The sequence below is a fragment of the Cebidichthys violaceus genome, unplaced genomic scaffold, assembly GCF_023349555.1.
Source record: "Cebidichthys violaceus isolate CVI_PGR_0920_01 unplaced genomic scaffold, fCebVio1.0.p SCAF_61, whole genome shotgun sequence".
NCBI lineage: Eukaryota > Metazoa > Chordata > Actinopteri > Perciformes > Stichaeidae > Cebidichthys > Cebidichthys violaceus.
The window spans coordinates 2,522-74,010 of record NW_027176828.1 but is presented as its reverse complement, the minus strand read 5'-3'; the positions used below and the strand labels follow the sequence as shown (position 1 = coordinate 74,010).

Below are 71,489 nucleotides of genomic sequence, written 5' to 3'. Positions count from 1 at the left end.
GTGAAAGAGGTCAGTGAAGAGGAATCTTCATTTGCTTTTAAGGGAATCTTGTGTATCTTTCAGATCACTTTGAGAAGTGCTCATATGGTTTGCATAGTTTCACATTTTAGCGTTAGTGTGTCATGCAGCGTGGGAATCTCCCTGGTCTTTGTCCGGGTCTTGACTCGGTGTCAACCCTTCAAAGTCTTGGTCTCGTCCCTGGTCTTTGGTCATGACTTGGTCTCGGTTTAGGCGGTCTTGACTACAACACTGCTTACTTGTAGGACCTGTCATCTATTAATATATATCAATATGTGATCTATTTCTGCTCGGATGGTGTCTCGTGTAATCTAATCTAATTTAAGAGTCCCATGTTTGATTTTGTTCAGCTGGAAATGATCTACTGCGGAAAAGTGACTTGCCCCCACATAGGCCTGTATGCGTGTACGTGTGTGTGTGTGTGTGTGTGTGTGTGTGTGTGTGTGTGTGCTCTCTACCTTGTGAAGGCTCTCTGGTCTTTCCAGGCGTGTGGTTGTTTGGATAGCGGTGAAAAGCTGAGCGGAGGCATCAGACTGCTGACAATCTGGCTGAGCTGAGCACTCTGCAACGAAGACATCATCCATAATAATGCTGTTCACAAGTGATGAAGTGATCTTTTCTCTTCAGTAGCAGTGAGTGGGGTGAGCAATCCATCCAAGGAAAGGGACGGACGAATCACGACACAGTGTTTAGACTCTCTTGAACCCTTGATTTTGACTGTTTGGGTGAAGTTTGAACACAGGATTCCCAAAGAGAACGGTCATTTTATTCCGGTATTTATGTTACCACGGGGCAAATGTACTGACTTTCCAGATTTTTCAAACCCCCGGTACTACAGGTGTGTGTGTGTGTGTGTGTGTGTGTGTGTGTGTGTGTGTGTGTGTGTGTGTGTGTGTGTGTGTGTGTGTGTGTGTGTACTAGCTCCTCCTTCCTACCTGTCTCTCTATGTTGTGCAGAAGGCGTGTGGGGCTGCAAGGTTCAGTGTCAGCATCCGATAACCCGGCCATCTCTCTCAGCAAGGTTTGCTGAATCTGTCTGTCTGTCAGCGGCTGGGACTCGGCGAGCACCACGCCACCCTTATACACACACACACACACACACACACACACACACACACACACACACAAAGAACACGGGTTCACTTTAAAACCTTTCTACAACATACTTTAGCTAAAGTGCTGAGAGACAGCAGATGTTGGCTGACCCTGTACGTTCTCTTCACACAAAACTTGACTTGTATCGAGGTCTGACTGAAAGCCCTTAATAACCTTTCGGCTGCCGGTTGGCATATTATGTCAGCTGCCCTGTATTGACGCTGGCAGAGAGGACGTCGGTCTCACCTTGGTAGAGCGGATGTGCTTGTGGAGCTCCACCGGTTGCTGCATCCTCCCCTCCAGCTCGGCCAGACGGAGCTGCAACCAACTCCATCTGCTGCCCAGCTCCGCTCGCTCTTCCAGCCACCGGGCCTCACAGCTGCTGCTGCTGCTGCTGCTGCTGCTGCTGCTGGGTGATGGATGACAGAGAAGGACACTCAGACCCATGTTGTGGCATTACAGTATTCTGTTCATTGTTGTCAGATCATGTCGATTAGACTCTAATACGACCTCACGAGAAGATCTTTGGCATATGGCTGTGAATGCAGAAGAACGTCAAGGAGGGTGAAGGCAGCCATGAGCTCCGATTTAGACACAAAGGACCGAACCACTTGTCAAATCCACATATTTCTACCGCAGCACCCCTCAACTTATGACCTATTTTACACCAACCATGTTGCTGTGTTGCATGTGTAACTTGCTAAGCATCCCAACAGCACGGGGGGGGGGGGGGGGGGTTTCGCTGAGGCACAAAAGCTTATCTAGGCCACAGAATAAAACCCGGTTGCATTGTGTGGTGTGTGTGTGTGTGTGTGTACCTATAGTATGTTTCCATGGCACTAGCCTGTTCAGTTAGCATTCATCTTCTGTGTGTTTGGCAATAGTTGCTATGGCAGTGCTCTTGGACCTTGGCGAGGACACGGAGAGACTCCCCCTGCTTCAAACACTCAGCACGGGGAAAGGTTAGGCCGACGCGCAAAGCAGCTCTTCACAGGGGGATTGGACTATAAACTCTGGTACTGGGAGGCAGCCGGTTTAATGCTAGCCCACTACGTCAAATAACCACAACTGATCATAGCTACGCACAGTTTGTTGTAGGTATAAAAAGGCAAAACTTATGCATACGAAAACAAAGCCTACGATTGGTTAATGACTGCTTCTGAGCTGAGCTACACTCAACCCTGAGCTGGTGTGTGCGTGTTCGTTGAGGAGCGGGCGCCCTCCTTCACTGCACAGACAATGACCAGACCAGGCTGCCCTGCGGCTCTTTCCATCTGTATAATGAGAAAATTCCTGGAATGTTTTTGCCAAGCAGTAGTGCGAGCCAGCGGGAGAGGAAAGGCTGCCCGATACCTGCTAGTGTGCAAGGACACGCGCGGATTCTTTAGCATTGCTGAATAACATGTGGGGTCTAGTAACCCACTGGCTGCGCTCCACAGTGAGGAAGTATGAGGGTTGGTTTTTTTTTTTCAAAGCCTTGAATAAAAGGCCAGCCCCAACAAGCAGCTGTGGCTTTATGAATGATCCAATCTGGATTGTGTTTCTTGGCATTAAGGCTTCAGGGTGTGTCTCGCACTTAAACTTTCAAACTCGTAGCCTTTTCTCATACAGTGCTGTGTGTGAAAAGTAATAAAATTACAACAACAAAAAAAAAAAAAAGAGCACTGGAGGACATGGTTTCAAATTGAAGTTCAACTATGCGTGTCACCGCTTTACAAGTTCACACTCAGAATGTTAAGAGTTAGACCATGTCCACGTTTTGGAGAAGGGGGACAATGACCCGTCCCTCCTCCAGCAAGGAGACATCCTCTTCAAGGAGGAACCTGCAATAAAAAAAAAGTCCCCAGGGGAGCTCTACTGACGAGGCACAGAGCATTGTTCAACAGACCTGTACAAAAGGCAAGCTGACGCTTCCAAGATGACTGAAGCTGGCCAAATAAAAAGACACACACACACACACACACACACACACACACACACACACACACACACACACACACACACACACACACACACACACACACACACACACACACACACACACTAGAAAACACCCTTTTCTCTTTCCTGTTCTCAGTGCTAATAAACACGTCCCAGTGTCGTTAACTGCTCCTGTTTATTGCACGGATACGGGAAACAAACTGAAGTGTTGAAGAACTACATCTAACTGGAGAAATAAAACGGTTCTGCACTTAAACCGGACTTGACCGGTCCAGAAAGAAAGCCAAGACGTCATCCCTCCTGTCCCCAACAGAGTCCACACGGACGTCCCCCACACGTTGCGGGCGAGGAAGTGTGTTAACCTGGTAACATGAGGATGAAAAATAAGTAAAATGACCCCCTACACAACTAGAAGAATCACTCTGGCACATACATCCTCTTTCCAAACGAAGATGTGCTGAGTGTCTAGTTTCAGTTGTAACACAAAAGGTGTGTCGTCGATTCACTTTAAGAAAAGGTTTGGCAACCGATAGACCCGTTAGACTTTCATTATACTGTAGATCCTCTATTGTCTTTAGTCAATAAGTCATTGTTTGTGGAAAATCATTGGAATCGTGTGTACATAATCGTGACACTTGTTGTTTTTTGCAGCTCTATTTTAGCTCAACTTTCTCTGTTTCTCGTTAACGTAATGTATTCGTGGACATTTGCCACAATATCAGCAAAAAGGAAAAACACATGCAAAATTCTGATTTGTGTGTGCAATGTGCACAGTTGTTTTTGCAAGTTAAATACCGTCTTGTGGTTTGTTGCAGGTAAAAAAACAACAACAACAACAACAACAACACTCCTTACCAGATAGAACATACAATCATACAGGAGTTACATTATTTTCACCTCACCTGAGGTAATATGACTCCCTTTGAGCAAGGACACAAGTAACCCCCCAAAAAACACACACACACACACACACACACACACACACACACACACACACACACTAGCACAATGGCACAGAATGGCATGTTACAGGCTCGCTGGCGCGGCCGTGTTTATTTCCTAGCCTGTGGGTGTGGAGAACTGGCTCGTCTGCTGAATGTCTGACTGCAGCATGGAAAGACAAGCGTGTGTGTGTGTGTGTGTGTGTGTGTGTGTGTGTGTGTGTGTGTGTGTGTGTGTGTGTGTGTGTGTGCGCATAGCTGAAAAATGTCATCACACTCTCCACAGCTGGGAGGACAAAACTTGTGCTAATGACAACCACACTGTAAAGTCCACTGAGGGCCGAGTGAGGCAGAGACACAGCGGATCTCCTACACTGAGACGGCTGACTTAACCAAACGCGTACCGTCCTCCTCAAACCAGCCTCTCCATGGAGCACCACGTTTGTACTCTTTTAGTTTGAGATGCACAGTGAAGTTCGTGAAATGTTTTGCTTACAACGCTGGCTGGTAACTTCGCGGTGGACACTGTGTGAAATCATACGGTTCACCTCAACTTGATAAGCAAAATACGTGGTTCAGGGGATTTCTAAATCCTCTCCTTTGGAGCTTGTTTAGTTAGCTGGAATAACCAGCTGTGACACATGTGATACGCTCTGTGGCTCCTAAAAATACACAAGTTCAAAACAAGGACCAGGCCTCGAGGAAAACAAGCAAACTGGGTCTCACTCAGTTTGCTTGTAAAAAAAAAGAAAAAAAGAAACCAATCGTTGTTCTGTGGGTGGAAAACCTTCTACTCACACAGGTGAAGTCTCGGTTTTTCCCTGGATCTCATCCTCCTCGTCTGAGCTGCTGCTGGCCGTGGCCTCGGAGTCCAAAGCCTCCTGCAGGCCTCTCAGCACTGCCTGGCTGGAGCGGCTGAACTCCGCGAGCTCTGTGAAGGACTCCGGCCAAGAGCGGCAGGGTTTGCTTCCCACTCGCGGAGCAAGTACGCCGGAACGCACGGAGCCCGGGCTGTCGGGCCGACGGTGCCTTTTCAGCCCCTCCAGCTGCCGGCTGCAGTGCTGCACGGCGTGCTCTCCCAGCAGGGCCTGCAGCCTCCTCTGAAGCCTCTGAGCTCGGCCCTGCAGCTCCGCCTGCCTGGAGAGCTTCTCCTTCGCGGCCGCCTCCAGCTCAGTTCCGGATGCCGGCCGGTCAGGGTTCCCAACGTCGCTGCGAGGCTGCACTGAAGACGGAGGATGCCGGCCCATTGCAGCCACTTTCCCCTGTGTCAGTGGAGGAGGGGTAGCGAAGAAGGGGGTGTAGCCCTGGGAGTTTATCTCCCCGTGAGGAACGCTGAGGGTGAGAGGGGGGCGATGCACATCACCACCATCTGGCCCACGTTCAGGAGCACGGCTGCGCCTGTGCAGCAGGAAAGCCTCTTGGCTATTGTGCTCGGGGACAGGGACTATAAACATGTCCGGTACACCTGGGAAGAGGCCGGCCACCTGATGAGAATTTCGCAGGCCTTTGTTGAAGGAAAGGAGGCTGAGGAGGGAAGCGGGGGCGGGGAGGAGGAGCACCGTCTCACGCCGGCTGGCGGACGCCTGGACGGCAGGGAGACGGGAGTCCAGAGAGGGGAAGCGAGAGAGGTTCAGCCACAACTTCTGGAGGTCTCCGTCGTCCGTCGGCCTCATCCGAGACTCCGACTCAGTACTGCACACGTCTCGGCCATCCGGGTCCATTCTGACGGCGACGGGAGGTGAGGACAGGTGGATCCCGTGGCCATCTTTCAGGGTTTTGGTGAGGGCCGGGGCCATAACCCTGACGGGTCCCACTTCACAGCCTCCACCTTGAATCACCTGACAAGAGAAACATGTTAGTAGGGAGTCATTTGTTTGTTCTCCATTTCTTCTTCCCTTTATCCCGCTTCCTTCTTTCCTCCCTTGTTTCCTTTCTCCATTATTTCAATTCTTCCTTCTTTTCTTTTTTCCCCTCTTCCTTCATTATTTCCTTCCCATCTGTCTTTCAACCCTTTATTCTTTCTTTCCTTTCTCCCATCTTTTATTCCATCCTTCCTTCTTTCCTTTCTCCCCTCATTCTTCCATCTTTAAATCCATGTCTTTCCTCTCTTCATTACTTTCTCTCTCCCTTCTTTCCTTTCTCCCTTCCTTATTTCCTCCATTCTTGCATCCTTTCTCCCATCTTCCTTCATTATTCCCTCCCTTCTTTCTTTCCTGTCTCCCTTCCCATCCTTCATTCCGTCTTACCTTCCTCCCTTCCTTCCTTCATATATCCTTCCCTCTTTCATTTCTCTCATCTCCCCTTTTCCCTTATTTCCTTTCCTACTTTCAAACCTTCCTTCATTCCTTCTTTCCTTCCTTCCTACCTTCCTTCCTACGCCCCTGCTGAGACACACTGCGTTGATTTAATATTGATTTGGGGGAAATGAGACACAGACAGAGCGGCTGTAGCAAAATAAACGGTGCATTAACGGAAACTACCTTACGTTGACGCATTGCGTGGTTAACGGGTGAATTATCGTCAACTGTTTGCGCCCCCCTCTTTCACCCGTTATCGGGCACACACGGTGGAGGTAACAAGCACACACACACACACACACACACACACACACAATCCTCCTGTTGTTCCTGCTGTGTAACGTCAAAACAATAACACACGTTTAGAGCCAGGTAACGTCAGCAAGGTGTGTTATACACACTGCTGTGTCCTCGTCCATCACAGGTAACGCTACACCTTAGTTCTGTTAGGTTAAATTAACTCTTAAACTGTTAAATATAAGAACTAACGCCAACGTTCGCTACATCGAGTCCAATAACGGACGTTGAGATGAACGTTACTCACCTGAACAAGCGGTAACGACCAACCGTTGACTTAACGTCATTTATTCCAGTAAGAATTAACGTTACAGCTGAACACAACGTTCGATCTTTATCGATCTTTTTTTCCCTTTCGCGGATCCTTCCAGAACATTTAGTCCGACCGATTTTCTGGCAATCCAACTGGCTGTCCAACGGTGACATTTATGTTGTTGTCCTCTCCGCTCGTCCGCCGCTGCGCCTCCTTCTCGTTCTCCTTCCCTCATCCAACTGCCGAGAGGGCGAACAAACACAGCGGCGAGAGGAGGGGCTGGACCAGGCTCGTGATGCCTTCACGGCCTCTTCAGAAGCTCAGATTTACGAGGATGCAGAGTGAAGACAAATCCACGTCCCATTTTCTGTACTAGTGTTTTTTCTTAATAAACTCAAGTTACTTCGTTACATTACATTAAGAAATGCAACGTTGAGGTTTGATTGTGCCTGAAAGAACCAACGTGGGCTCAAAATGTACTTATCCTAATTGTAGGTGATAAGTAGGTGTGTGCACTGCATTCTTCAATACAAATAAAACAATTCATCTTTCAATTTTGTGTCTTGTAATTATTATTTATTTATTATAAATTAGTTCTTTAATTATCATCTAATAACCAACACAACTTTAAACTGTAAGTTGTGTCAAAATATCTAAAAATACAAGAAAAAGATTTCATAAGAAAAGACTTCTGGATCTCATACTTATGTAAGCTTCAGTTGTAGTAACAGTAAAGGTTAGATTTTCTCATAATGATGAGTCATCATAATTACAAGATACAGATGTCGTAATTGTTACATCTTTTTCTCTAGATCTTGTAAATATGCAAAGTCACAATAACTGGATCTGGTTTTCTTTGATGAACGCAAAGCACATCAACAACTAGAACTTCAACTCAGTTTCACAAACAGCTCAACAGCTGGTGCAGTTGCCTCATGTAACTGTCATTACTCACCCAGTGCCAGTGAAAGAGGGACAGAAGACTCCAATGTTTGACATTTAACAGGAGAGGGAGGACTCTCTTGTCTCTTTTGTAAATTTATGAATCCTCATTATGTGAGCCTTTGACATGGTGTCTGAAAACTCAAAAAGTAGCAGGAATCATGGAAGATTTAAGGGCCGACAACAAGCCGATGACCTAAATTTGAGTTCAAATGAAGCTCCGGCGTGACTTCAGACAGGAAGGCTATACTCTTGCATGCTTAAGCCCGTAGTTTATTTCACAACTCAATCACAAATCTCCTCGAGTTGAAGCGGCCAAAGAATTTCTGTGTAACTCATTAACGCATCATCTGTCATAATAGATGTTAACTACTAATCATTCACTTGTCTCTCCTGATTGAAGTGCCATGTCACAGTGCCAACTGTGGACAGATGTGACATGAAAACAAAACCACAAAACAATATGATGATTTTTAAATCCAATATGCAACAGCAACACAGACATCATTCAAACTACTAAAGATGAACACACGTGATTCATGTTAGATACATTTTAATGAGACACAGTAAGCTTGACCCTTACATAAGAACTACAACAGAAGCTTACTTATGTGCCCCTTATGAACAGAATGACACACAATAATATGAAACAGTGAAAAACACTAACTTTACAGCTTGTTTTTCAAAAGAATTGCCTGGATTGCAACATTTCCTACGGATCCTGAAGGTATCATTTTGGATCGTTTGAACCTTCTTATTTACAGTCTATGGTTTGACCTCTGCCAGCATCAAAGGGAGAAATCATTGACAGAAATATGTTGTTATAGTTCTTGATGTTTTGCGTCTAGATCTTTGCAAATCAACAATAGTGGAGGAAGTATTCAGGACCCCTCGGGACTCTTTTAGAAGGGGGTGGATCAACACATAAAGCGTGTTAGTGAACGTAATGAAGGTGACACATTTTTATTTATTTTTTTTTATTATATTTCAAATATATTACATAAATCTGACAGCTTTCCAAATACTGAATTCTGAATCAATGCATATGAAAAGCAAGAATCAAGCAATTACAGAGCTGTAAATATATAATATATATTAATGAAGATATACAATAAACAAAATCTTCATATATACATGACTATTTCCATATTTTAACAAAACATGTAGCTCTAGATCTCTGTAAATCTCCTGCGATAATATTCCAAGCTTCAGGGGCAGCTTGCATCCATGTAGATTCATAAGTGTCTCAGGTTCTCCTCAGCAGAGCCCTGGTCTTCTGGGTTGAGCTTCAGTATCATACTCCTTGTTCAGACTGTTGGACTTGAGGTGCTTTGCAGCACTGAGCTGCTCTCAGCCAGATGTGTGCTGCTCTCTGTCTGAATACAGCCTGACCAGCTCCCAGGTTGAACAACGTGCCTGACATGTACAAGTTGATGACAGTGGAATCGGTAAACGTATAACCGAACTGTACATAACCGTCCCCAGGAAAAGAACTGAAGATGGTCCAAGAAGCACAGAACACATACAGAACTCCCTGGAGGATGCCGGTGACAGTGACCCTCACCTGATTCCTTAGCTGTGGACAGGACAGAGGTTGTCCATTTGCTACCATACGACGCATGTGTCCACACAGGTAGAATACAGTAGAACCACTGGACATCACCATAACACACAGACAGAAAACAAAGTGCGCCTTCAGTATGTAAAACACAATGAAAAACATAATATGCAAGGGATCTTTTGCAGGCATGTCATGAACCACTGTGGAATAGTTGCTGCTTACAATTCCATCAAGAGGAATCGTGAGTAAAAACATGGAAGTAAAATCAAACAAACTGTAAAGTCTCTCAGTAATCCAAAAGCAGTAGATGATGGATTTGACATTCTTCTTAATCCAGATGAAGGGAGCTCTCTGTGCAGGTACAATCTGGATGCAGTAGAAGAAGTTCAGCCAGACAGAGGAGGTCATGCTATTGGACACACTGCAGACCATCGCCACATAAAAGATTTCGTACAAGTTGCTGTCAGAAAAGTCCACTGCAATAACTGACACCATGTAAGTTATTGTACAGCAAATCAAGGACCACAGGAGAAGCTTCAGAGGTTGCTTGATCCTTCCTCCATGAAGTGGACGGACCATGCAAAACATGTAAAATCCAATAGTCACGATGTTAAGAAAAACAAAAGGCCCATTGCTGATGACATATGTTCGAAAGTCTATCTTTACTCTGTTTGCTGTTCTGGTGTCTTCTTCCCTTGTAGAGAGCTCAACTAAAACCAGTAAGGTTCTCCAACTCTATGCAATGTACCGAATCAGAGGTATTTGCATCTAATGCAAATCAGAAAATGTAAATATATCATATTCTTGTGAAATCTGGAAAAATGAATACAGATATTATTGTTTACATTTCATGGGTTGATAATTACCTTGCAACATGATTTGTGATTGTCCTGACAAAGTTTGTTTTCCAAGCACATAGATTTAAGTTTAAAAAGTTGACATTTGTATATCATGAATCAGATGAGTCATTAGATCCAATGGATTTTCTTGGTAGGTAGGGATGAGACAGAGTCAAGGGTGATGCCAAGGATTTCCAAGGATGTGCTAATTTCTTTTAATTTTATACTTTGTTCTACTTTATTTATTTCATTGTTTATTTATTTTCTGAGGAAAGAGATACGACGAGTTCCTGTAATGCAGAAGTCAGAGTTTGAAGACCATGTATTGGGGTTGAGGAAGGTGGTGTGACAAGTGAGTAAGTTGTCTAAGAGACGGATGACATAGAGGAGTTTTATGGACACAATCGGAAATTTTTGGGCTGCTCTTGCGCCCGAAGGACTGACGCATGGCAGAGTAATATTCACCCTTCCAAAGGACACCGAAAAGGTACCGGTAGTGAGGGTGGGTGGGAAGGACTTTAAAAGCATTGGTGACGTCTAGCCGTAGGCGACCAGGCTCCTTAGCCTGCGAGGCAGATGAGGGATGTAGCCTGATCGATTGTCGTGTACTGCATGGAGTAGTCCGAGCTGGGAATTATGCTACTGATGCTTGGGACTGGGGAGCCCTGGGGTGATGAGATCTAAGATAAGTCTCTTTTACCCTGAATATTTCCTAACAGCTACGTTGAATGGACTGATCAAGAATAAGGGAAAGGTGGGCTAATGAGTGGACCGATCATGAAGTGGAGTGGACTTCCAGGGCCAGGAGTTCATTGACTGTGTCAGGCTCTGAGATGGCTGATGCTAACTTTTATGTGTAGGATGATTCTGGCATAACCTGCAAACCTGGGCAGAAGCCATATGTGTAACCTGTATGAGAAAGGTAACGGAGTGGCGGTCTGCGCTGTTCTTTTAAGGCGGAAGGTAGAGCGTTAACGTTAATTAGGGTGTTGAGATACTTGCACGGTCTGTGCTTGGTTGGATTGTGGGGACAAGTTGGTCTACCATGGGCCCCTTCGCAGAAGGAGCGGGTATGGAGGAATCGACAGTTAGAGGTGTTGCATCCTAGGTCGTCTGAGTTGTTGCAAACCATCCTACCTCCCTGGTGGGGGACTGGTCTAGCTCTCCTATCAACGCCTTTGGGGAGAGGGCCGAAGGTGGTTGTCTGGGTGGTGGCTAGTTTTGGGGTGATGGATGGTGGATGGTGGATAGTGGGGGGGGGGGGGCAAGAAACAGGCTGCAGTAAACGGTGGGGCTTTGTTTAATAGGAGCTGAGGTAAAAAGGCAGGGGGCCTCTGAGGTTGCATGTGGTGGCCAAATGGGATGGTGCGCCCCAAAGCTCGCAATTCAGGGAAGAGCGAGCTGCGACAACATGATGATATGAATTGGAGTCTAGTGATCCCCAGTATGTTCCCTAATTGGACTGCTGTAAGTGACCATCAGCTTCAGATGCAAACATAACATAATGATGAGTAAACTGAACTTCCTGTGTAAAATCGATGGAGTGCTCCTTGGTTAGACAAACGGCCTTTTTCACAAATCACCACATCTGCTTCCATTCTAAATGTGTATTTAATCAGATGCCCTGTAGAACGGTTGTGTTCACATACCATCATTGCAGGTCTTTCTGTTTTTGTTTTTTTCAGTCACTACATGTGCACTCTTCTGGCAGTGTTATGCCATAATACTGCCCTCTGGACTAAAAAAAGGGACATTTATATGAATTTATCTCTTCCATTATTTAAATGAAACCTTGCACTGTGTACAAATGAGCACCAAAGCAACGCCACCATATGGGGCAGTAGGAGCTCAGTCCGTGGTGACTTGGCTTGGGAACCGGAGGACCAAGTAGACTATGGTGTGTGGACTGGTAGCTGGAGAGGTTCCAGTTTACCTCCTGGTCACTGCCCACATCATTCACCCAATAATCACACTGACAGTTGGACATTCATCATTACAGTTATTGTTACTTCACCTCCAAGAATTAGACAATACACACTTTAAAAACCCAAATGTATAATTTTTTATGTTTGTGGAAGGACTAAACAAACTAAATATATTCTGTTAAGACATGCTGCCAACTGGATTGTTTTACTTTAGTGAGAGCTAGGCTAGCTGTTTCCCTGTTTCCAGTCTTTATGCTAAAGCTATGCTAATTGCCTCATGGCCAACTACCAAAATGGAAACAAATAAGCATATTTTCCAAAATGTTGATCGATTCATTTGAAATGCTAAAATGATGTTGTGTGATAGCAAACTTATTTTTATTTAAATAACCACATCTGACTAAAACTCCAGAAACAACAGATGACATAAACACAGAGACAAAAAGAGTCGTGTCACGGTTAGGCTTTGCCTCTGGTGTGTGTGTGTGTGTGTGTGTGTGTGTGTGTGTGTGTGTGTGTGTGTGAGTGTTTCTCCTGATCGTGCTCGTCCTCTTCACCTGTGTCCTATCACCTGCCCCTGGCTTTTCCCTCTGCCAACCCCTCAATGCACTCATTTCAACTCACCTGCCTGCAATCTACTAATCACCCCACACATGTATATACTCCCCTGCTTTCCCTCTTCTGGTTGTCAGATTGTCATTTCTTCTTGGTTTTTTCCCCGTGTGTGCTTGGTGCATGTCGTCTCTCGGCTTCCATGTTTTGGGACTTTACCTTTTTTCAGTTGGGTTTTTGTCGCTCCCTGTTGGAGTTGTTTTGAGTTCCTGTTTATGACTGCTTGGTGCTCAGTAAAGAACCTTGCGTTCTACCTCACTTCACCTCGTCTCGTGTAATGTAATGTAATGTAATGTAATGTGTGTCTGCGCCTGAGTCTTTGCTCTACCCCTGAACCCTCACAGAAAACCGTGAACCCTCACAAGTCACATGAAATTAATACTCCATGTCAGGAATAGCAAACTAATTATGATACAGATTTACATTCTTTGCAGTCATTGATAGTTATGATCCTTCTGTTAGTTAATTACTCCTCACACACACACACACACACACTAACACACACACACACACAGCAATATTTAAAACCCACACAATCGCTCTCTAAAACACACACACACACACACATATACACATGTATCACTCTTCAGTCTGTCAGTGTGTACAGTATATGAGATGTCCATTATGCTACATGTCAAGGATTCGGACATAGAGGGAATAAATCCATGTTGGCATCAGAATTCAAAGTTGTTCATCAGTTTCTATTAAACACAACTTTAGTGCATCCTTCAGTGGTTTGTTATTGTCTTGTTCATCAATACTTCATTCTTAGACTATTATCTAAGAAGAAACTGAATATGTTTAAATCACAGCAGTGTCACACACACATTCATATATCAGCACGTAAAGGACCAGATCAATGTTTTTGCATGTTCTAGTCTATTTGCTACACTTCACATTACTGCTGTTTTTTTGTGTGTTTTTATAATCTGTGTTGTGTTCTTCCACATTCCTGGCAGAGCAGATTTTTTAAGCAAATCTGCACTTCATGACCAGGCAGCAACAAGACAGATTATGATTGTTTACTGTCATGGATCATCTTCCTCAAGCATCATGTTAAAACATATGTTTTTCATCATACGGTGAAGTAAATGAGAGTCAGCAGCTGCCTGTGAGGCCGGAAAAACACATTAAACCGTCTTTACCAACACAGCAGCAATGTAAAGTAAATGAGCTAAAACATGCAAAAATACTGAAATGGTCACACAATGACACTCTCAGGAAACATTTTACATGCAAAACAATTTGCACTTACATAATATGCACACACACACACACACACACACACACACACACACACACACACACGCCTGTTTTTACATAATTATCGGAAAAATACAAGAACATTATCATAATTTCAAGATACAGATGTAATTGTGAGATATTTTATCTGAATCATATTAATATTATTAATATATGGTGTCTGAAAACTCAGAAAATAACAGGAATCATAGAAGATTTAAGGGCCGACAACAAGCTGATGACCTACATTTGAGTTCAACTGTGGACAGATGTGACATGATAACAACATCACTAAACAGTATGATGATTTTATTAATACAATTTGTTAAGTATGCAACAGCAACACAGACATCATTCAAACTACTAAAAATGAACACGTGATTAATGTTAGATGGATTTTTATGAGACACAGTAAGCTTGACCCTTACATAATAAGGGTCACAATAATACACAATAATATGAAACAGTAAAATACATTAACTTTACAGCTTGTTTTTCAAAAGAATTGCCACAAAACAAGTGGTATTTCTCAATGCAATTTTCATACATTTTGATGGCAGGAATGAATACATTTAACAAATACATTTTGTTGTTATATTTAAATATATTACCTGAATCTGACAGTTTTCCAGATCCTGAATTCTGAATCAATGCACATGAAAAGCAGGAATCAAGCATTCATAGAGCTGTGACTACAAAATATATGAATGAAAATATAATTTTACATTTACACATCTATCTGTATATGACATAAAACCAAAATCATATCAGTACATAAATAATTCCATATTTGAACAAAACGTGTAAGTAGCTCTGATCTCCTACGATAATATTCCAAGCTTCAGGGGCAGCTTGCATCCATGTAGATTCATAAGTGTCTCAGGTTCTCCTCAGCAGAGCCCTGGTCTTCTGGGTTGAGCTTCAGTATCATACTCCTTGTTCAGACTGTTGGACTTGAGGTGCTTTGCAGCACTGAGCTGCTCTCAGCCAGATGTGTGCTGCTCTCTGTCTGAATACAGCCTGACCAGCTCCCAGGTTGAACAACGTGCCTGACATGTACAAGTTGATGACAGTGGAATCGGTAAACGTATAACCGAACTGTACATAACCGCCCCCAGGAAAAGAACTGAAGATGGTCCAAGAAGCACAGAACACATACAGAACTCCCTGGAGGATGCCGGTGACAGTGACCCTCACCTGATTCCTTAGCTGTGGACAGGACAGAGGTTGTCCATTTGCTACCATACGACGCATGTGTCCACACAGGTAGAATACAGTAGAACCACTGGACATCACCATAACACACAGACAGAAAACAAAGTGCACCTTCAGTATGGATAACACAATGAAAAACATATTTTTTTGGAAATATTTCAAGAAATCTTTTGCAGGCATGTCATGAACCACTGTGGAATGGTTGCTGATTACAATTCCATCAAGAGGAATATTGACTAAAATCATGTTAGTTAAATCAAACAAACTGTAAATTCTCTCAGTAATCCAAAAGCAGTAGATGATGGATTTGACATTCTTCTTAATCCAGATGAAGGGAGCTCTCTGTGCAGGTACAATCTGGATGCAGTAGAAGAAGTTCAGCCAGACAGAGGAGGTCATGCTATTGGACATACTGCAGACCATCACCAGATAAAAGATTAGACCAATCTCGAAGTGTTCAGCAAGAGAAAAGCTCATCCCAACAATACCTGACACCATGTAAGTTATTGTAAAGCAAATCAAGGACCACAGGAGAAGCTTCAGAGGTTGCTTGATCCTTCCTCCATGAAGTGGACGGACCATGCAAAACATGTAAAATCCAATAGTCACGATGTTAAGAAAAGCAAAAGACCCATTAATGAGGGCAAATGTTTGAAAGTCCATCTTTACTCTGTTTGCTGTTCTGGTGTCTTCTTCCCTTGTAGAGAGCTCAACTAAAGCCAGTAAGGTTCTCCAACTCTATGCAATGTAACAAATCAGAGGTATTTGCATCTAATGCAAATCAGATTATGTAAATAAATCATATTCTTGTGAATTTGCCTACAAAAAACATATGAAACATTAATTCATGTTTTCATTTCATTGGTTGATAATTATTTTTCAATATGACTATTCATGATTTTCTTTACAAAGTTTGTTTTCCAAACAAAGATTTAAGTTTAAAAAGTTGACATTTTTATAACATGAATCAGATAGAAAGTTAGAGAATCTACACAGTGTCTGAAAAGTGAAACAGTGACAGAATCATGTGAAGTTAAAGGGCCAACATCAGAAACATTATCATGAGTTTGGTCACTGAGTGACTTTGGCAGAGAGATAGAGAGTAAAAACATGATTTAAAAATAATATGTATGTATATATCTATATATATACGGATGTATGTGTGTGTGTGTGTGTGTGTGTGTGTGTGTGTGTGTGTAGTAAGTGATAGCAACATTCCCTCTTGGCAAGAACTTCATGCAGCTCTTTTACAAATACAGAGTAGGCTGGGAATAGATGTCTTAACCTGTCATGGTGGGAGGAATAAATAAATTGCACAATGAGCTTTGTTAATATAGATTTTAAAATATTAGCTGAATCTGAGAGACTTCCAGTTACTGAATTCGGAATTTATTACACTGTATACAAATGAGCACCAAAGCAACGCCACCATATGGGGCAACAGGAGCTCAGTCCGTGGTGACTTGGCTTGGGAACCGGAGGACCAAGTAGACTATGGTGTGTGGACTGGTAGCTGGAGAGGTTCCAGTTTACCTCCTGGTCACTGCCCACATCATTCACCCAATAATCACACTGACAGTTGGACATTCATCATTACAGTTATTCACCTCCAAGAATTAGACAATACACACTTTGAAAACCCAAATGTATAATTTTTTATGTTTGTGGAAGGACTAAACAAACTAAATATATTCTGTTAAGACATGCTGCCAACTGGATTGTTTTACTTTAGTGAGCGCTAGGCTAGCTGTTTCCCTGTTTCCAGTCTTTATGCTAAAGCTACGCTAATTGCCTCATGGCCAACTACCAAAATGGAAAGAAATAAGCATATTTTCTGGGTGACTGTGGCCAAGTGGAGAGCAGAGCTGCCTTTCAATTAGAGGGTCGGCGGTTTGATCCCCGGCTCCTGCTCTACCAGCCTCATGTCAATGTGTCCTTGAGCAAGATACTTAAACCCAAAATTGCTCCCGTAGCTGAGTCTACGGTGTGTAGATAGATACTGAATTGTAAGTCGCTTTGGATAAAATCAAAATGTTCAGCTTTTTAAGGACACCCCTGCTATGTCTCTTCATATTGCTCATCTTTAAACTTTTTGAATTATTAAGCTTTTTGCAATTTGTTTTTGAATGGGATGTCTATTTTCAAATCCTCTTAAACTTTTTCAACTTTGAAATCCTTCTACTTCCTCATACTTTCAGCTACAGACACCATTTAAACTTTCAAATGTTGAACAATTTCTGATCAATTATTGTATGTTATAATCATTTTGATATATTTTAAACTTTTTGAATTGTAGCAATTTTGTTTTTTTGAGTTTTTCGGTCCTTTTCTGCTTTTTTAATGGGTGTGTATTGCGCAGCCTAGAGTGCGTGATGTCACCGCTAGAGTGAAGAGGCGCTTGAGATTCTTATGAAAAAAATATTTGTCTTTTGTCACTGACTCCACAATTTTCACTCTTCATGCATAATTTTAGGATGGAAACTTAGCTAATCTTGTCCTTGTCGTAGACAAATAACTGTGGAATCCCACAGATTTACACATTTGGCACAAAAGCCTTTAATTGAGAGGAAAACCAACTTTCTGCTCCATAGACCCCAATGTTAAATCGTACTTCAAAAAAGTCTTGCACAGACAACCGTACCCCATTTCTAAATCGCCAGTTAAGCCACATTTATTACACTACAGACACAATTTTCACACGATCTGTTCTTCAAGTCATCCTTGCACTCCAATATTAATATCGTAGCAATAGGAACTACAGTTATGGGTTTTTTTAGGTTTTGTTTGACAGGTCTTTCCCAGTTTGTTGTTTATGAAATGGCTGCAGGCACACAGGTGTAATTCAGCTAATTACTGAATCCAGCTCTTTTACAAATAAAGAGTAGGCTGGGAATTGATGTTTTAACCTGCCTTGTTGTTTCCATATCAGGGTCTTCTTCCCTTGTGGTGCTCTTACAGACAAAATATTTGAGGTTCTCCAAATCTGAGCAATGTAGCAAATCTGAGGTCACAGCATCACAAGCAAATCAAAATGTGCAAATAAAACATGTTTTATTGAGACAATCTGAAAAATTTCAGACAGGTCTCCCATTTGTGTATTTTCAACAATGTTTTTGCAATTCATTTCAGCTTTCAGCATTCCAATGCATTTTCAGCAGGAAATGCAATTTCTAGTTTATGTTCTTGTTGCACTGCATGCTACTAAAACATTATATAAACTTACAAAAACCCTTTGTTTAAACAATCTTAACCTATATAAATTAAAACTCAAACTGTTAAATAAAACCAAATATTGTTGGAACTAAAAAAAATGGAGTGGAGTGTGAGAAAAACTGCTGTGCAACATTTTTATTTAAATAAGCACATCTGACTAAAACTCCAGAAACAACAGTTGACATAAACACAGAGACAAAAAGAGTAACATGAAAATAATACTCCATGTCAGAAATAGCAAACTAATTATGATACAGATTTACATTCTTTGCAGTCATTGATAATTATGATCCTTTTGGTAGTTAATTACTCCTCACACACACACACACACACACACACACACACACACACACACACACACACACACACACACACACACACACACACACACACACACATACACATGTATCACTCTTCAGTCTGTCAGTGTGTACAGTATATGAGATGTCCATTATGCTACATGTCAAGGATTCGGACATAGAGGGAATAAATCCATGTTGGCATCAGAATTCAAAGTTGTTCATCAGTTTCTATTAAACACAACTTTAGTGCATCCTTCAGTGGTTTGTTATTGTCTTGTTCATCAATACTTCATTCTTAGACTATTATCTAAGAAGAAACTGAATATGTTTAAATCACAGCAGTGTCACACACACATTCATATATCAGCACGTAAAGGACCAGATCAATGTTTTTGCATGTTCTAGTCTATTTGCTACACTTCACATTACTGCTGTTTTTTTGTGTGTTTTTATAATCTGTGTTGTGTTCTTCCACATTCCTGGCAGAGCAGATTTTTTAAGCAAATCTGCACTTCATGACCAGGCAGCAACAAGACAGATTATGATTGTTTACTGTCATGGATCATCTTCCTCAAGCACGTTTCAAGCGTCTGCAAATTGTTTTTCATCATACGGTGAAGTAAATGAGAGTCAGCAGCTGCCTGTGAGGCCGGAAAAACACATTAAACCGTCTTTACCAACACAGCAGCAATGTAAAGTGTGAGTTAAAGTAAATGAGCTAAAACATGCAAAAATACTGAAATGGTCACACAATGACACTCTCAGGAAACATTTTACATGCAAAACAATTTGCACTTACATAATATGCACACACACACACACACACACACACACACACACACGCACACACACACAGACACAGACACACACACACACACACACACACACACACACACACACACACACACACACACACGCCTGTTTTTACATAATTATCGGAAAAAATACAAGAACATTATCATAATCATGATTTCAAGATCCAGATGTAATTGTGAGATATTTTATCTGAATCATATTAATATTATTAATATATGGTGTCTGAAAACTCAGAAAATAACAGGAATCATAGAAGATTTAAGGGCCGACAACAAGCTGATGACCTACATTTGAGTTCAACTGTGGACAGATGTGACATGATAACAACATCACTAAACAGTATGATGATTTTATTAATACAATTTGTTAAGTATGCAACAGCAACACAGACATCATTCAAACTACTAAAAATGAACACGTGATTAATGTTAGATGGATTTTTATGAGACACAGTAAGCTTGACCCTTACATAATAAGGGTCACAATAATACACAATAATATGAAACAGTAAAATACATTAACTTTACAGCTTGTTTTTCAAAAGAATTGCCACAAAACAAGTGGTATTTCTCAATGCAATTTTCATACATTTTGATGGCAGGAATGAATACATTTAACAAATACATTTTGTTTTTATATTTAAATATATTACCTGAATCTGACAGTTTTCCAGATCCTGAATTCTGAATCAATGCACATGAAAAGCAGGAATCAAGCATTCATAGAGCTGTAACTACAAAATATATAGAATGAAAATATAATTTTACATTTACACATCTATCTGTATATGACATAAAAACAAAATCATATCAGTACATAAATAATTCCATATTTGAACAAAACGTGTAAGTAGCTCTGATCTCCTGCGATAATATTCCAAACTTCAGGGGCAGCTTGCATCCATGTAGATTCATAAGTATCTCAGGTTCTCCTCAGCAGAGCCCTGGTCTTCTGGGTTGAGCTTCAGTATCATACTCCTTGTTCAGACTGTTGGACTTGAGGTGCTTTGCAGCACTGAGCTGCTCTCAGCCAGATGTGTGCTGCTCTCTGCCTGAATACAGCCTGACCAGCTCCCAGGTTGAACAACGTGCCTGACATGTACAAGTTGATGACAGTGGAATCGGTAAACGTATAACCGTACTTTATATAACCGTCCCCAGGAAAAGAACTGAAGATGGTCCAAGAAGCACAGAACACATACAGAACTCCCTGGAGGATGCCGGTGACAGTGACCCTCACCTGATTCCTTAGCTGTGGACAGGACAGAGGTTGTCCATTTGCTACCATACGACGCATGTGTCCACACAGGTAGAATACAGTAGAACCACTGGACATCACCATAACACACAGACAGAAAACAAAGTGCGCCTTCAGTATGGAAAACACAATGAAAAACATATTTCTTCGGAAATATTTCAAGGGATCTTTTGCAGGCATGTCATGAACCACTGTGGAATGGTTGCTGCTTACAATTCCATCAAGAGGAATCGTGAGTAAAAACATGGAAGTAAAATCAAACAAACTGTAAATTCTCTCAGTAATCCAAAAGCAGTAGATGATGGATTTGACATTCTTCTTAATCCAGATGGAGGGAGCTCTCTGTGCAGGTACAATCTGGATGCAGTAGAAGAAGTTCAGCCAGACAGAGGAGGTCATGCTAGTGGACACACTGCAGACCATCACCAGATAAAAGATTAGACCAATCTTGAAGCGTTCAGCAAGAGAAAAGCTCATCCCAACAATACCTGACACCATGTAAGTTATTGTAAAGCAAATCAAGGACCACAGGAGAAGCTTCAGCGGTTGCTTGATCCTTCCTCCATGAAGTGGACGGACCATGCAAAACATGTAAAATCCAATAGTCACGATGTTAAGAAAAACCAAAGACCCATTAATGAGGGCATGTGTTTGAAAGTCCATCTTTACTCTGTTTGCTGTTCTGGTGTCTTCTTCCCTTGTAGAGAGCTCAACTAAAGCCAGTAAGGTTCTCCAACTCTATGCAATGTAACAAATCAGAGGTATTTGCATCTAATGCAAATCAGATTATGTAAATAAATCATATTCTTGTGAATTCGCCTACAAAAAACATATGAAACATTAATTCATGTTTTCATTTCATTGGTTGATAATTATTTTTCAATATGACTATTCATGATTTTCTTTACAAAGTTTGTTTTCCAAACAAAGATTTAGGTTTATAACGTTAACATTTTTATAACATGAATCAGATAGAAAGTTAGAGAATCTACACAGTGTCTGAAAAGTGAAACAGTGACAGAATCATGTGAAGTTAAAGGGCCAACATCAGAAACATTATCATGAGTTTGGTCACTGAGTGACTTTGGCAGAGAGATAGAGAGTAAAAACATGATTTAAAAATAATATGTATGTATATATCTATATATATACGGATGTGTGTGTGTGTGTGTGTGTGTAGTAAGTGATAGCAACATTCTCTCTCTTCAAGAACTTCATGCAGCTCTTTTACAAATACAGAGTAGGCTGGGAATAGATGTCTTAACCTGTCATGGTGGGAGGAATAAATAAATTGCACAATGAGCTTTGTTAATATAGATTTTAAAATATTAGCTGAATCTGAGAGACTTCCAGTTACTGAATTCGAAATTTATTACATTGTATACAAATGAGCACCAAAGCAACGCCACCATATGGGGCAACAGGAGCTCAGTCCGTGGTGACTTGGCTTGAGAACCGGAGGACCAAGTAGACTATGGTGTGTGGACTGGTAGCTGGAGAGGTTCCAGTTTACCTCCTGGTCACTGCCCACATCATTCACCCAATAATCACACTGACAGTTGAACATTCATCATTACAGTTATTGTTACTTCACCTCCAAGAATTACACAATACACACTTTAAAAACCCAAATGTATCATTTTTATGTTTGTGGAAGGACTAAACAATGGCCAACTCCCAAAATGGAAACAAATAAGCATATTTTCCAAAATGTTGAACAATTAATTAAAAATGCAAAAGTTATGTTGTGTGATAGCAAATGTCATAATTACACCTTTCTGTTTCTATTGTGTTCCATTGTTTCTGACTCATTATTCACTTATTTTTGGCAAACTACTGTTTCCACTGTTCTAGATATAAAATATGTAACACACACATCTGTTTTTACATAATTATCGGAAAAAATACAAGAACATTTTCACTATCATGATTTCAAGATACAGACGTTGTGATTGTGAGATATTTTATCTGAATCATATTAATATTATTAATATATGGTGTCTGAAAACTCAGAAAGTAACAGGAATCATAGAAGATTTAAGGGCCGACAACAAGCTGATGACCTACATTTGAGTTCAACTGTGGACAGATGTGACATGATAACAACATCACTAAACAGTATGATGATTTTATTAATACAATTTGTTAAGTATGCAACAGCAACACAGACATCATTCAAACTACTAAAAATGAACACGTGATTAATGTTAGATGGATTTTAACGAGACACAGTAAACTTGACCCTTACATAAGAACTACAACAGAAGCTTACATATGAACAGAATGACACACAATAATATGAAACAGTAAAATACATTAACTTTACAGCTTGTTTTTCTAAAGAATTGCCACAAAACAAGTGGTATTTCTCAATGCAATTTTCATACATTTTGATGGCAGGAATGACTACATTTAACAAATACATTTTGTTGTTATATTTAAATATATTACCTGAATCTGACAGTTTTCCAGATCCTGAATTCTGAATCAATGCACATGAAAAGCAGGAATCAAGCATTTACAGAGCTGTACATACAGTATATAATATATATTAATGAAGGTATACTTCTTTTTTTTACAGTTGAGGGGACATCTAACTGTATATGACATAAAAACAAAATCACATCAGTACATAAATAATTCCATATTTTAACAAAACGTGTAAGTAGCTCTGATCTGCTACGATAATGTTCCAAGCTTCAGGGGCAGCTTGCTTCCATGTAGATTCATAAGTGTCTCAGGTTTTTTTCCCCGTGTGTGCTTGGTGCATGTAATGTAATGTAATGTAATGTAATGTAATGTAATGTGTGTCTGCGCCTGGGTCTTTGCTCTACCCCTGAACCCTCACAGAAAACCGTGAACCCTCACAAGTCACATGAAAATAATACTCCATGTCAGGAATAGCAAACTAATTATGATACAGATTTACATTCTTTGCAGTCATTGATAGTTATGATCCTTCTGTTAGTTAATTACTCCTCACACACACACACACACACACACACACACACACGTTTATCACTCTTCAGTCTGTCAGTGTGTACAGTATATGAGATGTCCATTATGCTACATGTCAAGGATTCGGACATAGAGGGAATAAATCCATGTTGGCATCAGAATTCAAAGTTGTTCATCAGTTTCTATTAAACACAACTTTAGTGCATCCTTCAGTGGTTTGTTATTGTCTTGTTCATCAATACTTCATTCTTAGACTATTATCTAAGCAGAAACTGAATATGTTTAAATCACAGCAGTGTCACACACACATTCATATATCAGCACGTAAAGGACCAGATCAATGTTTTTGCATGTTCTAGTCTATTTGCTACACTTCACATTACTGCTGTTTTTTTGTGTGTTTTTATAATCTGTGTTGTGTTCTTCCACATTCCTGGCAGAGCAGATTTTTTAAGCAAATCTGCACTTCATGACCAGGCAGCAACAAGACAGATTATGATTGTTTACTGTCATGGATCATCTTCCTCAAGCATCACGTTAAAACATATGTTTTTCATCATACGGTGAAGTAAATGAGAGTCAGCAGCTGCCTGTGAGGCCGGAAAAACACATTAAACCGTCTTTACCAACACAGCAGCAATGTAAAGTAAATGAGCTAAAACATGCAAAAATACTGAAATGGTCACACAATGACACTCTCAGGAAACATTTTACATGCAAAACAATTTGCACTTACATAATATGCACACAGACACACACACACACACACACACACACACGCACACACACACACACACACACACACACGCCTGTTTTTACATAATTATCGGAAAAATACAAGAACATTATCATAATTTCAAGATCCAGATGTAATTGTGAGATATTTTATCTGAATCATATTAATATTATTAATATATGGTGTCTGAAAACTCAGAAAGTAACAGGAATCATAGAAGATTTAAGGGCCGACAACAAGCTGATGACCTACATTTGAGTTCAACTGTGGACAGATGTGACATGATAACAACATCACTAAACAGTATGATGATTTTATTAATACAATTTGTTAAGTATGCAACAGCAACACAGACATCATTCAAACTACTAAAAATGAACACGTGATTAATGTTAGATGGATTTTTATGAGACACAGTAAGCTTGACCCTTACATAATAAGGGTCACAATAATACACAATAATATGAAACAGTAAAATACATTAACTTTACAGCTTGTTTTTCAAAAGAATTGCCACAAAACAAGTGGTATTTCTCAATGCAATTTTCATACATTTTGATGGCAGGAATGACTACATTTAACAAATACATTTTGTTGTTATATTTAAATATATTACCTGAATCTGACAGTTTTCCAGATACTGAATTCTGAATCAATGCACATGAAAAGCAGGTATCCAGCATTCATAAAGCTATGACTGCAAAATATATAGAATGAAAATATAATTTTACATTTACACATCTATCTGTATATGACATAAAAACAAAATCACATCAGTATATAAATAATTCCATATTTGAACAAAACGTGTAAGTAGCTCTGATCTCCTGCGATAATGTTCCAAACTTCAGGGGCAGCTTGCATCCATGTAGATTCATAAGTGTCTCAGGTTCTCCTCAGCAGAGCCCTGGTCTTCTGGGTTGAGCTTCAGTATCATACTCCTTGTTCAGACTGTTGGACTTGAGGTGCTTTGCAGCACTGAGCTGCTCTCAGCCAGATGTGTGCTGCTCTCTGCCTGAATACAGCCTGACCAGCTCCCAGGGTGAACAACGTGCCTGACATGTACAAGTTGATGACAGTGGAATCGGTATACACATTACTGAACTTATATAAACCGCCCCCAGGATAAGACCTGAAGAGGGTCCAAACAGCACAGAACACATACAGAACTCCCTGGAGGATGCCGGTGACAGTGACCCTCACCTGATTCCTTAGCTGTGGACAGGACAGAGGTTGTCCATTTGCTACCATACGACGCATGTGTCCACACAGGTAGAATACAGTAGAACCACTGGACATCACCATAACACACAGACAGAAAACAAAGTGCGCCTTCAGTATGGAAAACACAATGAAAAACATAATATGCAAGGGATCTTTTGCAGGCATGTCATGAACCACTGTGGAATAGTTGCTGCTTACAATTCCATCAAGAGGAATATTGGCTAAAATCATTGAAGTAAAATCAAACAAACTGTAAAGTCTCTCAGTAATCCAAAAGCAGTAGATGATGGATTTGACATTCTTCTTAATCCAGATGAAGGGAGCTCTCTGTGCAGGTACAATCTGGATGCAGTAGAAGAAGTTCAGCCAGACAGAGGAGGTCATGCTATTGAACACACTGCAGACCGATACCACAGATAAGATTTGAGTAATCTTGAAGCTGTTAAAAAGTAGATGAGAAAAGGCCACCGCAATACCTGACACCATGTAAGTTATTGTAAAGCAAATCAAGGACCACAGGAGAAGCTTCAGAGGTTGCTTGATCCTTCCTCCATGAAGTGGACGGACCATGCAAAACATGTAAAATGCAATAGTCACGATGTTAAGAAAAACCAAAGACCCATTAATGAGGGCAAATGTTTGAAAGTCCATCTTTACTCTGTTTGCTGTTCTGGTGTCTTCTTCCCTTGTAGAGAGCTCAACTAAAGCCAGTAAGGTTCTCCAACTCTATGCAATGTAACAAATCAGAGTTATTTGCATCTAATGCAAATCAGATTATGTAAATAAATCTTATACTTGTAAAATCGCCTAGAAATAGGAATACAGAAATTACTTCATGTTTTTATTTCATGGGTTGATAATTATTTACAACATGACTCTTTATAATTATCTTGATAAAGTTTTTATTCCAAGCACATAGACTTAAGTTTAAAAAGTTGACATTTTTATAACATGAATCAGATAAAAAGTTAGAGAATCTACACAGTGTGTGAAAACTAAAACAGCAACAGAATCATATGAAGTTAAAGGGCCAACATCAGGAAAATTGTGTGAGTTTGGTGCCTGAGATACTTCGGCACAATGCACTATGTGATAGGATTACCAAAAAATAAGCGTAGACTTAAGGAGGGTTTCTCAGTAATAGGTTCATTGAGTAGCAACACCGAAATAATTTAAACTACAAAGAATGAGAAGGAGAAATATGGATCAGACATGTATTTAATGCTTATCATAGATCTTACTTTGCAATATTTCCAACGGGTGATGCAGGTAAAATATTAAATCATTTGACCTCAGTCAGCATTTATGTATATATGATTGACAGAACGGTATTGTTATTATTGAGGTTTTGCCCTCTAATTACCTTCAATGATTTGGAGGACTTGCCAGAAAATACATGAGATGAAGAATCATTGTGAGAAGTGATATTTCTGCCTCATTAAAATTTCTTGAAAATCAGTTGCTATATATATATATATATATATATATATATATATATATATATATGGAATATTATATATATTATATATAATATATTATATATATGGTCACTGAGGATGTGAATGTTCACAATCATTCATTAACACGGTCAAATTGGTGAGGAGGATTTCTACAAATTTGGCGAGGGAACATTTATCACATCAGCAACGGCACTAAATTTTGTGATTTTCACAAAATTTAGTGCCGTTGCTGATGTGAAAAACATTCCCTTGCCAAATTTGTAGAAATCCTCCTCACCAATTTGACCGTGTTAATGAATGATTATGAACATTCACATCCTCAATGAAGACTGGAAGACTGTCAGATAAAAGTCAAGCATTTACAAAGCTGTAAATATAATATATATCAACCAAGAAGAAAAACTGCAGAAAAATATTTGAGATTAGTAAGAAATATGCGTTGTCAGCTGTCAGCTTCGTGAACACCAGCACAATAGCTAACAACAGGTATCATATCAGTACGTAAATAATTCCATATTTTAACAAAACGTGTAAGTAGCTCTGATCTCCTACGATAATGTTCCAAACTTCAGGGGCAGCTTGCATCCATGTAGATTCATAAGTGTCTCAGGTTCTCCTCAGCAGAGCCCTGGTCTTCTGGGTTGAGCTTCAGTATCATACTCCTTGTTCAGACTGTTGGACTTGAGGTGCTTTGCAGCACTGAGCTGCTCTCAGCCAGATGTGTGCTGCTCTCTGCCTGAATACAGCCTGACCAGCTCCCAGGTTGAACAACGTGCCTGACATGTACAAGTTGATGACAGTGGAATCGGTAAACGTATAACCGCCCCCAGGAAAAGAACTGAAGATGGTCCAAGAAGCACAGAACACATACAGAACTCCCTGGAGGATGCCGGTGACAGTGACCCTCACCTGATTCCTTAGCTGTGGACAGGACAGAGGTTGTCCATTTGCTACCATACGACGCATGTGTCCACACAGGTAGAATACAGTAGAACCACTGGACATCACCATAACACACAGACAGAAAACAAAGTGCACCTTCAGTATGGATAACACAATGAAAAACACATCTTCCCGGAAATATTTCAAGAAATCTTTTGCAGGCATGTCATGAACCACTGTGGAATGGTTGCTGATTACAATTCCATCAAGAGGAATACTGACTAAAATCATGTTAATTAAATCAAACAAACTGTAAAGTCTCTCAGTAATCCAAAAGCAGTAGATGATGGATTTGACATTCTTCTTAATCCAGATGAAGGGAGCTCTCTGTGCAGGTACAATCTGGATGCAGTAGAAGAAGTTCAGCCAGACAGAGGAGGTCATACTATTGAACATACTGCAGACCATCACCAGATAAAAGATTAGACCAATCTCGAAGTGTTCAGCAAGAAGAAATCCCACCGCAAAAATAACTGACACCATGTAAGTTATTGTAAAGGAAATCAAGGACCACAGGAGAAGCTTCAGAGGTTGCTTGATCCTTCCTCCATGAAGTGGACGGACCATGCAAAACATGTAAAATCCAATAGTCACGATGTTAAGAAAAACCAAAGGCCCATTAATGAGGGCAAATGTTTGAAAGTCCATCTTTACTCTGTTTGCTGTTCTGGTGTCTTCTTCCCTTGTAGAGAGCTCAACTAAAGCCAGTAAGGTTCTCCAACTCTATGCAATGTAACAAATCAGAGGTATTTGCATCTAATGCAAATCAGAAAATGTAAATATATAATATTCTTGTTAAATTTGGAAAAAGGAATACAGAATTTACTTCATAATTTATTCCTCGGGTTGATAATTATTTACAACATGACTGTGATTAGATTTAGGTTGAGAAAGTTGACATTTTTATAACATGAATCAGATAGAAAGTTAGAGAATCTACACAGTGTCTGAAAACATAAATATATATATATATATGCATGTGTGTGTGTGTGTGTGTGTGTGTGTGTGTGTGGTAGGTGATAGCAACATTCCCTTTTGGCAAGCGCTCCATCCAGCTCTTTTACAAATAAAGAGTAGGCTGGGAATAGATGTTTTAACCTGCCTTGTTGTTTCCATATCAGGGTCTTCTTCCCTTGTGGTGCTCTTACAGACAAAATATTTGAGGTTCTCCAAATCTGAGCAATGTAGCAAATCTGAGGTCACAGCATCACAAGCAAATCAAAATGTGCAAATAAAACATGTTTTATTGAGACAATCTGAAAAATTTCAGACAGGTCTCCCATTTCTGTATTTTCAACAATGTTTTTGCAATTCATTTCAGCTTTCAGCATTCCAATGCATTTTCAGTTTTATTATATCATAATTACTTAGCTTAGTTAAAGTGTCGTCGGATTCTCTAAACACCACGGTTGTCTTTCCCTAACTCCTCATGAGTTTTCCTTCACATCTTTCCTCGACCCCATGACGGTTTCCATAGAGGTCAAGGAAAAGTGGTTAGGAATAGACATTAGGAGGTCATTTTTTGACTTTTCGACTGCAGCCCTAGTCTTGTGAAAGAACAGAGACAATCTGGTAAATGGGTGGACAGGTAGGGGTATAAGTACTGTGAGGTCTGATGAGTTAATGGAACACATGCGAGGAACAAAACAGGCGGGAAACTAGCCTGTTTTTAACTATCCTGTAGTTATCCCTGTACGCCCAAAGCTCTCGCTTTGGGCGTACAGGGATTGGATGGCCCCCAGAAGTGGACCCCTCACCCCATACTCCCACAGCACCTCCCACAGTATCTCTGTGGGACCGGGACCCGGTCATACGCCTTCTCCAGGTCCACAAAACACATGTAGACCGGATGGGCGTATTCCCAAGCCCCCTCCAGGATCCTTGCGAGAGTGAAGAGCTGGTCCGTTGTTCCACGGCCAGGACGGAATCCGCATTGTTCCTCTCAATCCGAGGTTCGACTATCGGCCGAACCCTCCTTTCAAGCACCTTGGAGTAGACTTTACCAGGGAGGCTGAGTAGTGTGATACCGCGATAATTGGCACACACCCTCTGGTCCACCTTTTTGAACAGGGGAACCACCACCCCGGTCTGCCACTCCCTAGGCACCGTGCCAGACCTCCACACAATGTTGAAGAGATGTGTCATCCAAGACAGCCCCTCCACACCCAGTGCCTTCAGCATTTCTGGACGGATCTCATCAATCCCTGGGGCTTTGCCACTGTGGAGTTGTTTGACTACCTCAGTGACTTCCACCAGGGAAATTGATGATGCTCCCACATCAGCCTCCAGCTCTGCCTCTACAGTAGAGGGTGAATTAGTCGGATTCAGGAGTTCCTCAAAGTGCTCCTTCCACCGCCCGATTACCCCCTCAGTTGAAGTCAACAGAGTCCCATGCCACCAGGCGCTTGCTGTCGGGCCCTCCGACTGGGCCTGGCTCCAGACGTGGGCCCCGGGCTTCCTCCGGGAGGGTCTCCTCAACTCTTCTTTGATTTTCCATTGGGGTTTTTGAACCATTCTTAGTCTGGCCCTTCGCCTGAAACCAATTTGCCATGGGAGACCCTACCAGGAGCTCTAGGCTCCAGACAACATAGCCCTCAGGGTCATGGGGGCACTCAAACCTCTCCACCACGTTAAGGTGATGGTTCCCCAGAGGGGGAACCATCACCATAACGTGGTGGTCATCAGAGTTATTTTTTCAAACGTTGAAAAGCTTCTTCCACAGAAGACATTGTACAACTGTTTTCACACTATGACGAGTAAACTGAACTTCATGTGTGCTGCTTGGTTCGACAAATGAACTTTTTCACAAAACACCACATCTGCTTCCATACAAAATGTGTATTTAATCAGATGCCCTGTACAACGGTTGTGTTTACATACCATCATTGTAGCTTTTTCTGTTTTTTTATGTATTATTTCAGCCACTACAAGCACACATTATCAGCTGTTTGTCCCAGCATGAAGTGTACCTCTTCTGGCAGTGTTAGGCCATAATACTGCCCTCTGGACTAAAAAAAAAGAGACATTTAAATGAATTTATCTCTTCCTTTCTTCAAATGAAACCTTACACTGTGTACAAATGAGAACCAAAGCAACACCACCATGTGGGGCAGTAGGAGCTCAGTCTGTGGTGACTTGGCTTGGGAACCGGAGGACCAAGTAGACTATGGTGTGTGGACTGGTAGCTGGAGAGGTTCCAGTTTACCTCCTGGTCACTGCCCACATCATTCACCCAATAATCACACTGACAGTTGGACATTAATCATTACAGTTATTGTTACTTCACCTGATGTAAACTGGCTGCAGTGCATTATCATACTTATGTGCAGTAACTCATCTTTTTTCCTTGCAATGTCACAATGATTATAAAGCTCTGAGAAGTTGTCTGGCTGTTGCTCTCCAAGAATTAGACAATACACACTTTAAAACCACAAATTATAATTTTTATGTTTGTGGAAGGACTAAACAAACTAAATATATTCAGTTAAGACATGCTGCCAACTGGATTGTTTTACTTTAGTGAGAGCTAGGCTAGCTGTTTCCCTGTTTCCAGTCTTTATGCTAAAGCTACGCTAATTGCCTCATGGCCAACTACCAAAATGGAAATAAATTAGCATATTCCCCAAAATGTTGAACGATTCATTGAAAATGCTAAAATGATGTGTGATAGCAAACGTCACAATGACACCTTTCTGTTTCTATTGTGTTCCATTGTTTCTGACTCATAATTCACTTATTTTTGGCAAACTACTGTTTCCACTGTTCTAAATACAAAATATGTGAGTTTGTTCTGTTCTTGTTGCACTGCGTGATACTAAAACATTATACAAACTTGCAAAAACACTTTGTTTAAACAATCTTAACCTATAAAACCCAAAAGAGTGGCGTGTGAGAAAAACCTGCTGTGCAACATTTTTATTTAAATAAGCACATCTGACTAAAACGCCAGAAACAACAGACGACATAAACATAAAGACAAAAAGAGTCACATGAAAATAATACTCCATGTCGGAAATAGCAAACTAATTATGATACAGATTTACATTCTTTGCAGTCATTGACATTTATGATCCTTCTGGTAGTTAATTACTCCTCACACACACACACACACACACACACACACACACACACACACACACACACACACACACACACACACACAGCAATATTTAAAACCCACACAATCGCTCTCTAAAACACACACACACACACACATATACACATGTATCACTCTTCAGTCTGTCAGTGTGTACAGTATATGAGATGTCCATTATGCTACATGTCAAGGATTCGGACATAGAGGGAATAAATCCATGTTGGCATCAGAATTCAAAGTTGTTCATCAGTTTCTATTAAACACAACTTTAGTGCATCCTTCAGTGGTTTGTTATTGTCTTGTTCATCAATACTTCATTCTTAGACTATTATCTAAGAAGAAACTGAATATGTTTAAATCACAGCAGTGTCACACACACATTCATATATCAGCACGTAAAGGACCAGATCAATGTTTTTGCATGTTCTAGTCTATTTGCTACACTTCACATTACTGCTGTTTTTTTGTGTGTTTTTATAATCTGTGTTGTGTTCTTCCACATTCCTGGCAGAGCAGATTTTTTAAGCAAATCTGCACTTCATGACCAGGCAGCAACAAGACAGATTATGATTGTTTACTGTCATGGATCATCTTCCTCAAGCACGTTTCAAACATCTGCTAATAGTTTTTCATCATACGGTGAAGTAAATGAGAGTCAGCAGCTGCCTGTGAGGCCGGAAAAACACATTAGACCGTCTTTACCAACACAGCAGCAATGTAAAGTGTGAGTTAAAGTAAATGAGCTAAAACATGCAAAATGATCAAATGTCTCTTACTGTGACAGAAAACCATCACGTCACAATTTACAGTGTGAGAGATGGGTGAGTTTCTGTGTGTGTGTGTGTGTTTTTAAGGCGGGGCAGTTAGAAGTAGTCTCGTCTTCGTGAATCGTCACTGATGAAGGAGGGGTTCCACTGGGCGGGGTAGATGCACGAGTGGCGAGAACCCGGCAGACCTGTGAACGGATACAGGCCGTTTCTCTCAAGGTCCGAGTTACGCAACGCAGGCTGAGGAAAAGAGCGCAGAAAGAGAGAACATGTGTTTAGATGTATTGAACAGCTTCTTCCACGCCAACACAGTGGTAGTACAGATTCATCTAAACACACAAACAAGTGCTTCACTTGAACAATGAAGGGAAATGAAGAGAGCGTGGGAGATAAAGCGAGAGTTGTGTTGCGTGTCTCCTCACAGAGTAGTAAATGTCAGTCATCTGCAGCAGGTTCTTGGTGCTGCCGTTCTCTTGCATCTCTATGGTCTCCCTGCCCCACTCCGTGGATATGCGGTTGTTTTTGGGGAAGTCTGCGTATGGGGACATCTGCAGGTCTCCACTCTTGAAGATGATCTTGTTGATGTCATTCTTGTCTTTCCTTTGAGATCAAACATTGTTAAAAAGTTAAACCTGCCAAATGTCACCGGAATTTTTCAAGTCATCAAACCATTGAAAGTAAATGAAATGCACTGCAAACCAAGAGAGGTTTTGCCCGAACAATAACAGAAGTCTTACTTGCAACAGGTGACAATGAGAGCAATGATGAAGATGAGGAGCAGAGCGCCTCCTGCAGGTGACACCACGATTGCGATCAGCTTGTAAACTGCAATGTCCAAAAAACAACATATTAAACGCTACACTTTAAAAATCAACGTGAAGATCACGAGAGCAAATTTGCATTTAGTTCACAAAAAAAAAAAAATCTTCTATTGAAGCTAAAGGTTTTATATTATGCCTGTTCAATGCCTGGTTTTTAAAGGCCACTTACAGTTTCCACAGTTGAATCCTCCAAATCCAAACATGCACCTGAAAAACAAAACAAAAAAACAGAATCTGCAGTGCGAATGTCGGAGTGAAACCGCTCAGTGTGAGCGGATCAATTCATGACATGACATCAAGTTGAACTTACGGAACACATGTGCCATTTTCCAGCTTGTAGCCATCTCCGCATTCTGAAACGAGACGTTTCACTTCAGAAAGAAGTTTGGAACAAGGAGTTCCAAAGCCAGTATCGTTTTTCTAAAATGCCCTGGTCTTAGTTTCCATGAATTTCATGTGAAATATTAATGTAAATTCTGTTTTTGTCAGGAAGGAAACACTTTGTTAATTACATTTTGAATCATATTATAAAATGCACTTTGCTTCTTTTTTTTTAAATCATCTTCTTGTCATTGTCGTATTTAGTCATTTAAAAACACAGGAGACATGCACACACTTAGCTCACCTAGGCAGGACAGGTCTTCAGGGTTGTGCTTGTAGTAACCTTGAAGACACTGGCAGTTGGCTGTGCCGCTGTTGTCGGTGCAGGTGGAGCGCTCTGTATCACACTGAGTCTTCTGGGCCACACACAGACTTTCCACTGGAACACAGGGTGGACACAGTAAGTACACAACAGCACAGGGGTATAGTCAGAAAACACAAAAAGGAAAGCTGCCTTGTGTTTTAGGTTTCATCTCAAGAGGAAGTCAGATTCTTGCATACATTTCTGCTGTATGTGTGAGCTCACAGTGATCTTATTGTAGTGAGTTGAGCTATTGATCACTTCTGCTCTGCTGTTATTGTAAGATTTCGTGTCGCCGTTGTGAAATATAGCAGCTGGATGTTGAAGATTTTGAGCGACGGAATGATGCAACTGTGGGAGCTGTTTACGGCCACATGGTGCCCTCTAGTGGTCGTAAACACACTCACAGCTAATCACATTTAAAGTAGGTCAGTTAAAAACTGTATTCAATTTGGCTAAAATGAGCAAAAGTAAACCCCCGATGACTACGACTGCTAGCTTTGACGCCGTGTTACCGTGGTACGTGAGCTGGTGGTGCAGCACCATCCGGCAGTGGGCCAATGAGGAGCTGCAGTTGCTGAGCGACATCTGGATGCTGTTGTAGACCTCTGCGCCCGTCACATCGGTGGTGACGGAAAACATGTTGACAGCTGAGATGCGAACCCCGTCCTCTCCTCTGCGGGGAAGAGGTCGGAGGTCAGTACGGAGGTATACGCCGACAAATCGCCCGTGTTGCATCGTTTAGTTCAAAAATGTGAAGGCTGGTGGGGTAAATATAATTATAACCACTTTGCTCTTTTGTGATTTTGATAATATAACAACAGATATGGAATAATAACAGCTCAAAATCGCTAATTTGCCTCAGAGGGCTCTATGATCTGTACAACAACATCCTCTGTCCCAGGACCCTCGCATCAGAAAAGATACAAAACTTCCCGGAGAGAGCAACGGAGGAGGGATCCCTTTCCCAGGATGCCTAGCAGCGCTATAGATGTCACGCGCACAGAATAAACAACATGACTTACTTCTTACTCAGCGTCGAGCGGCTGTATCCTCGGAGGACTGACAGTGAAGCGTTGAGCTGAGGTGGAGACAGGAAGAGAGTGTGTGGGAGACTTAATACACAGAAGCCCAATTGAGTTTTTTCTCCGAAACGAGCGGAGGCGATGCAGCGACGTGGACTGCCTCTCACCAGCTGGACGATCTCTCTCTGGATCTCATGCATGGTGGCGCCGGTGAAGATAACAGGGTCGTGTGGCAGCCTGTTAACACTGAAAGTTCCCAGAAACGCCTTTGCTGTAGAAGGGGAAATATACCGTCGGTGAATCAGGAGAAACAACTTAACTTCACGTCTAATTCATGTTCGCGTATTTCCGACATCTGTGATCGAATTGTCGTTTTTGCTGTTATGTATTAAAGGTTGTTTTTTTTACTTCTGGTGCACGTGCGTCCATCCTCCAGGTCGAACCCGAGCGGACATTCACAGCTGAAGGAACCTCGTGTGTTGACACACCTGGACCCGACGGGGCAGGGGTCCCTCTCACACTCATCCACATCTGGACACACGAGCACATGCTGCTATTACAATACAACTGCTTACAACCGACACCTGAATACTTCTCTTAATCCTCGACACTATATGGAAAAATAAAAACGTTTTCAATTTGCTTGGGTGCATTGAAACACAAGCGTTAACATAGCAATCTGTGAGGAAGAAGAGGAGGAGGAGGGACGCTCACCCTGGTTGCAGGTCGGTCCTGTCCATGCCTGCTGACAGTGGCAGGTGAATTGATGGCCCTTATAGCTCACACACATCCCTCCGTTCATACAAGGGTTTGACACGCAAGGGTTTCCTGGAGTTCAGAGAGGAGAAACGGCACGTTACCGTAAAACAGAAGAAAAATCGAACCGTTAAAAAGGTTCAAATCAGTGTAATTACAGTGGTTTCGCGCTGACATTCATCATGTCTAATCAATCCCATAATGTGAATTGTTCATAATGCACTTTTTCACACTATGAAAAACGGAATGTCAAGGAGTGTCACTTAAAATGAAGGAAGAGTGTAGACCACTGACTTGGGGGTGTTGGGGCCTTGGTGGGTGATGTCGTCCCCACGGGCTCTGGAGTTCCTCGTTCTGTCTGTCTCCCTGTGGTCTGCAGAGGCTCCGTACTCTTGGTTGGGGCGCCGTGGGTGTAGGTGGTGGCGGTGTAGGTGGTGGTGGTGGTGGTGGCGGCGGCGGTGGTGGTGGTGACGCGCCGCCTAGTAGTCGTGGCGATTCCTGGAGCGCTTGTTTCTGCCCGCAGGGTGGTGGCATCCGTGGGGTTAGCCGTCCAAGTCGAGGGCTCCTGAGTTCGGGTGGGTGTCACGCGGTGAGTTGGGTGCGCTGCAGAGGTCACGAGGGCCAGGGTGGAGGATGCGGAGGAGGATGCCGTGGGCGGGATGGTGGCCTCGGTGGGCGACCCCGGGGTAGAGGTGCCAGCGGAGCTACTAAACATGGAGGATGAGGTCGCGGGTGTGAGAGGAGGGGTGGTGGGGTTGGCGGTGGACACAGTGGCTTTGAAAGTGTCTTCCTCTGTTATCTGTGATCTGTTCGAGAGAGAATAATTAAACCAAATGTCTTACAGGCAATAACTGAAAATAGCATTTGCAACAAAAACGTAATACCTTTCCTAGAACCATTATCCTTTGTTCTATATAATTATAGTAAAAACGTACCTTTCGGTTACAGTGACAGGCGTGGTGGTGAGGAAGACCTCGGTAACCGGCGCCGGACTGTCTGTTAGATAGTCGTCCACTTCAGATGTACTGCTGCTGACTGTAGGCGTCGCTGTGGTCAGACCCAAGCCCCCGCTGTCCTCCCTGGTCTGGGATGAAACCCCCTCAGTACCCTCCTGGTTCTGAGTGCTGGATCCGTGAGCTCCGGTGGAGGACTCAGTGGAGGTTGTAACACCGGAGCCCGACCCCTGCTCTGTCCCTGAGATGACAGTGGGGCCTTGTGCAGGTGAGGTGACGGTAGGTATGGAGGAAACGGACACTTCAGATTGGTCAGTGCTGGGCTCGGTCACCCTGAGAGGTGGGGTCGAGTCGGAGGTCTCCTCTGATGTTGAGGTGTCTTGATGGTGGGTGGCATTAGGTTGTCCGGTTAAACTTTGGGTTCCTCTGGACCCCCCCGTGCTCCCCGTCTCTGGATATCGCCCCTTAAAGGAGGGGGTCATGTGTTGGTCCGTTGTGTCCCTACTGTCAGTCCTGGTGGACGGGGCGCTGTGGGTGTAGTCCTCAGTCTCTGTAGCGCTAGCAGAAATACCCCAGGTGGAGGGGGGCTGATGGGAGTTGGAGTCTTCCGTAGAGGCGGAGGAGGTGCTGTTGCTGGAAGAGGAGGTGACAGACAGCAGGGTCCTCTCCCCGGCGCGGCTGATGGTGGTGGAAGTGTCGGTGCTGTCGGTGTGGACGGCCGCGTGGGACGTCAGGGCTGAGGCGTCTCCTAGTCGGAGGGTGGTGTCTGGGCTGTCCCGTGGGAGTCTGTCCTCCTCCGTCCACATCCAGGAACCAGCCTCCCAGGACACAGCTGGGGAGGCGTCTGAGACCTGATCTGTGTTAGTAATGTCCTTCCAGTCCCTGCTGCTGCTGGTGGTGGTGCTGCTGCTGCTGCTGCTGTTGTTGCTGCTGTTGCTGCTGCTGGTGTTACTGCTGTTGCTGCTGCTGCTGCTGCTGTTGTTGCTGCTGTTGCTGCTGTTGCTGCTGCTGGTGTTGCTGCTGCTGGTGTTGCTGCTGTTGCTGCTGCTGGTGTTGCTGCTGCTGGTGTTGCTGCTGCTGGTGTTGCTGCTGTTGCTGCTGCTGGTGTTGCTGCTGCTGGTGTTGCTGCTGTTGCTGCTGCTGGTGTTGCTGCTGTTGCTGCTGCTGGTGTTGGTGCTGTTGCTGCTGCTGGTGTTGCTGCTGTTGCTGCTGCTGGTGTTGCTGGTGTTGCTGCTGTTGCTGCTGCTACTGGTGCTGATCCTGCTGCTGCTGCTGCTGCTGCTGCTGCTGCTGGTCTCAGTGGTGGCTACGACAAGGGTGGAGGTGAGTGGTTCAGTAGACTGACTAATGTCTAGTGACCTGCTGCTTGTTTCTGTGAAGGTCTGTGTCTGTTCAGTGTCTGCGGAAAAAGAAAAGAAAAAGAAATAACATTATTAAGCGATAGCTAAGACATTCATAAGACTCTTTAACTTCTGCTTCACACTATCATTTTATTTGTAATTAACTGCTTTTATACATTTCTTCATACACATGGCAAAAGGCAAACAAATGTACATTGCGTTTATATGTATACATACAAATAATTACCCCTTTAGTTAATTAATCCTTTAGGTTTTAGTAATCCAGTTCGTACACAGCATCATTGCGGGAACAAGTAGTTGATTCATGAATTAGTTGACTAACCTACTGTTGTGTGAACCAGCTAACCTAATGCCTAGATGCTGATATTAAGTCATTCAAACAATATTCATGGTCTGGCTGTTTCTGTCCACATAGTGGCTCACTTCCAGCCGCGGCCACCAGAGGCTGCTCACCAGGCAGGAAGCAGAACCGCAGAAAAAGGGGGAAGATGCTTGTCAGAAGAAACATTGCTTGCTGCAGAGGCAGTGCATTTTTTTGGGCGGAGGACAATTGGCAGGACCGGCTCGTAAGCTTTTGACAAAGGCTTGAGGTTCCTAAATATGGCGCTGACGGTCTCCCTTGGGGAATTGTCCATTTCCTTCCTAAAGCTGAGTGAGCACAAAGGCTCTGGCAGCAAACTGTCACCATGGATCTGGGCGTGTCTTCATGCTCAGCGTCAGAGGAGAGGTTGGTCATCACAACAGTGACCTATCATAGGTTTTTTTTTTTTATGTTGACATGGTGAACAAGTTCGCATCCAGCCGACACGCGTTACATTAGCGTTCATTTGGACATTAATAAGCCCAATATTTACTCTCCTTTTGTCCCCATGCTGCATTGTGTCCACGATTTAACTTTGTTTCAGCTGTTTGATGCAGGGCGAGAGTTGTGCACAGTAGCAGAGGTGTGTTGTTGTTGCTGAAAAAGACAACGAGCCTCTGCATCTGTGGATTCATCACTATACGTTACATATAAATATTGACGAGTGTCGCTTTGAAATGACATAACTAGTGAGCTTAAAGAGAACTCTTAAAGTATCAAGTGTATGTGAGAGAAAAAAGGTCTTTTTCTCGGCCCACCACTGATGCTGTCTGACAGCCTGTGTTACCTGGCCGGTCTCCAGCAGGCCCGGACTGGAACAACAGCACTCTGAGGCTGAGCGTCGGTACTGGACAGCATCCTGACAGCCAACACACACACACACACACACACACACACACACACACACACACACAGCCACCAGCAGCCACCATCCGAAACCAATGGAGGGGAGAGTTCAACTGCAGAACGCCCCCCCCCCCCCCCCCCCGCCCCCCCCTGGGAGTCTGCGAGGAGAACTGGGCCACTGGACTTCTATTTTTCTCTCTCACTTCCTCTGCATGTGTCTCTCTCATTATTTCATTTTCTCTCTCTGGATGAAGTCCGGGCAACGAAACTCAGACAGGAACGTGGTGTTGGCAACCAGTGAGGGACGCTCCCAGATCCTCCGCTGTTTATCTCTCCAGCTGTCAACAGAGCCGTGATGCCGTCGTCTTTACACCAGAAGCTCTGTGGCTTGCGTGTTTGTTTCAGCAAAAGGCAGTAGTGTAATCATATGAATGAGGACGCACTCTGGAATGAGGTTGTGAATATATATATAGCGGTTGATTTTTTTTTATTGCCTACAGATCAAATAAGTAATTTGTTGCTGAGGAATTTTGTAATCTTCAGTGACTAAATATTATTGTTGGGAACAGGAAAGGTGAAATCGGTGAGAGGACAGTGAATCATTTCCACTTTATCATTATTTAGCAGGAACTACTCTTTGCATTCCCCCCCACACATTTTCCCTGAGTAGTTCTGGGCAGCTCCCAGTCTGAAGCATCTCACTGGACAAAAACTAAATCTTCACGATGACCATCTTAAGTTATCGCTGACATCTCTGTCAACTTGTAGGAAATAAAGCCGGCGACCACATCTCAGTACAACGGTCAATTTTGTATCAGTTAATAAATGCAGAATACTTCGGGATCAAATGCAGAAGCCAATGACACCGTATGTCATTAGCCCATTAACTGACGCAGTATTTATAGTTTAATATTTCACTAAAATGAATGAAATATAGCAGAGAGAGAGAGAGAGACAGAGAGAGAGACAGAGAGAGAGACAGAGAAACAGAGAGAGAGACAGAGAGAGAGAGACAGAGACAGACAGAGAGAGACAGAGACAGAGACAGAGAGAGAGAGAGACAGAGACAGACAGAGAGAGAGAGAGAGACAGAGAGAGACAGAGACAGAGAGACAGAGAAACAGAGAGAGAGACAGAGAGAGAGAGACAGACAAAGAGACAGAGAGAGACAGTGACAGAGACAGAGAGAGAGACAGAGAGAGACAGAGAGAGAGACAGAGAGGGACAGAGAGAGAGAGACAGAGAGAGAGACAGAGAGACAGACAAAGATAGAGAGAGAGAGAGACAGAGAGAGAGAGAGAGAGAGAGAGAGACAGAGACAGAGAGACAGAGACAGAGAGAGAGAGAGAGAGACAGAGACAGAGACAGAGAGACAGAGAGAGAGATGCAGCATCATTACAAAACTGCTGTACCTACTGTGCTGCATGTGTACTATTAGTAGAGTACATGGTACACTCTATTGTGATGGATTGGCAAACTGTAGCATTAGTAGTGTTAACAGTAGAAGCAGTAGTTAGTAGTAGTTAGCATGTTAATAATAAGAGGAGTGCAGTTGCAGTGCAACTATACTACGGTTATAAAGAGGTAGTAAACCATAAATAAAGACTTTTACACAGAGCGGGGAGATCGGCCAAATTGTATGACGGTCCAGTTCTCTCTGTTGATGAGGCGCAGGCTCAGGTACCCTTTCTGTTTCATGCCAGTGGTCGCATTATGCATTCTAAAATTCTAAAATAATTCTCTGAGAAATCTTAATTCGTACCCTCTGGGGCTTAAATATCTCTGTCTTCCTATTTGCATTATTCATTCATTTATGTTTATGTATATTTACATCGCTGTGTCTACGGGGGGAACCTGGATTCAGCTCTTCAGTGGTCACATGTGACAGGATGCTCTTGAGCAACGCATACAGCGGCCCATACACCTGATCAACACCTGAGCCGGCGAAGACATGTCAAGACCTTTCTTTTTGTGCAGTAACAGCAACACCTCAGCTCTAACAGGAAACTAGCAAAAGAGGAGCAGACGCTGATCACAGTCGATGGCTCACGATAAGAGCTACACATTCAGCAGAGGATCTCTGAGTGTTCAGGTAAACTGGTGAACCACATTCATGGACTAGGACTCCACACATACGAGCATACAGTATGAGTCCTAACAACACGTTTCATATTGAAGCAGAAATGAAACAATTGATCAGCGACAGAAAATTGATTTGCATCCATCGATTGGTTGTTAAATTAATTTCTTTAAGCAAAAATGCAAAAATAATGCTCTGGGTCCAGCGTCTCACTAGTAAAGAATTTTGTGTTTTTCTCCGTCTTCTACAATAATAACTGTACTTTTTTGAAGCGTTGGTCTAACAAATGAAGCAGTATTTGACTCAATGAATGGAGAAAATAACAAGCAAAAACATTTAATGAAAGTAAGTGTTGATTTCAGCTCTATACTGACACAAAAAGAGAGCAATGCACGTGTTTCATGACACTGTGTAGGATGCTTATTTCGTCATGCAATGTGTGGCAACGTGCAACTTTGTCTTTTGCATTCATGTTCAGGTAGTTTAACGGTACATCTGGGGACAGGACTACAGTTGGAATTAAGATATTATAGCAATCCAACACAAATTACTTGTAGGAACTTCTCCAAATGAATCGTATTAATATGGTTACAATGGAAACTGACATCTGGAGTCTTTACTTTGCAGGAGAAATAAATGATCAAGTGGAATAAACTCATCAAAGTGAGCTGTTAGTCTGGACAGATGCACTTGTCGTGAGAGGCCGCAGTGAGAGGGGTCTTACCCGAATGCACTGCAGCAGCAGCGGCTGCAGCAGCAGCAGCAGCAGCGGCGGTGTGTGTGAGCAGGATGTTCCTCTGTGATGGGGATAAACTCTCGCCGGAGTGTGAAGTTGACGTTTCACTGCTTTCCATGTTACCGAGTTCATCTGTGGCGGCCGAATAATGCGATCCCGCTGTTACCGGATCCGTGGTGTTGATGGTGGGGGTACCTGCCCCGAGGGGCCCCGGCAGACCCAGCAGGAGGACCGACAGAGACACACAGAGGACCTGATTCACAAACCACGTTTCCATGATTTCCAAGACCCCCACACGGTCGCCGATAGTTTCCGTAAAGTCGAGTACAGGCCGGGGGAGTCTCCCGGGGACACCATGGGAGGAGCGCTCCGGCTAGTAGCGAAGTTTCATAAGAATTAAATAAATCCTGGAGCAGGTCCGGAGGAGATCCGCTGCTCGGACGGCGGGGGAACGGAAGATAACAGAGCCGAGGCAGCAGCCTATTATCACGGCGAAGGAGCGCGGGCTCCTCCTCCTCCTCCTGCACACACACACACACACACACACACACACACACACACACACACACACACACACACACACACACACACACACACACACACACACACACACACACAAAGAGAGAGAAACACTCGCGCACACACGCACACTCACAAAATAGTGTTTTTATTTAACCCATAGACAATTCAACACAGGGGCTGCTTTTGCTGCCTTCAGGTGTTATCGGAATGTTCCACTTCAGCCCCGAGAGACTTAAAGTTTTGAGACAAATCATCTGGAATGATGTTAGCAACTCATCAGTCATTACCATTAAACATTATACAATTAAAAATCATATCATCGAAATCAAAATCCTATTATTGAAACCGTATTAATACATTTTAAAGTCATACTTTTGAATTTCCGAGCCATTAAAATTAGTATTTTTAATTAATTTCTAACTGTATTTGTTTAGCTGGTGGGAAATAGCTTGAAATGGCAACAAGGTCAGTGCAGGATGACATTTGATTCTGCAGTATTTTAAACTTTCAAGGCAAAATAGTATCAATAATAATAAACAGTGTAAATGATTTATCCTTTCGACCCCTCTCAGTGACTAGCAAGAGCAGCACATCAGCCCTTCATTATGGTGGTGGGCTGTTATGATGAAGAATATTGACAATTTTACAATAGAGTGATGCAATCAGTGCAACACCCTATAATGATAAAAGTACAATCAGTGCATTTACATTACTGGAATATGAATCCCACTAGATTTAGCTGGCGTGAACTCCAGTTGCCTGCAATGTTCAGACCACTCGTGTGTTGAGTGTTTTCAAACTCATATATTTGAGTAATCGAGAGAGCAGTTGATGAGGAAATGAGGTATACGAGTATCTTTAGGCCTACAGATATGCCTGTTTGCAGGTTGCAGAGCTGATAACAAAATGCTAAGAGGAAGTGGTTTTTACAGCTTCGCTTGTTGAGCTACTAGAACAGTGACTCTTCTGAACCGTGCGACACAAACGCGTCACTCAAATAACACGACCTTATGTAACATACAGTCTATTCCGCATGTTTAAAAAATAAATAAAAAATGACTTATTCCTTCTGTTATAACTTAGAGCTATGAGCCGATCGGACGCTCTTCCTCATATTAAAAATAAATAAATAAATCACAGCCACCAGGATGCTGGCTGTGATTTTTAATAAACGGAGGGACTCGAGTGGTTCTCATTCATGGAGAAAACATCAATGTTGAATGATGCATTCAAACATGAATAGCGTGCTGTAGTTCAGAGTTAACCCACTTTGAAGCGTGCATCTTTGAATACGACATTAATTTGTCATCTGACACCACTAATCTGATTTTGATCAGATTTGAAGAATGCATCTTCGGTAATGTGGTCCAGCATTTAAACAGTTAGACAAACATTTACATTTCAGATTGGTCCGACTGTTGGTCTGATTATCAGTTTTGCTGCTTTATTTGTTGCTTTGTTTTTGTTTTCATGTAAATCACTCTAAGCTGGTTTTGTACAATATTGTGCTATATACACAATGACATTAAATAAAATTGATCCCATCGTTAATATATTTTATACAACATAACCACACTATCAGTCTATCTATCATTCTATCCATATATATATATATATAGATAGATAGATAGATAGATAGATAGATAGATAGATAGATAGATAGATAGATAGATAGATAGATAGATAGATAGATAGATAGATAGATAGATAGATAGATAGATAGATAGATAGATAGATAGATATATATATATATATATATATATATAGATATATATCCATATCCATATATATATCCATATATATATATATATATATATATAAAAAAAAGGGAATTTAGGAATAGGCTGATGATGCATCCTAAACTACAGTAAGTGACCGTTAACATAACATTTGTCTTTTAAGACACAGCTCTGTTTTTTTCTGTTTTCCTGTAAAACATTTTTAAACAAGTGAGATGTAGATGTTCTTCTCTGTTATTCTCACTGTCTTTGAATCAGAGGCCACCGATGTTATTTATAAATTAATGTCTAAGTCTAACAACTACAAAAAGCAAACTAACAACAACCTGGGATTTATTTCAGTGATCTGTGGACACGCAGAGGTGAACTAACATATTTTAATGAAACCTTTGTGCCACATGTACATAAGGTATTTAAGCCATATGAGCACCATAATGTCTGGACTATCTGGAAGTGACCCAGCAGTACAGTAATCTGACAACATGTTTTAACAAAGATTGTGTTACTTCAAAAGTTATATCATAATTTTCAGAAGAAAAAAAAAAAGATCTGAGCCACAGTATGTGTGTGCAGAATGAGGCCCACAGGGTTTGAGGCAGAACATGTGGTGTCAGGCTGACAGCTTGATGCAGAGGCAGTGTTTAAGTCAGTCAGTGGAGTGGCGGTTGCACCATCTTGTTGACCCTGATGAATGAGGATTGGTGGTGGCGGTGACGAGAGGCAAAGTCAGCATTTTCCTCTGTGAGCTGCTTGGTTTTCAGCCCGACCCCGAACAGAGAGGGGGTGACGACGATCTCGTCCCGAGGATATCCGTTCCTCCTGAAAGACGAAGAAATGGGTTCCAGGGGACAAGTGTGACATGGGAAACTACGAACTGAAAATCTTATCTGACATTCTATGACAAATACTAGAACCACTAGATAATGACAAGTATGACAAATTACTTTAGTTTCACTCTGTGTTTTATCAATGATCTGGATAGATAATTTAGCAAATAGGTTTCTATGATGAATGACATTTAAAATGTATTATTCATCCGTCACTTATTCCTATAAACTGATTCCCGATTGATCATTTTGTACCATAACAAACACACAATACCTGCAAATGCTATTCAATGTTGATTTGAGCCATGTGAAAAAGCTGAATCGAGCTGCAATACCTGCAAATGAATCAAAAACACAAACAGTCATGACTAGAACGCCACAAATAAAAGAAACTCCGTCGATATTTGACGTGTCAACAGTGCACAGAAGTGTAGTAACAGAGAAACACACAGCATCGCATCAACCACCTGTGGGACAAGTGTTCAACACTCGCAGATATTGTGCTCTGAAATGTAAATCAGACAGCTGAGGCACGCTGTACTGTGGGGAGTTTAATGAACAGGTGCTGGGTGTCCCATCTAAGACATCCTAAGCCTCAACAGCTGCCAGCCTGCCAGGCGAAAAGAGCACAAGTGAAAGTCCCACAAATGTGCCAGAGTACATTACCAGGTCACATCACACAACTGAGCAGGGGGTGACCAACTCTAACCGCTTCAAAAAGGGGTAAACTGCAAATCAAGAGGTCTGTAGTTGGACATAATGGGATGAAATGAATGATCTGATAACACAAAATAAATGCAGGAAGGAGGCAAGATTTAGCTTACATAAAAAGGAATTACTTGCGGACCACTCCCGTTATAAAAGGCCTACAATTAAACACGTTTATGGAATTACCTTGTAATCCTGCTACAAAAATAACACCATGCATAAAGAACATGTTTCCTCCTTTCAGCAGAGAGGAAACCAATCAAGTAAATATCAACACAGAGAATGTGTAATGAAATATGTTCATTAAAAAGCACTAAAAATGCAACGCATGAATAATGATCAACAACTTCCTGCTTACTAAGAAGGCCTTGAAATTCCAGAAGACTCCTCTCTGTGTTCAGGAGGATGGACCAGACGGAGGGACAACACGAAAACACAACAGCTATAGGCGCTAAGCTCAGTGCTGGCTGCAGTAAAACTTCATCCAAATGCATTTTATGTCCACAATGGAAATGGAAAACGCTGCAGAGGTGCAGGTGGTACATGTGAAACACAGAAACCACTCACTCGGTCCCATGTCATGTTAATACAGCATTCCATCAACGTTGGATTTTTTTCATTTGTAATGCATTATTCTTTTCACGTGGGACTTTCCTGTCGGAGTCGAGACATTTGGTCACCCTGACAGGACATCACCATGACGCTAAGTGCGTCTGAACAGGAAATGAAGTGATGGAAATCACCTATAGGTAGTCCAGGACTTGTTTTCCCGATGTAGAAGAAGAGCAGCAAGGCAAAGACTATGTTTGCTAGGGCATAAGCCCACTGAATGACAAACATAATCACAATGGAGCTCAATGCCTGAAAGAAACAAAAAGAATCATTAGATTATGTAAATATGATCTGAAATCAAATATCTACAATGTAGAGCATGACATGTGTAGCCTACCCCGATAAGAGCGGCCCAGTGGTTGCAGAACTTTGCATGCAATGAATCCTGGATGGGTTTGATCTCAAAGCTCTGGTGCTCGGCTTTACCTCCAACACCTGAGGGAGCCAATTAAAGGGTCAGGTTAATAAAAAAACAACAACTATCTTCTATAATCTCTTCTCCTGTCTAGTCTAGTGTTGGATGGTTGGAGCTGATCACCTGTGCTGTGACTGTGAGGGTCAGCAGATGAATCCTGCTCAGCATGGTTTACTTTTGAGCAGCATTCGACTTGTGGTTCTTCTCCAGCCGTGGGCTCCGTGTCTCCACACGGCACCTCAGCTTCCTCTCCTGAGAACCTCTTGCTGTTCTGGTCCAAACCAAAGCTGTCCATCAGCTTCTGCTTAGCAGTGACATTGGCCTTTGCGCCCTCGTATTGACTGCTCAGCTCTTGCGTGGAGGAGGTCTTCTCAGCCCCAGCGTCAACATTCGACACAGGGGGAAAGATCTGGTCCATGTCCTTGGTGAACTCCAACAGAGTGCCTTTACCCCGCGGACTCTCGCCTCCACTCCCGTAGCTCGGAGGATCGGCCTCAATCAGAGGCCTAGAGCTCTGCCTGGATGACCCACGCCGGTTTCTTTTGAGCGGGACGAGGGTCTCCTTCTTCTCCTTAGCCTGCAGCTGGAGGGTCATGGCCACGCTGAAGAAGGAGTAGTCGATGAAGCTATAGGTGAGCAGGAAGTTGATGGTGACGATGGGGGCCAGCACATTGACCTGACCGATGAAGATGAAGGCCAAGGTAAGCAGGCTGGTCAGGAAGATGGCTGCCACTGGAGTCTTGTTTGGGCCTTTCTGTTGAAGAGGGAGCTAGTGTCACAATATTGTTGTCTATTAAAAAACCTAAATATCCAAAACTGGTGATTATTATAACAAACAAAATACATCGTCACAAAGCTGAAATCAGACCTGCTTTTAATCAACTCATGACAAGTTGATGTTCTGGAGATTAGGTTTCACACGACGGTGGTACTGAGAATAAAATGCGTAAAGTCAACACAGCGAGGCTGGGACAAAGAAGATTGTCCCATTGTCCCGATTGAGATGCTGTAGCTTTGCAACCTTTTACCCAAATAAAAGCTCTGGACACCAAAAGGAGAAACAGCCATCGACGGGGAGCGATGAAATGAAACTAAACTTAAAGTTATATTCGTGCAATATAAAAAAAAAAAAAACAGTAGAAAGTTAGCAAACCACATGTTAACATAATTGCTAACCAGCTTGCTTTCACTGCCCAGGTCCTGTCACACAGTTTAAGGAGCACTGCTGTGCTGCCTGGCGGGCCTCCAGAGCACACAGCGGAGCTGGGCCCTGCCCGTCGCCCTTCCTGCGTTTGTTCTGAAGCTTTGATTTGGGCCAAGATGTCTAGGGCCTCATTCCAGCCCACTGAGAGAGGTCAGACACTGCTGCTGGGGTGGACGGGATCAGAACGTCGACGTGACTGTGTGTGTGTGTGTGTGTGTGTGTGTGTGTGTGTGTGTGTGTGTGTGTGTGTGTGTGTGTGTGTGTGTGTGTGTGTGTGTGTGTGTGTGTGTGCAGTTGTGCAGCAGCAGTGAGCCGTAACTCTTTGCTGTAATGCAGTCAGTCAAGTCACTTCTGTGAAGTGAAGTCGGCACTCTATAGTTAGGCGGTCCTGTCACTGTTTCCTGTTGAGTCCACCCACCGCACCGCCATGTGCATCCAGACTACACACACACTTATTAGCAGTCAAAGGAAGCACTCCGATCCATTACTTAAGTTTAAGTATGAATACTACCCTGTTAAAATACTCCAGTACACGCAAAAGTCCTGCACTGAAAATGTACAAGTATGCAAGTACAATCAAATGTAATTCATGTATTAAAAGTACTTGCTGCAGATAAAATATTACTCATGCATTAATGTAAAATCATGTTTTTTTTTAATTCTGATTCACATTTGGTTGAGTTGAAGCTAATTTTGAACTATTTCCTTTATAGATTAATCTGCTGGTTATTTTCTGGTTTTTGAAAATTCAGAAAATAGTGATGAATGCCACAATTAAACGGCATAAAGTGATACTTTCACAACGCTCGTTTGGTCCAAAAAAATAGTACAAATGTCAACATTTTTATAAATAAAAAAAAAATTATGGAAAAGCAGCAAATCTTCACAAGCTGGAACCATGAAATGTTGTGGTGTTTTTGATTGAAATAATATGAAATGATTACATTTTCATATGTTTTGTGTGCAAAAAAATTCTATTTTTTTAAAGTAACTAGTAGCTACAACTGTCAAATAATTGTAGTAGAGTAAAAAGTACAATATTTCCATCGAAATTGTAGTAAAGTAGAGGTATAAAGTGGCATGAGAATAAAATACTCAGGTACTGTCAAGTATCTCAAATTTGTACCCAAGTAGAGTACTTGAGTACATGTACTTGGTTACATTTCACAACTAAATATTAGGTCAGAATACAAATTATTGCAGGTAATCAGAGACAAAATTAGTACTACAAACATGTATAACATGACTCAAGTTAATGTGATTTACCTAATAGTTGATGATCAACTATTTAAAGATGTAGTTTAGTTACTTAGGTCAGAAACGAATCCTCTGCAGTCAGCATTTACCAACGTGTTTGACAAGTGATCATTTTAACTCTAAGTACCAGCGTTTCACTGAGCTTTTCACGGGTTGATGGTTCGACACAAGTCTTGATCAACAGAAGCAGATGTTGCTCAGTTGTCATGGAGGCAGAGTTGTCGACACGTGAGCTCAGAAGCCATTCATGATGTAATCCAAAAGTACTTTTAAGAACTTCTCATCCACGATGGATTAAAAGTTCAGCAAAATACAGTTGAAAACTCTGCAAAAAGTCAGTAAGTGCACCGATAGCGATTGTTTGGTCAAATTACTAAAAATAACTTTGATGCTATCGTTTAAAAAAACACGCAGGAATAAATCTTTCATGAGCTTTACAGCATGCTTCTGGGTCCTACTTATTTGGATCATGTCTTCACATGAAGAGCTTATAATGTTTACCATCATAGGAAGGTCTTACTTCATTTGGCTTGAGAGCAAATGACCATTCTGCATTCTGGTGCAGAAACACACACCCTCACCACATAATCTGTACACCGTGGTGAATCTAGCTCCTGTTGTTCAGCATACTGCTAATGTGCAGACGGCTCCATGCACCCACCCCTCTTCCCAGGAAGGCCAGCGCGGGGATGACCCTCTCCCGGGCGATGCACTGGAGGATCCTGGGTGCTCCGTACAGGCCGCCCATGCAGGAAGCCAGGGAGGAGATGTAGAGGCCCAGCAGAAAGAGGAAGCCCACCAAGGAGACCTGGAGGAAGAGGGAAAACAAACACAGGGTGGAAGAGGATGGGGTGTGGTTGAGCGCACACAACAGCTACACCCAGTTCAGTTCCGCTGCAGCCAGCACCTTATAAAAACAATGGGAGCTAACCACTGATGGAAGTCAAGGACCTTTTTTAGCAAAGAGTCGATGATTGGTTAAAGCAAAACGAAATATATTAATACGAGCGCGAGTTTGGCAGTAATACTACACTACTTGTACACTCTAGTTCACAATGTCATGTACGGCAGTGACAACAGGTCTGACCTCTAACCACCACAAACTGGAGCGCTGTACACAAATATACAAGATACACGTGGTTTTGAACAACGCTTTGAAGCAGTATTATGGAAAAGTGCACATCAAATGAACCCTAAGCCTTTAAATCAGCAACGGTTCCTACATCTCAAGACTGAGAACAGGCAGTCAGAACCTGAACTAACCACACCACATCAACAGAGTGAGCCATGATGGGGAATCCCCTCAACTCAACCCTTTCTGTGTTGAGCGGGCCGCTCTGACGGGGCAGCGTGGAAACAGAGACGGGGGTTTACCTTTTCTGCGATCAAGAAGTCATAGCGCAGAGCTTCTCTGGTGCAGATGGCCCCCAGAAGGAAGACAAAGACCAGATACAGGAACCACCTGTGGGTCACCAACAGCACACCGCTATTGCACTTTTACTGTAGTCGTTGTCCCGTGTACTTTATTGTGTAGTGTTACTATGTGGTGTTTTCTTATTTTACAATATTGTTAAGTGTGTGTGTGTGTGTGTGTGTGTGTGTGTGTGTGTGTGTGTGTGTGTGTGTGTGTGTGTGTGTGTGTTTGCTGGGATATCGTCATACGAGGTGAAGACAGCTGCCAGCGTTCCCACAGGGATGTTGTGTTCAGGCCGCTGAAGGTCTGAGCTCATGTTGAAGCCTGCCATAACCCCTACACACACACACACACACACACACACACACACACACACACACACACACACACACACACACACACACACACACACACACACACACACACACACACACACACACACACACACACACCACAGAAATGTACACAACATGCTGTACAATACAAAATGTATTTTTACGATGCATATGTAGCTGCAAGAAATGAAGAGTAGGGCTGAAGCGTTGACGGTTAACCTCACAGGGCAGATAAGGTGCTCTTAATCCGTACTGCACATGTGCCACGCAAACTACGAGCCTCCTCACCTGTAGCAGCGGGGAAGAAGACCCCAAAGACCGTGAAGAAGGTTTCTCCCGGGGTGTAATCTGGCATCGTGTTGCTGCTGAGCAGCCCGGCTGAATAACCAATGAAACCGTTTTCTGAGAGAGGAAACAACAACAACAAAGCACATTAGTTGTGAACCGTATGCCAGGATTACCAGCATTGTTTCACTGAGTAAATCAAAGTTCTGCTTCAAGAATAAGTTATAAAATCAACTTCTACTCCAAAAGGCTGTAACGCTCGAGTGCAGGCTGCTCGCTGAGTTTTTGCGCCACATTTCCTGGAGCTGCTGAGACTGACTGGATATGTAAACACATCACGTCTGCACCAGGGGACCTTTTCCCCCTGGAAATACCTGCAGTACCAGAAACCTATACTATAGGTTTGAAACACTGTATCAGTTATAGAGGTTTTCATTCTTTAAAAAAAAAAAAAAAAAAAGTAACAATACATGGAAGCTGGTGGGCAAAATAATATTCTTATTTAACTTTTGATATTCCTCCAAATATATATTAGAGCACTACCTTGGATGTCATGACTGCAATTAGAGACGTTGTGTCTTTTTTTTTTTTTTTTTTTTAACGACAGATGAAAGTAGGAGACTGCAGTCTAACGTCATGACAGCCGGTCCAGTCTAGGTCCGTTGGTTGAACGTGCAGGGAGGGGGGGGGGATTGTTCTGCATTGGTAAAGGGCCATTCAAACAACACAGTCTGAAGGACGGGCCTATGCTACAACACCGGACATTTCCCCCCCCCTCGGTTATCTTGCGATGGGAAAGAATGTGTTCTCTCAGATTAATGACATGTTTATCCAAAAGGAAGTCGCCACCCTTTTCAGAAGCTCGACAGCTTCCAAGTTTGAGCAAGGAATGAGAGCGAGCGAGAGAGGGAGACAGTGTGAGAGAAAAGAGAAAGAGAGAGAGAGAGACGATTTCTTTTTTTCTTCTTTTGTTTTTGACAAAAGCCCAAACCATGGAAGGCTGGATTGACATGTTACTCCAAAGTATGTTCTCCAGGATGGGAATTTAGGGAGGCTGAAAAAAAAAAAAAAAAAAAAAAAAAAAAAAACTGACATCAAATTGGAGTCGGTGCCCAAACTTTCGTTCACTCTGTGACCCTGCGAGACCGCCCTCTGTCCAAACAATCAGAATATAACAGAACCAGGGCAGTCGGTGTTCATGTCTGCAAGTTTTCCCATAGTGCATTCATCCCACCATGCTCCTCTATCAAAGGAACGCTCAGATGTACATGGCAGCCCCCTGACGTTTTGCACAGCGAGCCAGAAACGGTTATTCTTTGTATGCAAGTTACAATACAAACATTACACCTGCTGAACATCGGCATGTTGAAAAGTGAGCATGTCAGCATGCAGACGTTAACGTGAAGCTCTGAGCACTGCTGTGCAGCCCGGCTGATGCAAACTCAAGTCTCGACGGGTTGAAATCAACTGTAAAGTGAAGAGGGTGGACCTCAATCCCTCTGCTTTATGGACGCCTGTAGAGCAAACTATATTTTGGATAAAGATGTGGTGAAAGCATTCATATTACAGTGTTGTATTGTCTGAGGAACAAGTGTATGGGCAGAGTGGGGTTCCTTTCTGAACTCGGCATTCCTCTGATGCAGGCTGGAATGTGTAGTCAGATTACATGGAGGGTCTGAGGCCTCTCCCCCAGTCTGGCTGACCTCTTGCTCTCCCGCACTAACCAGTATGAACTAGCGGTGCACGGAGAACAGGGCAGGCTGTGATGTTACAGGAGGTGGGGAAGGTCCCACTGGGATGATTGAGAACTATATATTATGGTGTGGATCACAGGAAGAGATGATGTAGCGGTCTCTGGAGCAGCAGGCCTCAGATCTCAGTTCCGGCCTTCCCTCTTTGTCATTTTCCAAAAATGTGGGTGAGTCTGGTTAACACCCTAAACCCCAGACCCAAGCAGCACATTATGGCGTCCCGTTCTGTGGGGAATAGGCTTATATTAAAAAGGGATTGTGTAGGAGTGGCAGATTGTTTTGTGTCCGTGCGCCACAACCAGAAGGTTTTGCGGTTGAATTGTTTGGCTGAAGAGACAATATGCTGGCAGTGTTACTGACCAAACTAAATCATTTACTGCACAAAAAAAAAAAAAAAGACATGAAGTCCTCCTGTCAGGGAAGATAAAGCACCATTCTGAGCCGTCTTACAAGTCGCAATCAGTCACTTAACAGATCGTTAAGGCCGGGGAAATGAGGAAGCTAAGTGCGTCTACAGGTGAGAGTTCATCTACAGACGTAAAAACACCCTGAATCCTTCTACTCCTAATGCTAACAGAGCCGTCAGCGGGGCGCGTTGTACATGTTGAGATAGAGGCTGAGAGTGTGTGCTGACAGAATAAGGATGAGGTCAACTAGATAAATAGATTACAAATTCCAAAACTTTTTGGATTTTAACTGTAGATGCGCTTTACTGTTTGATTTGAACCAAAAAACCCAGTAATTCAGTCTTACCCTTCAAATATCTGTGTTGTTGGGGTTCAAAAGCCACTGAAACTACATCAAAATCAGGAGAATCTAATCACTGAAATCTAGCATAATAAAACAAATACATTATTATTATTATAATAATAAAACACATACTGATTGTTGCATATTCATCTTTGCAATACATACAAAATGAATTAGACTAGGACTGCAACGGTTATTTTCTTGAGTTGTGTGTAGTTTGTAATAAAACAAATATGTAAAAAAAAGATTTTCAGTTTACAATGATATAAAACAGAGACAAGCAGCTAAGTTAAAGAAGCTGGAACAAAAGACTGTATGGCCTTTGAAAAAATACCTGAAACCATTAATTTATTAATTGACAAATCATTAACTCAAAATGTTGCCATTTCAGAGCGTGAACACTGACGGTTAAATGTCCTGTTTTGTATTAAACACCCAGCAAACCGACAGCAAGCCAATATCCCATCATAGCTTCCATATAGTGGGCTATGTCACTTGGCTGACCTGACATGATTAGCTATGGCAGTTTCCGAAAGTGTGCATCGGGGATGAGATATCAAACTTTGACCACGTCCTCCTTTCCTTCGGGATGTGCCTCGGCGTTCACTCGGTGCAGACTAATCTGGGCTGTTTCAAACAAAGCTAGTGGACCTGCTGGTCCTCCGCCAACCATGAGGTCACCAGCACAACACACACATACAGAAGCTCTTAATTGGAAAAACCTGGGAGCAGCCATTATGGGTGGTTCTCCCAACAATTCTTCAGACCTGCAAAGTGGCCTCCGCCTACTATAATATGAAGAAGGTTGGAGGTTGGGAGTGGTGGACAAGTACAGGTTAGGGCAAGGTGGAATTAGAGTCCGTTTAGTTTGTTTGACACTGGGGTGTGAGAAGTTGTGAAGCGTAATCTTGTAAAAAAAAAAAAAAAAACTAGCCACAGCTAGACACAGGCACTATGAGTTCCTGCTGGTTTGCTGGGGGGGGGGGGGGGGGGGGGGAAGCAAACAATAGGACATTAGACTATGTGATTGACTGGATATGTATTTCTTATAGTGTATGTTTTTTTTTCTGTTTATGCAAGATGTAAGCTATTTTGACCCTTTTTATGTCCTGTTCACATAAAGACTGGAACACTTTTCTCCTCCCACTGGACAGGACGTTGACAATCAGTGAGAACAGGAAATGTGGGGAAGGACTTCCTGACTGCCAGCAAAAGAATACAATCTACTCCAAAAAAACGGCAACAATTCCTCACCACAAAATAATAAAAAAAAAAAGAATCTTCTCAGTAAACACGCTGCCAGTTCTCAGACTCGGCTTATTAAACCAGGAGAAAAACAGCATTTTACAGAAGTTTCTGACTAACCTAACCCGACCATGAGGGCAAAGGAAGACAAAAAACTAACAAAAGTTGGTAACGTCTGTATCAAAAAGGTTGTTGGTGTGACACCAGCCTCTTCATGGAGAGGTGGAGGTCGAGCCTCAGCAGAATGAGAGAGCAATACTGACAACAATAAGTAGTACTACAAAGTAGTACTACAGCTACCTCTACTGGCCTGATCAGGTCACAGATATTCACCACTCAGGTCTGTAGTTACCAAACCGTCTCAGTCCACATACTACTCCCCCCCCCCCCCCCCATTTTTATCAAGCAGGAACAATGGTGTGGAATCTACGAACAAAAGAAGCTCAGGTACAAGCAGGTTAAGCAAGTATAACGCTTAACTCAGATATGCTTTTTCATATGTTGGATTTGAATTATGAGGCTTTTCTTCCCTGTCAACAATCTGGTCATCTTGTGGTATTCATCTCATTTTGATTTTCTGAATAACTAAATCTCGTCTTTCTGGCATCGAAGCACTCTTGTTCATGAATCGTTTCCTAAAAAAAAAAAACACTCTTACTTACTCTTTTTATATTTGGTTATGGCAGGAAAAGCACATTAACTAACAATGTTAACGAGGGCTGCAGTCCAGCATTTACTGCAATTCACTGCAGCAATTAACGTATCAGTTACACCTGTGTTCCACACGTCAAATTGCGGGTTGTGTCGAAGTTGGTCATCTGTCATACTCAGAAATTCTGCCTTATGTAGTCACGCTTCAAAATCCTAAAAGTGGTGTTCATTTGGGAAGATTATGTTGCAGAACAACACGTGTAGATATCATAAACTTGTGTTTCTATTCTCTCTATTTTCTGCCGTATTCCAAAATACAAATAGAAAAATCCAAAAGGCTTTTTGTCGAGGGAACCAGTGCGATGCGTTTACAGAACGTCTGTGAACCGGATTATGTCCGGAGAGTTCACATCTTTACACTTTGTAGTTTTCATGGTTTCCACACAAGGCAGCGTTGTTTTTCTAACGTTCACAGAATGTTCGTGGGGCGTCGTTCTCCTCGGGTTAACGGAACGTTTGTGAAAAGTTGTTTTATTAATGTTTACAGAGTGCTTATGGGATCGCCAGGCGTGGGACATTGTTTATCCTATCCTTCGTGGGAAATTCGCGGGACGTTTTTTCGAGAATTCTCACGGGACGTTGTTTTACTAACGTTTCCAGAGAGGTCCCATTAATAGTATTTGTAGTTTACTTGGTTTCCACACAAAGCAGCAGAAACTACTGACTATGCAGCCAGTGCTTTAGAGGTGTATATCTTACACCAGCTCTCAACCCAAAAACGTATCCTCTCAATATAGTTTGTCCATCTTGTGGAGGCAGCGGTGACCCTTTCTCCGCAACTTCGTCCACCTCCTGGCGGTGGCTCTGCAGTATCGATCGGTCTCTCGAAGGCAGTCCTAACCCTTCACATGCAGTATATTCATGACCCCAAGCCCTACCTGGATCGAGGTGCGTGAAGGTGCCAACGACGAAGTCCAGCGTGGAGACGGCCAGCACAGCCAGCAGCAGCAGCTGGAGTCGGACGATCCACTTCACACCGGCCAGGTTGATTCCAAGCAGTGCCAGCAGCACCGCTGCAGACATGCCACGCACCGCCCACTGGCTCTGCAGGCCCAGCAGCTCCGCCACCGACTCTGAGAAACCCGTGAGGTACATGGCTCCAGCTACGCACTGCAAGGTGGGAGGCAGCATGAGAGGGGCGACAGCAGAAGAAAAAGGTAAAAAGGCGACGCGTGGATCGTCCTCCAAAATCAACCACTGACGTCGAACTGAAAGTCTGGATTGGTTACTCGCCTGTCCGAACACGTAAAGCAGGCCCACGGTGCCCCCGACCCTGCCACCCAGGACGATGGAGATCATGGAGTAGATTCCGCCACTCCCGACGCCACAGTGGTCACACACCCCAATCCCCGACATCACCGTCACTAAAGCAACCAGCACCACCAAGGAGACGAGGAACATCCCGAGCAGCACGCCTGTGTTCCCCTGGAGGATGACGACGGGAGACAACGTGACACAAAATGGAAATAGCATATTTTATTAGAACATTTTTACTCCGATCTTAATGTTTTTTTACTGCTACGAATCCCCATAATTCTATTTGATTCTATTTGGTGAAATCAGGCCCATTAAACCAGGGAAAACATTCAACGTTTTTAACAAGTGATAAGGAAGCAAGTGATTAGATGCTTCTCACTTTCACTCAAGAAATCCCATCTCCCACATGGCCAACTATATGTTTTAGCTGTCAAGTTTTACCCAAACGAATTTACCAATTAAGATCACAGGGTCTTTGTAGCCGTGTCCTGCGATGACACAAGCCCATTAAATTGTTTGGGATCAACTGACGGGGTGACACATGCTTAGTGATGGTTGCAGATAAAAAGAAAAATGAACAGAACTTGAAAGAGATGGTGTGTGAAGCACACCAGACATGAGGCTATAGAGAGGGGAAAAAAACCCATAATATAAAGTAATTTCTGTGTCATTAATCTGCAAAGTCTTAGAACCAGTTAAACATGGATGTTTGACATTATCCATATATAAAGCACCAGTTTGCAAATGGTCACTTGAGACTCGAGTCTACACGGTTATCATTCTAATGCATCTGCTCATACGCGGTCCGCTTTATAATGACAACCGTGAGACACCAGTCTCAATGATAGAGAGTTTGCTTTATTGGTGAGTCGGTGGGTTGTGCGCATAGACTGTAGGTTGTGTGTCCCGATGGGAACCTTCAACACCCAAACATTGTAAATTGTGATTAGTGTGAGAAAGTAAATATTTCTTTGCTCTTTAAAACTGCAGATGAGCGTAACATTCAAGCACACTTTACACTATATAGGCACTTTCAACTGCATTCTCACATATATTGAAATAATAAATACAAAACATCTGCAAAGATTTCTACAGCACCTAGCTGACCAAGAGGATCTCCATCACTAGATGTAGCTCTAGGAACCTTCAGCATGCGTTGACGCACACAGAGGAATCATAGATTTTGGTTAAGATTTAGATTGATTTGAATCTTTACGGTCTGTTATTTTGTCTCTTTAATAAAGACATTTCTTCTTTTGTATTTCTTCTCCATTAACGCACATTAAGACGAATGCACGCATAGTAAGACTGCAGTCTTTCCGTCACTGTCACTTAAAGAGAAAGCAACACGGTGCATACTGACCACCAGGTAGCCGGTACGCAAGAACAGCACCACACCAAAGATGTTGATCATGCAGGTGGTGAAAACTCCATCCCAGGTACCAAAGAGCACCGGCTCCCACACAAACAGTTTGATCCTCCACCACGGCCGGCGAGACTGCTGGAAGCCCTGATCAAAGACAGTAAAAACTACAGGCTGATATTTGGACACCAACAAGTCATCATCACGTTCATTTTGAGGACACTACCTGTGCATCTTCATGAAACAAATCATGGACATGTGTGGTCGTGTTGGTGTCAGCAACTCTCCCCTTCAACAGCGCTGACACGTCTCCCTTCTTGTCACAGGTGTGCACAGTCCAACCGATTGGCAGGGTTTCCATTACAACCTACGAATGTAAACAGTAGTGTCACACTTCCACAGGTGGGCCTATGTGCTCAGAGTTGATCATAGATTGAATGTTAAAAAAAAAAAAAAAAGCAACATGAAGAAATTCAGTTTAGGATTTGAAAATCATCAGCAAGTGACCACATTTCAGGTAGGATTAGATGAGTTTGTGTTGAAACGGAACAGTTTTGGTTCCGCCTATCCCGGTTAAACAGCAACAGGTGCAGCGCGAGACACCCGGATGCAGCAGGGTGCGCTTCTAAAGCTGCGGCTGCAGAGACGTCATTAATGAGCCAGGTTACTAGCTGCTAACTAACAAAATAAATAAATCAGTCGAGACAGGCAGCATTCACTAACGAGCATCAAACAACAATGAACAGATTTCTACAATTGTTTTACATAATTGTTTAGCTATAAATCAACTGTTTTGTCACTCTCCTGTTAAAAAAAAGTTGGTCACTAGTTTGCCAAACCTAATTAACAAACTTTTCAATTTGATGTTTCCAGGTGGCAAAAGTAAAAAATGCTCCAGTAACGACTCTGACTTACTGTCATTCACTCTTAAACGAGGCAATAAGCAAACCGGCACCTTAATAAAATTTCTTTTTTTCCTAAATTGACAAAACAAATTGGCAAAAAAGTAACCTAGCAGGCTCAACTCAACAGTTGGCGAACGTTAAACCTACCTTTCAAAGAGTCCCGTGTCATTCCATGTTGAGAAAATAAATACATAAAGAGGAATAGTCGGCTATGAAAAAGACAAAATCACTTCATTGTTCCCCAAAATGACTCCAGTCCGCATGAACGACTCTCCCGGCTCCTCCTGCCGTTGACAACATGTTCAACGAAAACGTCCGCAGCCCGCAGGTAACGCACAGACCTTTGCAGGGTGTGTTGCGGCTTTGCACCAGGATCCTGTGTTAGCTTTGGCAAGCCCTTCGGTATGTTGACTAATCATTAAAGCGGAGCAATGCACGTAGCACTCTTATCTTTTTTTATTTGTGGAATTATTCCCTAAAACTTGATGGGACTCCAGCTTCTGGGAAAGAAGATTGTGTTTTGGGCCATGAGGTTGTTTGTAGGCCTACATTAGGATGTTCTCTGCAAGTCTACAATCACAAATAACACAGACAACACATCCTGAACGTCTATTTGTGGATTAAAAAAATATATAAAATGTATCTAAAAAGTGTAGCGAGTGGTAGAAATAACGTCTTTGGATGTAACCAGCAGCATACCTGGGGATTCTACTTGATAATCCAGTCTCTAGTTCCACCTTTTGTGTGAGGATTTGCTGCTTTTCTCTGTCATATCTAAAATATTGAATAACTGCTGAGCAAAGCGTAAAATTTGGACTTTTGTATCTCATATATATAAATATATAAATATATATATATATAAATATATATATATATAAATATATAAATATATAAATATATATATATATAAATATATATATATATATATATATATATTAAAAAAAAAAAAAACAATTCAAGGTGAAATACTGTGAATTATTTTATTTATAAGAACATGACACACAACAATCAAAACAACAATTTAATAAGATTGTTTACAAATCATAATATATTGCAAAAAATCTAATCATATGGGTTACTTGACTGAAAGTAATCAGCTACGATTAAAGCTGCACATTATTCATAAAACAAGTTCACTCGACCCGACGCGTTAGAGACCATGCAAATAAACTTTGAGCTCAACCTCACAGTGAGGCAGGGCTTCCTCGTCAAGTTCTTTAAAAAGTATGAAAATGACAAAAGTCAAAAGGGAGATTTGAAAGATCTTGACACAAACGACTTTTACAGCGATAAATGAGGGCAGCAATAGTGACTGCATATGATATATATGTATATATATATATATACTGTACATATCAGTGCCTTAAATGACATGTTTCAAAAATAGTTTTTATCAAAAAATTCAATAATTCAGATCTTTTTACACAAAACATTTTTTCTCGAGCTTATACAAGGACACTTATGGCCAGGTTACTGACAATAGTTAATTAAAAAAAAAAGAGGAAAGAATAGCGTAGTACTGCTGAGACTTCTTCTGCATTGGAAGTTACATAATTGAATTTAAAACCTCTCATTGATTCAATTCACGGGACACAATTAACCCAAGCAGACGCGCTCATCCGCACTGTGCTTTCAAACGGGTCGCCAGAAAAACATCGCAACCACAACACTTGTTTTTGTGTCATACTCCACCCAAAAGGAATCTTAACGGACACGAATTCAAGCCGACCACAGCTGTTGAGGTTAAACACTTGATAATAAAAAATAAAAATACAGATTTCAGGTTGAGTATTACTTTAAACCCAAATGAACATTTTCTTGGGGTGGGTGGGTGGGTGGGGGTTCATTACCAACAGTTTTATACAGTAAATCCCATCATAATGCACAATCAACTGCATTAACTTACAAAGAAAATAACCGATATTCACGTCATCAATGAAAAGGTAAAAGTGTAAATTGTCTTCTGATAACAGAGGTGATATATATATATATATACATACACAAAGCTCAGAGTGAACTGGATTCATTGAGTGTAATAAATGCTGGAAAACTAATTCATGTGCCTTCCACTGACAAAAAAAAAAAAGTGTCTCTCTCACAAGACCTCAGAGTTCTCCTCCGAACATAAAAAATATGTAACGTATTTACAGCAGGGTATCTTCTGTACATTCTAGTGGGAATGTTCGACGAGGGGAAACAAAATAAAAGCGTCTGATGATTAACGCGGGTGCTGTCTGTCCCTGATTGTCCGGAGAAGTGTAACAAGAGGGAGTTTAACATCGATCGTCCGACCCAATTTGACGGCGCCTATAAAAACAGTGTTCAACACGGTAGCACCTAAAACATGACCGCGCACGGAAGTCACTGATGAGACCTCGCGCCAACGCAACACACGTCTAGTCTCGATGTAGGGATCGAGACTAGACGTGTGAAACGCTCACATGCTGCACGGTCGACGAACGAACGCTTCTTCCTTCCAACCACAGGTAATAGTTTGAGAATTAAACTCTAAAAAAATAATAATAAAAATACCATGGGCAAAAATTAAATAACGCTCCCAGACTTCAACATATTACAGACTGAACAGATCGATAGCTTATGTGTTTGCTGTTATTGTGCAAGTGGAATTAGTAGCCTTGGAGCACCGACTAAGAAGAAAGTGAAGTACATAAAACAGGAATGAGAAAAAGGAAAGCCTGGAATAAAAGAAATTAAAAGAAAGAAAGGCACATTTGCAAAACTAATTAAAGTGGGAAAAACCAAGTTTTTTTCGTAATATAGCCTTAATAAAACTTTGAGTTTCAATCCAATACAAGTGGGTCTAATCGCATCGTTGGTTTTCCCCCAAAACCCGTGCGACTGCGAGGAAGAACAATCAACAAGTACTGTGACGCTGTGGCTGCAATCTGCAACTAACCCAAATCTGAGCGTACGCACTACATTCCCCGTAGTGAAAGGTTGTGCAACTTGTGCAAAAAAAAATGTAAGCACAATCCTCGTAAGTAATTTCATTACAACTCGCTTATACTGCTGAAGGAAAAAATAATGATGACTCGCCAACCATTACATGCTATTCGATACCTAAATCCTAAATGTTTTTTTTTTTTTTTCGGCCTGTGCCGCATTTAAGTACGGGCCAAGAAAGTTCATCAACAAAAAAAGGGAATACATTAATTCATTAGTTATTAAGTATTACATGGTTTGTTTTTTTTTGGCCATCACACCAACCAAATTAGGCCCAATCTGTGCACGGAGAACAAACTAGATTCCTCATCGGAGGAATACAATCGTCCCCTACAGACATCACGAGGACACGCTGATCTCAGGTGACCGTAAAGTGACTTAAAGTGAAGAATCCATTATGATCTCATCATGGTAGAAACGTTAACAGGAGTGACAACGCTGGAATAAGAAGGTTCTAGGAGTGGACTTCAATATAACCAGATAAACAGCAAGGGGAGGTAGCTACAGTAAGAGCAAAAAGGCATATATATATATATATATATATATATATATATATATATATATATATATATATATATATATATATATATATATATATATATATATATATATGTGTGTGTATATATATATATATATATATATATATACACATACACACATATATATAAATAGGGCCTATGTTTCAATAAGTGGAAATATTGCATTAAGCAGCAAGAGTGACTTGATCATTTTTGTGCAAGGCAAACTGATTGAGCGAACGTTAATGAGAGAATACTTCACGTTACCTCTTGCATTAAACTTTGGTCGCTTAATCTGTCAACGTGAACATTCTGGGGCAAGAAATAGATCCGTGCACGGTTACAAGTGTTTTCGTTGGGGTTTTTTTAGGGGGAATGCTAATTACGATGATATGCATTTTTCAGTATTTCCATTTTTATGAGGTTGCGTTAAACCAAAAAAAAAAATTAAAAAAAATTAAATCACACGAAATGCTTTGAGAAAGAGCACATAGTTGCAATGGGACTTTTTTTTTTTTTTTTTTTGGCAAAACAGGAAACATGAGATAAAGTGCCGCTGAAATTATGAACAGAAATGAATTCCTCACCGCTCCCCTTCAGCCAAAGGTTTCACTGGATGAAACGTCCGGGGAGGAGTTCAGTTGAGACCTGGTCTCAGTGACTCTGACCGAGGGGAACTCTGAGAAGTCTGTGCTGTGTCCCCGGAGACTCAATTGTCCATTGGCAACAGTAAACAGCGAGGAGGATCCGGATCTTGACGTCTGGAAATGAGATTTGAAGTTCTGATCGAAGGAGCTTATTTGAAACGTCTGCAGGATGCCTTGTGAAGAGTCTGTCTTTTTGGAGGGCGAGACCTGCTCCAGGAAGTCCTCCTCGGCTGGGGACACGGCGGAGGGAGGGGTGGTCTCGTCGCCTGAAAACGAAAACGAGTGCTGGGAGTCCCCGACCAGCAGTCCAAAGTTGGGTTTCTCCAACGTGGACCTCAGCGGAGAGCTCATCCCTGATTTGAACCTGCTGGGGGAAGGAAACTGTTTCTCGGTGGAGAACAGAGGTTGTCCCGCTAAGGTGGGGTTTTCGGAGACAAGGCTGAGGCTCTGGCTGGTCAGGTAGCTGTCGTTCTGGCTGGTCCTCTCCAACGCCTGCTGGAGGAACTTGGAGTACTCTTGCAAGAGGCTGACCTTCTCGGTAGCCGGCTGAGCCTGGGCGCTGGAGGCTCCGAGACTCTCCACGGGGCTGCTGTCCGAAACGTCGGAGGAGTTTATGGATATGCTCGACGTCACCTCGGTGTCGGCCACGCTGAAAGAAATGTCCGATTGCCCGTTGGCCTTGTTGGAGTAGTGATCCAACAGCGTCTGAAGAACCTCGTCCGGCAACACGCTCTTGTCGTGCGTCGCTTTAATCTCGGCGCTGACGGGCTGCGGCTCCAGAATGGTGGCGGGGACGGTCTCGTCGATAACCGCCGACGCCACAGTTTGCGTAACAGGCGGCTGAGAAGAAATGCTGCTCGCGTTCAGGCCGTAATCCCGACTGTTGTTGGCCATCGCGGCCTGAAGGTACCGCTTCTTTTTGAGAAACTGCATGGCGTCGTCGTAGTTTGTGCTGCTAGCTGCCGGCTTCGTCGGTCCTCCTTGAAGAGCTTCGACCGACTCGAGGTCCGCGTTGCTCTCCACTTCTAAAAGGCCCTGCTTGTCCACGATCTCAAAGGTGTACTGCGTGACCTTCGTAGTTTCCTCAAAGGAAGACAGAGTGGACAGGCAGGGAAGAGTTTGTTCACCGGACTGCTTGAGACTCCTCTTGGGGACCTTCTTCAGGACTAGTTTGGGAGGAGTCGTGTCTTCCGATGACACGTCGCCCTCCTGGTGTTGAACAGCCGCTTCTTCAGGAAGTTCCCCGGAGTACTCCGCGATCACGTACTCGTGTTTGACTTTGGAGGACACGGCGTAGAGAGGTAGACCTTCGAGTTTATTCTGTCCCTGCTCCTCCTTCTCCTCCTCCGTCTCCAGGACGGTGACGACGGTGTGCCCGTCGGAAGCTCCTGAACTCTTGTCTGCACACTTTTGCCGCTTTTTCTTGGGCAGTGAACACTCTTTGGCAAGAAACGGGAGGCCCAAAGAATCTGCTTCACGCAAAGGCCCAACTTTACCCGCCGCCTTGTTGGTCTTTCTCTCTCTGTTCTCGTGACACATTCGTCTGTGCTTTAAAACCCGGTCTGTCCTGGAGAAGTACTGTGGACAGAAGACAGAAACATGAGCACCAATTCAGATTGTATTCTAATATCCGATTCACCACCGTGGTCGACTGTCGCGTTGCTTCCACGCATACCTGGTGACAGTAGTCACACTGGTAAGGCTTCTCTCCACTGTGAGTCCTCTTGTGTCTCTCCATGTGGTACTTCTGGATGAACCTCATCCCACACTCATCACAGCGAAACGGCTTCTCACCTAAACAATATAAAAGGAAGAGAGGAAAAGACTCACTTTAGAGTGAAATGAAACAAAAATAAAAGTGCGTACCAATTGCATGTATTCTCCGCTCACCAGTGTGGATCTTCTCGTGTCTCTGGAGGAGATATTTCTGAATGAAGCGCATATCACACTGGCTGCACTGAAATGGCTTCTCGCCTGGAGAGAGAGAGAGTTACAAACGTCAGTATATAAATGACAATATAGACACTTTATTTCATATGATGCTATTTAATTTAGCATTGCCCTTCTTTTCATCCACTGTCAAGACATGATGTCCGATTCCAAAGCAGGAAATGAAAACGACGGCACTTTAAAGCGTGACTTAAGTAATTCCTACCGGTGTGGATGAAGACGTGCCTCTGTAGATGGTAGTTGGTTCTGAAGGCAGCATTACAGTGAACACAGACGTGACACTTGGGGTTCTGTAAGCCCAACGATTCTTCGTCATTGATGTTGAGAATCTGCACCAGCAAAAAGACACATCAGTATCTGATTCTTACAGTTGTCACTAACTGTCACAACAGATCAAAATGAACTTGCACCTTTGCTGGTGAACGCTGCTTCCTCTTTTTCTTCTTGGGACAAACCATCAGGTCCTTCACTGCTTTTTTGTCCTTCTTTATCTGGACCGGGGCCTCAGACGGCTTCATTTCTTGCTTGATGCTCAACTGTAAAAGATAGGAAAGACATTTAATACGGCACATGACCTGCTTCAGAGCCCACTCACTACTCCGGAACGTATCAGGGTCAGGCAGGCGCAGTAGGGCAAGTAGAGGATAACCAACCAATGTGAAGGGACAGCTTCTCCTCTACAATTTAAAGGTGATACATACGAGATTGGGAGCTTTCCTGTTGCCTCTAAACGGCTCTCAACATGGCGACGGTTGAGCGGGGGGGGGGGGGGGGGGGGGGGCTCGCGGCTAACGGTGCTAACAGCGCAGACAACGGCAACAGTGCTGACGGAGCCAACAGTGTTTTCCTGAAGGGGAACAGGAGGGTGGGTGCTACACTTCCCATGGCGCCGTCAGCTGTAGCCGCCGTAGCGCAGAGCGGCCGGCCCAGCTATGTCAACGATGCAAGGAGAAGCAGCGACTCTATTCTCTGCTCATGTCTTTGCATAGTAAACAGCCGTTTGCTGCTGTATTAACGCTCTAAATATCCAAATTTAGCACCTTTTTAAGAGGACAGCCGATGTGGTTCTAGCATCCTCCGAGGGTGACCGTGTTCCGAGATTCAACAAATCATTTTGGAGAGTACAATGTGTTCCTTACTGACGGAGAGAACGGCCAAAACTATGTAAATAACGTCAACGTTGTAATAAACAGGGATTACGCCGCCCTAAGCCTGACTCTGTGGATCGGTTTGGGTTATCCCCGATGTTTACATGTACTGTCTCGTCATTCTTTTGTAATGCAAAATATTTAAAAAGCGCCAAACATTTCAGCTAATCTGTGAAGGCTCCTGACTTTTTTTTTTAAGTGCGAAACCAGGTACACAAAAGGGAGAGAGGTGATCCCTCTCAACGACATATCATCCTTCACCTTTACTGTGGAGGGGGAGGGCAAGCTTTCCACTTCTAATATTCCTGTTATACACTTTCATATCGCTGTCCTTAAAATGTTTCTTTGGCATTATTTTGCAACGCATCTCTGAACCGGCTCATGAGTGTACAGCAGTAAATATGTTTCATATATTAAGGTAAATTGTGAGTGTTGGGGGAACCGATGTCTCATCACAAACATTCACTCACAACAAGTCTCACTCTAATGACATGGACACCATAAGTATGATCTTATTAATGCACGATCTACTTCTTAACTGGCATGAACTCACTGGCATGTGAAGCAAGCAGGGCAACTTATTGGTGAGTTTTAGGGGGAAATGCACTCCCACCTCGCCTCCTCCCTCCTCCTCTTCTCCTCCTCCTCCTCTACCATTCTTTGTCATCTCCTCCTGCATCATCAGCTGCTCTGGAGGCACCAGGTCATGTGTGACCAGTGAGCTCCCGGTCAAGTCCTCGTCTTCGTCTTCATCGTCGTCGTCGTCGTCGTCGACGTCATCATCCTCGGCCAACAGAGGGTGGTTTGCCAGCGATCGTTCCCCCAGTGTCATCACCACCAGTCCTCCTCCACTGCCGAGCCCAACTCTCCCTCCTCCGTCTATTCCTCCACTGCTGCATTTCAGCAGCATGCCCTCCAACTTGTCCTCAGTGTTCATCTTACATAGAGTAGTTCTTAGGTCTGTGAAACAAAAAGAAAAGAAATAGACGGATGACTGGACAACGGCGGCAAGCTAAATACCAAACATACTCACTGCAGGTTTGTTTTGTTTACTGGACATCGTGAGGAAGGAGGATGTGAAATCACACACAAGTGACGCAACAAAAAACAACTTGAGTCCAAAACATATTTCCATTGTGACTCTTGATGGGAAGATAGCAACGTGACTAACGAGGGCGGTGAGCTTACACTTCTAAGTTACCCATAAGCTGTGACTTCCTTAGTTAAAATTGTGATGGTTTCTTATTATTGTAATGTGCAATGGTTGCTTATTATTGTAATGTGCAATGATTGCTTATTCTAATGTGCAATGATTGCTTATTATTCTGAAGTGCAATGGTTGCTTATTATTCTAATGTGCAATGGTTGCTTATTATTCTGAAGTGCAATGGTTGCTTATTATTCTGAAGTGCAATGATTGCTTATTATTCTAATGTGCAATGGTTGCTTATTATTCTAATGTGCAATGGTTGCATATTATTCTAATGTGCAATGGTTGCTTATTATTCTAATGTGCAATGGTTGCTTATTATTCTAATGTGCAATGGTTGCTTATTATTCTGAAGTGCAATGGTTGCTTATTATTCTAATGTGCAATGGTTGCATATTATTCTAATGTGCAATGGTTGCATATTATTTTAATGTGCAATGGTTGCTTATTATTCTGAAGTGCAATGGTTGCTTATTATTCTAATGTGCAATGGTTGCTTATTATTCTAATGTGCAATGGTTGCATATTATTCTAATGTGCAATGGTTGCTTATTATTCTAATGTGCAATGGTTGCATATTATTCTTGGTTAGGATGAGTTTCTCCAACCCTGTGAAGGTGGGTTTTAAGATACTGTTGCTATAAATATGACGTATATTCTAGTCTCAGTAGGTTTCATTCAACTATGTATTACACGTAATAATACCACATATAGGGCTATGTGACTTTCTATCTTCCAAAACATCAAGACTTTTGATCCACCTCTGTTGCACAAAGTATCACTCTTCTCAGTCATGTGTCAACTTTTGAACCTGGGTCAGCTGTTGCTCTGAGATCTCATCTTAACGTTGCAAGATGTACTATACAGTGTAAAGTGACAGTAAGCACCGTGGAACAGCTCAAAAGAGTTGAACATGAATTGAAATAATGGTTTTCTAAGTTTGTAACGGTTAACGTTTATGTACTTTACTTAGGACCCAGGTAGATTTAAAAAATATATTTATATATTTCTTTCAAATGTCAACGTTGACAACCTGATACTGTCAGAACCGAAAGACTGTCGTTAGTTAGAAAACCAGCTGTACATGTTGCTGCAACATTACACTGGTGTTACACTTCAGCAAGACCTAATTTGTTAACTGGCAATCACTTGATCTTAAACGGCAACGCTAACGTTAGCTAACGTAGTACTTGTGGGACCTTTTGATAACACGTAGCTGATAGATTATATATATATATATATATATATATATATATATATATATATATATATATATAAATATAAATAGACCTTCCACAGGAGACAATAATAAATAAGTATCTGTCTTACACATACACACATACACCAACTACCACTGAGTCCCATATGTAAACACACTCACTGTGGTTAAGTGGGTTAAGTCTGTTGCTAGCCAGCTAGCTAGCCGCGCTTGTCAACGCTGCTACATCAGATTTAGCTTAAAGTAGTTAAAAGTGCTGAAGAAACGAAGGAAGAGAAGCGGAAGTGCCCTCAAAAATAAAGCTCGTTCGCCACTTGACTCTGAAAACACACTGCGGACAAAGCGAATACGCTTAAGTCTGCATAATATAATACAAGTTGTTCATAGAAACATGTGGATACTGCCGCTATACTTGTGATGTACAAAATCAACAAAATAAATTAAGAGTCCTGATTACAAACCGCTCACATTGGCAATATTTCGGATGAAGGTCAATTTACAACCATTACGGAGTTACGTTTTTTTTTCTTACAGTCCAGGCCAATTCTGCAAAATCGTTGTCATACCTGCCTTGTGTGATAAAACACTCCAACAAGCGCATCGCTAAACGCTTTACTCTGAAGGCTGTGACCGGAAGTTCCACTTTACGTGCATCCGCTTGACAAACGTCTACGGCCTGTTTGCAGCTAGTTAGCTAGCTGCTAGCAACTTGCTGCACACATTGGTCCGTCTTGTGTTTTTGTTGTGAACAGTAGACACCGCATCCGCGTAACACTACACGTGCAGCATTCAATAATACATTCTAGCTCGCATCAAGCGACATACATGGCACAAAACACAACTTTCGTTTGCGAGTTTCGCCAAACTTGTCAGCGGGGGCTACTTCGGTTTTTTGGCGCTAGCGCCTCAAGCTTCCTCAGCCACTCCGCTCAATAGGCCGCAATGTTATTGACGGCTAGTGAAGCTAACGTTCGCTAACTAGCTAGCCCGCTACGAAGACAAGCAAGAACGTACGTCTCAATGGCGCACAAGTGATATGTGAACTGTTAAAGCTGCATTGTTTCTCCTTACCTGCTGTGCGTCTTAAAGCCGTTTAGCTGTCATGATTGTTATGCAAGACTACAGTGTAACGATGGTGTGCGGAATAGTCAAATACACCATCACATTTCACGAGGGCTTGGATTCTTTTTTTTTTCTTCTTTTTTTTTTTTTTTTTTTAACATTTGTCGCCATCTAGTGGTGAACATCGGTTGGTGAGGAACAGTGCGCTCCTCACCATGTTCTCTTACGCTTTAGTTGGGCGACCTACTTCTATCGGCTAAAAATGATCTTCAATAATCATGTCTTAATGCATATTTTGGTCTTTTTTATCATATTTGTTTTGCTTCTTTGAAATAGGCCACTCACAAAAAAAAAATTCTATAATTATTCTAATTCTATAATATAAGCGATAATTAATTATATGAATAGCTTGTAGACTATAGTGGATACGACATGTGGTCATCTGATAGAATCCATGCCGACACGGATATTATTGGGTTAGAGGCTACATGAAAAATCCCTTTCATGCAGTCATGTCTGGCCTACATGTGATGGGGCGTTTGTATGCCTATCTCCGGATGGTTACAATACAGTCTACTCATTTGGCATATTCTCTTGCCTGAATTAAACTACGAAAGTACAATTTTGCTCACTGAAAGTGATCATTGTAACCCACAAAAGTGCCATTGAGGTTGTGCATATAAAGCAGATGTTCCTTCCAAAAAAAAAAAAAGCCAACATCTAACAGCCTTTTCAAATATGACCGTGTCACATTTAATAGTGTATCTCCTGCATTGCAGCTGATTTAATGCTACGACTTTACACGCAATTTCCAGTCCATCTGTCCTTTCTTTAAGGGATTATCGTGGGATTAGTTCTTTTTGAAAGGTTGCGTTAAGGAAATAATACATAAGTAGCAACCT

At 42.3% G+C, this 71,489-nt stretch overlaps 5 protein-coding genes across 10 annotated transcripts in view; all 5 read right to left on the bottom strand.

The window, feature by feature from the left end:
* Nucleotides 1-7,068, bottom strand: part of LOC137890043 (KAT8 regulatory NSL complex subunit 1-like protein) — a 14,669-nt gene extending 7,601 nt beyond the window's left edge. For 2 of the 6 annotated variants that reach the window (XM_068734132.1, XM_068734137.1), the window contains exons 1-4: nt 4,793-6,829; nt 1,359-1,521; nt 954-1,094; nt 477-580 (exon numbers count right to left, since the gene is read on the bottom strand). In XM_068734132.1, coding sequence (XP_068590233.1) covers nt 477-580; nt 954-1,094; nt 1,359-1,521; nt 4,793-5,790 — 1,406 coding nt within the window. In that variant the 5' untranslated portion in view covers nt 5,791-6,829. The other 4 variants (XM_068734133.1, XM_068734134.1, XM_068734135.1 and 1 more) reach the window with 4 other exon arrangements.
* Nucleotides 7,069-25,392: 18,324 nt separating this feature from the next.
* Nucleotides 25,393-28,154, bottom strand: LOC137890124 (uncharacterized). Its single transcript, XM_068734236.1, has 2 exons — nt 27,896-28,154; nt 25,393-26,384 (listed from the first exon to the last, which is right to left on the bottom strand). Exons 1-2 carry the CDS (start codon nt 28,152-28,154, stop codon nt 25,393-25,395), a joined length of 1,251 nt encoding a protein of 416 aa, XP_068590337.1.
* Nucleotides 28,155-31,985: 3,831 nt separating this feature from the next.
* LOC137890041 (protein HEG-like) lies at nt 31,986-43,011 on the bottom strand. Its single transcript, XM_068734129.1, has 14 exons — nt 42,558-43,011; nt 37,168-38,584; nt 36,527-37,038; nt 36,191-36,304; nt 35,885-36,007; nt 35,644-35,747; nt 35,477-35,532; nt 34,967-35,127; nt 34,395-34,529; nt 34,080-34,122; nt 33,939-33,976; nt 33,686-33,773; nt 33,371-33,548; nt 31,986-33,188 (listed from the first exon to the last, which is right to left on the bottom strand). The coding sequence occupies exons 1-14, from the start codon at nt 42,844-42,846 to the stop codon at nt 33,045-33,047; spliced, it is 3,402 nt and encodes a 1,133-aa protein (XP_068590230.1). The 5' UTR covers nt 42,847-43,011; the 3' UTR covers nt 31,986-33,044.
* Nucleotides 43,012-45,193: 2,182 nt separating this feature from the next.
* On the bottom strand, nt 45,194-60,182 carry LOC137890112 (solute carrier family 12 member 8-like). The gene is made up of 14 exons (XM_068734213.1): nt 60,017-60,182; nt 59,191-59,331; nt 58,965-59,111; nt 57,578-57,769; nt 57,223-57,454; nt 51,891-52,004; nt 51,516-51,603; nt 51,228-51,315; nt 50,515-50,661; nt 47,516-48,146; nt 47,315-47,412; nt 47,109-47,226; nt 45,932-45,992; nt 45,194-45,649 (listed from the first exon to the last, which is right to left on the bottom strand). Exons 2-14 carry the CDS (start codon nt 59,323-59,325, stop codon nt 45,481-45,483), a joined length of 2,220 nt encoding a protein of 739 aa, XP_068590314.1. The 5' UTR covers nt 59,326-59,331; nt 60,017-60,182; the 3' UTR covers nt 45,194-45,480.
* A 3,325-nt stretch (nt 60,183-63,507) lies between these two features.
* On the bottom strand, nt 63,508-70,750 carry LOC137890113 (zinc finger protein 148-like). Its single transcript, XM_068734214.1, has 7 exons — nt 70,597-70,750; nt 67,650-68,056; nt 66,359-66,484; nt 66,154-66,277; nt 65,889-65,972; nt 65,674-65,792; nt 63,508-65,576 (listed from the first exon to the last, which is right to left on the bottom strand). The coding sequence occupies exons 2-7, from the start codon at nt 68,031-68,033 to the stop codon at nt 63,948-63,950; spliced, it is 2,466 nt and encodes an 821-aa protein (XP_068590315.1). The 5' UTR covers nt 68,034-68,056; nt 70,597-70,750; the 3' UTR covers nt 63,508-63,947.
* Between the last annotated feature and the right edge of the window lie 739 nt (nt 70,751-71,489).

Excerpts from the sequence above, each read along its gene's own strand:
- LOC137890124 (XM_068734236.1), bottom strand. The coding sequence starts at position 28,154 with ATGGTGATGTCCAGTGGTTCTACTGTATTCTACCTGTGTGGACACATG. Across the intron at positions 26,385-27,895 it reads GTTGTTCAACCTGGGAGCTG|TTGAGCTCTCTACAAGGGAA; the intron begins GTCAGGCTGTAT and ends TACTGGCTTTAG.
- LOC137890041 (XM_068734129.1), bottom strand. The coding sequence starts at position 42,846 with ATGGAAACGTGGTTTGTGAATCAGGTCCTCTGTGTGTCTCTGTCGGTC. Across the intron at positions 35,533-35,643 it reads AGAGAGAGATCGTCCAGCTG|CTCAACGCTTCACTGTCAGT; the intron begins GTGAGAGGCAGT and ends TCTCCACCTCAG. Across the intron at positions 33,774-33,938 it reads AGGATTCAACTGTGGAAACT|TTTACAAGCTGATCGCAATC; the intron begins GTAAGTGGCCTT and ends TGGACATTGCAG.
- LOC137890112 (XM_068734213.1), bottom strand. The coding sequence starts at position 59,325 with ATGGAAACCCTGCCAATCGGTTGGACTGTGCACACCTGTGACAAGAAG. Across the intron at positions 51,604-51,890 it reads CTTCTTCCCCGCTGCTACAG|GGGTTATGGCAGGCTTCAAC; the intron begins GTGAGGAGGCTC and ends GTGTGTGTGTAG. Across the intron at positions 47,413-47,515 it reads CCCTCACAGTCACAGCACAG|GTGTTGGAGGTAAAGCCGAG; the intron begins GTGATCAGCTCC and ends TGGCTCCCTCAG.
- LOC137890113 (XM_068734214.1), bottom strand. The coding sequence starts at position 68,033 with ATGAACACTGAGGACAAGTTGGAGGGCATGCTGCTGAAATGCAGCAGT. Across the intron at positions 66,278-66,358 it reads AGCAGCGTTCACCAGCAAAG|ATTCTCAACATCAATGACGA; the intron begins GTGCAAGTTCAT and ends TTGCTGGTGCAG. Across the intron at positions 65,577-65,673 it reads AGTGTGACTACTGTCACCAG|TACTTCTCCAGGACAGACCG; the intron begins GTATGCGTGGAA and ends TTCTGTCCACAG.